This window comes from Mastigoproctus giganteus, chromosome 13 (assembly GCF_048544385.1).
Source record: "Mastigoproctus giganteus isolate SK-2022 chromosome 13, ASM4854438v1, whole genome shotgun sequence".
Classification (NCBI taxonomy): domain Eukaryota; kingdom Metazoa; phylum Arthropoda; class Arachnida; order Uropygi; family Thelyphonidae; genus Mastigoproctus; species Mastigoproctus giganteus.
In genome coordinates, this window is record NC_143587.1 from 70,928,646 (window position 1) to 70,988,284 (window position 59,639).

Below are 59,639 nucleotides of genomic sequence, written 5' to 3' on the forward strand. Positions count from 1 at the left end.
CAGACCAAACAAACAGCTTTATCGTCTATATTTGCAATTAAATATTTGAATGTCCAATTATCATTGAAAATGCGGCATTCGGCATCAATTTTTATTTTTTTTAATTGGCTCATTTTATGGGCTATAAATTATAATAAATTAAAAATTGTAATAATTAGAAAAGGCATAAAACATAAAATATCTCGCACCAATATTATTTTTTTTAATAAGAAGTCAAACCCAAAGGAACTTCGTTCGATCGATGCTACAATAATAATTAGGAAATAACTCTTTGACGCTGCGTAGAATCACCTGGTTAACTGCGCACTGCTTACTGCTGTACGCTGCACTGGCGCCATTCCCGATTGAACCGAATTAAGCCGAACGTTTACGGTTTACGGCGAGTGTAGTCAGGTATGGATTTTCTATATTTATGCATTCACGGAGGGGGCCGGATTCAACATCGTCGCGGGCCGGCTGTTGCCCATTTCTGTAATATAGGGAAAAAGTTAACTGAGTTTTAGAGGGGAAGCGATAAATGAATTCCATGTGGGAAAAATGAATTTTCAATGAAGTGCTGAAGTTCATAAGTCTTTAGTAATAAAAACAAACGTACGCCGTGGATTGGATAGTTGCAATGCACACGGAAATTTGACCTCAGTTCAATGGCAAACAGTCTCTTGTGAAGCCGTGCACGGCTTTTTGGGTGTGGAGGATGTGGAGAACGCCTACTACCTCAGTGTGGTCTCCTAACTGTGAAGTTGTTAGGAGCAGGAGGAGAAGTCATGGTTTGGAGTGTCTTTCGAGGTAACTAAGTGCACTAGGTTGCAGTACATGGAAATATTAATGTTGCGTACTACACTAATGTTCTGGAAGAATTCTGTGTGCCCTAAATTATGGAAATTTATGGAAGCCCCCCTTTATCTTCCAATGCGACAAAGCATTCCATAACGCAATGATTCTAAACGTGGATTGAGGGAATTCCACTGGAACTGTGCTGTAGTCAGCTGTTGTTATTTTTTGTTATTTGGTTTTTAGGAGCATTAGCAACTAAGGCCATATTGCTCCGGGATATGCGGTGGTCATTCCCTGAATGACCTTTCCGCATCCTCCGTATTTGGTGGTGACGGGCTCGAACCCCGGTCTAATCAAGAAGCGTGTGCTACGCACTGCTGCTCCTTCCCACCTGGCTACGGAGGCGCCGCTGTAGTCAGCTCGGAGCGCTGACAGTTCAACCCAAGTGAATATTTTTTTGCTGAATTCTAATATAGAAAGGCAAGGCCAAGTTGGCTCTTTTCGTTAGTAGAGCCCGGGATTGTTTTAAGCATGAGTGGAGCACATTATCACCAGTTTTATACCAGAAATTAGTTGAAAGTCTTTCCAGGACATTAATGTAGTAATTTCTATCCAACAATCTGTTATAATTTTTCCAAAAATAAATTACCTTTATTGTTCGTAACTACAAAATACCATGACTTTGTTGGAAAATGTATATAACACATGATAATATTAACTGGACTATAGGATTATATGACTATAAGAAGATGGACCATATGACTATAAGAAGCGGACCATATGGTAAAGGTAGTCGATGTACCAAATAATCCTCGACCGACTGCCCAAGCAGAAGGTTATTCAATGAATAGTAATCAATTAAGGGTGCAGCAGTAAAGGTTGAGAGAATAAAATTAAATTTAATGAGGTTCATGTATTTAAAAAGTTTCTAATGAAGTTTACTAAAGCTCCTAATTGAGCTTCTTAAATATCGTAGTGGAATTTTAAAATGCATGTACATAAACCCAGCAAGATGGTCGTGTTCATTTATAGCTTATTTTGAATGACAGAAATGAACCAACAAAATACTCACAGCATCTCTATTCTGACTACTAGCACAATACTGGTTCACAAAATCTTGATCCGTATTCGCACCGGGAAATACACTTCTTCTACAGTCGTCGAAGACGTTTGTTTGCTAAAGAGAAAGAAAACTAAAGACTAAGTATATTTTAAAAGAAATTTATTAAATGTGAAATAAAAATTAATTTATTGTCTTAAATTATTGCACAATATTAGATCAACATTTGAACTCTATATTTGCATCTGTACGCATCTCCATTAACACTCCGTCGGGCGCTACTGTACAAATTTATACCAAATAGATAGCAGCATTTGCGCCACTTCGACTCGTATCATTTGATGTAAGGCAAAAATTATTTTGTCCTCACGAATACCACATTGGTAGTTCCGTAACTTTCAAATTGTGGTAAACTGGTCGGAGCTCAATTTCCAATTTGAGAGAGCGAACTTGTATGGGTTTATTTTGGACATGGTTTGAGCGCCCGAAGTATTTGATATGATCTTAAAAACACCATAACAGGAATAGGACGTAGTTAAAGAAACTATTTGACATGACTATGGCTAATATTAGATGATTTTGGCCTGGCTTTTAGTTCCTACAAGATTCAAAGTTTGTAATTAAACAACTAGCTATTATTTAAAAATTATCGAGATTATAATTTCATTATTTGGCCCAAGTCGTTGATGTATTACCGTGAACCATTATTTATAATCCATGAAGTCATGATTGAGAACTTTAAATGAAATTAGTGAAATGCAATAATAAATATAACTCAATGATTTGTGCATACAAATTTTATGAAACAATATTAAGAAATTTAAACGAGATAACTGTTATTTAATATTTATAGTTTAAACTATAAATATTAAAATATTTATATTAAAATAAATATTTATCAATTTTAAACTATATTTTTAATTTTAAAGACCTCACAGATTTTAATTTCACAGTTAATAGTTAATAATAAACAGTTAATTTTTTCCAAACTGTAATGACATGCAGTAAAGAAGAATGATCCTTTCATAAATCACTTTTTTGCCCTAGCACTTACTCCAAATTTATTCCCGGCTCCATTTATAAAGTTCCTGATACATTGGTAATTATTTACTCTGCTTGATATATCCGCTTGATCTAAGGAAAGAAATGAAGGAGACAAGTTCCAGTCATCTTTGAAATCACAAAATGCTGATATTTGTATAGAGTATAAAGCAAAATGCTAAATTCACTTACCACATATAAAACTACGAAGTGCTTCTGTTCCGTTCCGAGATTTATTCCAACCCCAGCCCCAGCCCCAACCCCAACCCCAGCCTCCTCCTCGTTTCTCCCTTATGCGGGTTTCTCGTTGTTGTAGGTCAACTAAAAGCCCCATAACCGAACCTACGATGCAACACAGAAACCAGAGTTGAATTCGACCCATATTTGTAGAACTCAAGAAAGAGATAGAATGAAATAAAATAGAATAATCGAATGTGTCAATTTATATGTATATTTTGCACAATCATGCAGTTTATAGGCCCTAGGGAGGTGTAGGTTGAACAAACTTATGCTCATTCACGCGCACGCTTTAGGAACGATGTGGCCGAGTGATCTTTGACACAGGTCATGATAAACACAGTTGCTATGTATACATATTGTTGATAAAAATTGTTTTAGATGCTGGATATACAGATATGAAGATGGGACAGAGATATTTTGATAATTTAATTATTCAGCATGGAACGTTTTCAGTAATAATTAGCAAATCAGTTCATAGATAGACAAAAACTGGAGGCGTTTAGGTCATGTTATAATGTAGATAACAAAACTAATGGATGGATTGATTTGCTAAAGAATAATAAGAATCTTTCATTTTGAATAATTAAATCTTTCAGTGAAGATTTAATTATTCCAGTGTCAGGATTCTGCAGTTCATCTTAAATTGCACTCTTTGGATCGACTGCTGGATTATATTAACCAAATCAACCAGAAAAAATTCCGCCTTATTTAATGAAAAGTACGAGTATAGGGAATGTTTTTAACAAAACGTTTGCAATATCCAACGGATTTAATACGTAAATACTTTTAATTATTATGCTAAGCGTCTCCTGCCAACCTTTGGCAAACCCTACCACACAGATTAAAATTTTTGAATTCAAACATTAAAAATGTTCAGATATTCAAAATATTTAAGTATTTAGATTTGCAAACAATATCGTACAGATGCAGCATATATTTTTTTCCCTGTGTGTGAGATTGGTCTAAAGCCAGACAATATCAACCAAGCCATATGTTTTTGTGAAAACATATGGCGGAGTTGGTGTAGTCTGACTTGTAAAACTAGTTTATACCATAATAAATTTGCTTCAAAAGGGCAACAAGTACTACAGAAAGTTTTTGATTAAATAGACTTGAAGAAATCAGTCCTGGTCTTGGAAGGTATTGGATAACAGATTACTATCACCAAAAGCAGCTTTAAAAAGTCTGTCTCAGAAAGTCATTAAAAATAACCATAAAAGCCAAATAGCGTATAGTTGGTAAGAAGCAGACAGGGAGGAGGAAGTGAATAGCATTATTTCGAAAGACCATAATTATATGACAGTCTTCTTGCACACGATACAAAAACATTCATAAAATTAAGAAAAACGGAGGACATAAGAGATTGTGCATGGAAGAATCTAAAGACAGAGAGACAATAAAAAGCGTTTCTTAACCTCCATTTCTTTAACCTCCGAAAGCTGACTGTCAATCATTTATCACATGTTTGAGCATTGTGGTGCAAATTTAATACGAGCATATCGAGTTTCACAAATTATCGAGAAATCACAAATTACATCAGATTGCAAAGACTACTGACTTTTCAATGATAATATGTGGAATGTTTGAGGTTTGCTTGTGAAATGCATATCGAAAACAAAAGATAAATATTCAAAATAACTTTGCCACCTTAACATTCCTAAAACTACTAGACATATTAAATAATCCTTTTCCGATAAAAACGCATTTGCAACATCTTTTTTAGATATGTAAAAAAATAATGTACCGCTAAAAGTATATATTTAATTTCCCAAAAAAGATCGAAATATGAAGATAGTTAAGTGACCAATTTGCTTGTGACCAATTATACGAAATATTGAAACCAAATATGTCTGATGTAACATTTTATATCCTATACCTTTGACAAGTCGTCCGAATTTTATAATTATGCTGAATTTGCTTGTGGCCTCTGCCACTAATATTCATTTGACATACAAATTTAAGGTGCTCCATATTTTGGAACACGTTCCTAATGAATAAGACGGGCAGAAGATCAAGTAAAAACAAAATCGCACACGCTGTTCTTTCTTTTAGGTCGCGGTGACTAAATTGATTTTTTTCTTTCTTTTGTAATAAGCATTTCTGGATGGAAAATTTCTATAAAAGGAAAAGATCTATCGCCTTAGTAAAGATCACACTAAGTCAGGACAATACTCATTATATCATCCCAAGAAATGAAGTTGGCTGTGAAAGCTATCTCCTTTTTCCCTCTTTTTCTTGTAATTGTCTTTTGTGTGTGGGCACAAGAAGAAGGAGAAGAAGAGGTGGAGCAACACCTGGACAGAAGCAAAAGGAATCTTTTCGGAATATTTGCTGAAATGTCACTTTTGTGCGGTAAGTTAGTTTTGCAGTCAAAATTACATTACAGAAGACTTTAATTATTGATTTATTTCAGTTTAAATAAATAAATATACTTGTTCTAACTATTGATTTATATTTTTAGCTACACTACCTGGAACTCCAGCTGGTCTTGCTCGGCTTTTCTGTGTGGAGTCCAGCATTTCACCTGCAGTAAGTACTATAAAATTCTATACAATTATAATGATGGATAAAAGTTGCTTGTACATTTAATACCCTAGCATTCTTTTACTCGAAGTTATTCGTATTTTAATTGCTCCTCATTTTAAATAATCACAAATTACAAGTGGAATGTGCAGTTATCTAGTGTTTCCTTCGCCCTCTTGTTAGCACAGTTGGTATAATCACAGTTCTACTCCCAGCAGGCGGTAAAGATCCGAGTTCGAATCACGTCAATGACATGAGGAATTTTTATGGGTCTTTTTCTCAAAGTGGTTGATTTATAAGTTCAATATTTTAGAACGTGTGCATCAAAATAATTTAAGAAATTAATATTGAAAATTTTTTAGTTTTTTATGATAAATTAAATATGATACTAATTAAAATGACGCGTTATCAGAGGACAGCGACCAAATGGCAGTTTTACAATTTGGCTGAAAATCTTAGCTAAGCCAAACTAACCAGTTGAATCAATGGCTTCCAAAATAAATCACTCGTAGACTGGGAACCACTGAGTCAAATTGTTACGATATTGAAATGAGTTAGAACTTAAAGAATATTAGTTCATATATAATTAATCAAAGTAATAAATTCTTACAACCAAATAATGTCTTTCTTGAACCCCGATTTCATATCAGAATTTCTTTCATTTCTTTCTTTGTTTTAGCTTAGAAGTGCTCGTGAAGATTGCCGAAATCAAACTTTAGGATATACGGGGCTTTCCTCGGGCTATTATTATCAATTTTGCACAAACTCAACTCTAAGGACTCAGGTATGATTAAACTCAATTTCCTTTAATTATAATGCTTTTGCTCATTTTGGAAATTATAATATAGATCAGCGACTGAATTTAAACTGAGGAATAACCATTCGTACTCTTTGGGTTGAATTGTTTTAGATTTTGCACTGAAGATATCGTGATTGAAAATTATATCACAATCACGATGCATTAAATTAAATTACAATCATTATAAATCAAATTACAATCATTGTAAATTAAATTACAATCATTATAAATTAAATTACAATCATTGTAAATTAAATTACATTCATATCGTGATAATAAATTATGTATTTCATATTATGTTTGTGAAAAGTAGCAAAGAATATCGTATAATTGGGTAACATCGTATAATTTACTGGATGAAGAACGCCATTTTCAAGGGGACTTTTCGTCTCTCGCTGAAGACCGATTAACTCCTTGGGCATAAAAGTCCACGAAAGTATCTGCAGTGCCTACGGAAAGTATTTATCGTGGTATTGCACTACCCACAAGGATGATGCAGAATAAATGTTTGACAGATATTAATCAAATCTGCTTAATATCTATAAGAAAAATTCGCATACAACGAATTTCGTGATATAAGGTGATCTTGAATTCGCTTCAGGAAGGCTTTTGATACTGTTGCACATAAAAGAATTCTGTACCAACTGGAGCAATGCGATATTAAGGGCAAGTTACTACTATGAATAAATGTATGGATTAGTATAAGAAGACAGAGTGGTTATCATAGGGCACTGCTTTTCGTGGACTAATGTTATTAGTAGAGATCCCCAGGGTTCAGTGCTAGCTCCATTGTTGTTTTCAAAATTTATCAATGATAAAGGTATATCAGGTTTAATGTCTATGTTTGAAAATGATACAAGGGTTGGCAGCGTGGTTAACAATAGTCATCAGGGTGAGCTACTGCATGAAATCTAAGAAAATTGGGTCGATGGGCTGAGAAATGGCAATTGAAGTTTAACATTGAAAATGCGAAGTATATGGGTACCAGTAACCTCAAAGAAACTTACAAACTGTATGGTACTACGCTCATGGTAGTGGAGAATGAAAAAGACCTGACTTGAGGGTAATTGTGCAGTAAGACATGAAATTCTCTGAGCAGTGCAGACATGCTGCGAGGACAGCTCATGCCCTTTTGTAAATGATATACAAAAACTTTGCTAGCAGGGTTAAGGAGATGGTTATCCCTTTGTACAAGGCCATGGTTAAGGCGGGGTTCTCCATCCCAAAGCTCGTGTTTTTAATAAAACAAACAGCAAACCGACCGAAGAATACACACAATAAACTGATACCTCAGAGTGTTAGTTGCTTTAACGCTTAACACACTCACCTAAGCTAACTATTTGAAGGCACACGCCAAATCCAACTAGCTCGTCTGACTGAAATATAAGATCACTAATGGTAGGGAACATTTTTTGTGATTTGCGTTTGTGCTTAGTCGAAAGTAAACAAGAATATCGGATTTGGGTGTTTATAGATTATGAAATTTCAAGAGGCTTTAAATTAGCAAAAGGTTTTCAGACTCATGGCCATAAGAACCTGTTCTTTATTACTGCCCTGCCATAACTGAGTGTCAAGTTCGCGAAAGTCCAAAAGTACATGAGTTTGAATAACCTTTTATTGTTTCTATTTTGTGAACTCCTTTGACCTTATATAGCTGTCTCGGAATATAAACAGAAAATCTATTTATTTAATTTGTTTCCCAAGTTTTGCAGGATGGTTCTGAATTACCCTATATATGTAACTAGAATTCTTATAGCGAAATTTACTTATAATTTAACAGTTAAAATTTTTAATTAATATATTCTGTAATTAATAAGAGTATTGAACGCATTATGTTTTTCTAATTAATAAGAATAATAAATCAAATAATTTTTATTTTTTTCAGATGGATATTTGCGTTTCGCAAATCCTGGTGAGTTTTACTGTCAACATTGCTTTTAATTGAGATTCAAATTTCATAGTCCTAACCGCAAATTCAATATTAACATTAGAAATTATAATTATGAGTCATTATTCATACATCGATAAACGCACAAACGGTCACTTTTCGTGTTCAATAAACGGCACTCAGTCAACATTTATATGTAAAAATTAAAATTACTGGAATTTAATAAATTCTAAGTGAAAATTCGTCCACTAAATCGTCCACGAAATTTTAAGATGATCATCTGATATAATAAATATGACAAGATTACACAATTTCCTTGTTCGTAAAATAAACTGATCTTTGTTCGTAAACTGATCGTAAAAAACTTAAAAGGTTTTTACGATCGCCTTAAATAGAATGAAATTACTTGTAGTTAATATTATTAATTCGGTAATTTGTCAATTTGAGATAATTATCAATAATTAATTATACTTAAACTTTTACTGTATTCTTTTTCTATTTTTGAAACAGGGTGACAGCAGCAATTCCATATTTCCTAAGGTGCAAAGTCCGGAACACGTCCCTCTTTCGATTTTGGCTGTAAGTTCTCGATTTTTCACGTTTTAAATGACATTGTAACTGCGCCATTTTTTTTTTACGTTTCATTCTAATGTTCTTTAATAAGATTGATTAAGCAAAGAAATTAATTATGAAGCGTGATTACTCTCGGAAACTAATCTTGCTTCTCTCCTTTTTGCGGATGTGATACTCCGTGGCAGTTTAGTTGGCAAGATACATCAACATCTGCTACATGTTTAGAGAGATGTGGGTTCAATTTCCATCGATGAAAGGAGGAATTTTAAAAATCAAGCTGATCTGCTTGAGATCGGCTTACTACAGCGTCTTCAACTGAGGTTGTCGATTGCCGATCTCAGGCAGAGGAAGTATGGTTTTTCTCCGAGAATTATTTCGGATGTTTCAACCTGCATAACATCAAATCAGCCCAAGAACACACACAATTTTATAGATAAAATACGCAGACGAATATAAAATACAAGTTCCGGTACCGTAAAATAATAATTTGATTTTTTTTCGTGTATATACCCACAAAGGTTTATAGCAGGTGCAATTTATTTGCAAGAAAGCATATAGGAAAGTATACAAACATACACGTACGTGCCGTTTATTACATGAATAACAATTTTTTTGGGTATTGTGAATTGTATAATTATTTATTAACTGTATAACAATATTTATATCATTAATTTTTATAATCGAGTTCAACCCACGTATATGGAATACAAACACATGCGCGTGCATACACGCGCATACACGTACACGCACACAATTATAAATATTTCTTTGTTAGTTATTCATAATACCAATATCTGATATACCACTGTACAGAATTTACTTTATTTTTACTAGGAGTGTTGGTTACAGAATATCCTTTGAAGTCCTTCAGAATTTTTAGGTAAGTTTACTGTTTCTCTCTCTCTATTTTTCATAACGAAATTGACAGAAAAAATGTATTTAAATCACAGGTTGAGTATTGTGGCAAAATATTCCCACAAGTATATACTTTGTCAATTCAGAAAACATTACTTAGAGCTATTTGGCTGAAAATTGAATTTTGAATTGAGATACGATATGTGTCGCTATCGATAAACGAGCGACACGTTACTTATCAGTTTGTTTCTTATGTAATATGTCAGAATAAATTAATATCTGTAAATATTTTCTTTCTATTAGGTAGAAGAACTCACTCGCTACGTGATGCCTAACTACTTATTGAGAGCCACCTTCTAAATTAAGAAAGCTGCAGAATTTTTAATTGCAATCATGAAAATGCCTGTATGAATAAATAAAGTTAAAATGCTAAATTATTTTGCTCATTTAATACGATTATACTTCTTTACACTGTTTAATAAACAATTTAATCACTGGTTTCAGTTAGTTTCGCACTCAATATTCATGCCTCTTGTAAATAATATACATAATGGATAAATTAAATTATGAATTTCAAAAATCTTTCCTCAATCGCATAGCATCTAAAAATTAAAAATGGAAATTCAAGGGATGATATGCAAAACATGCAGAAAACGATTTCAAAAATAAATAATTATTCATTTATTGCAAATAAAGCAAGGCCACACAGCACTAGGCTAGAGGCATAATTCAGTACAAAGGAGACAAATATATAAAAACAAATACATAGCATATTCGATATATACGTTAACAACGAATATGAATTATAATGATCAAAAATATACATTGCAGAACATCACATTTGGCTCTCGGATGTAGTTACTGGGTTGCAGGCAGGCAGCTGTTTGTATTTCTCATAATTTGATTGGAAATGAGACTCCTGTAGGATTCAGAGTTGAGCAACCTCTTACAATCAATGTTGTGATAATTCATGAGGTGTAGGGATGCATTTGGGAACATCCTGTCCATTTGTTTTAGTCTGGAGAGTTTGCATTTGGGAACATCCTGTCCATTTGTTTTAGTCTGGAGAGTTTGGATTTGAATTGTTGTTGGTTTCTTGAATTTTCTCTGTTGGCCAAGATGTTGACTATTATATTGGCTAAGTTTGGTGAATCGGTTGCAGAGGGAATTAACTTTGCAAGAAGCATGACTCTAGACTCGTTGATCATTTGTTGCAGAGGCTTTGTTTTTAAGTTTTTATAAAGCTGTTGCCTGGATATTGTACTGTTCAGGCATCTAAGAACCCAGTACTCTAGGGCAAGGAATTTCTTGACGGTAACTTGAGGAGCACCAGACCAGATTTCGGAGGCATAACACAGAATGTGGAAAAATGCATCTCTGAACATGATTTATGACTGTTTTTCTGTCTTGAATCGCTGCTGTTTCTTGCTTGATCAGCCATTTTGATTTTTGAATTTTTTTAGCAACTTATACAGAGTGAGAATTAAAGGAAAGATTTTTGTCAAAAATAACTCCTAGGTCTTTGTGAGCATATACATTTGGAATTGAAACATCCGCAATTTTAATTTCTATGTGGTTTGGTTGTTTCTGTAAGGAATAAGTTAACTGAGCAGTTTTTTTTTGTATTTATAGTCAGATTGAGATTCTTTAGATACTCGATGATTCCGCACATCTGTAAATTCACATCGAGGCTAACCTTGGAAATGTCATCACAGGATTTGGAAATAATAAACAACTTTACATAAGCAAGCAGATTTGGATTTTCTTGTAGAAGTGGTTGTAGAGATGCTGAAAATATAGTACTCGAGAGAACACCTCCTTGAGAAATGCCTGTTGTGGTTGTGACGAGAATGTTATCGGTATTAGTGGGGAAGATGAGATTTCTGTGATTTAGGCTGTACTGTAGATAGGATATAACCATTGTGTCAATGAGGAAATGATTTTTTAGTACTTCAATGGCTTTCTTGTGATCAATGTTGTCGAAAGCTCGTTTGATGTCTAAGTAAAAGACATCGAATTGTGCTTTATCCTGAAACGCAGTTTGGATGCGCACAATGGTGTAAGTTAGGCTTTTTGTTGTGGAGCGCCCTCTAGGACAAAAATGCATGTTGACGGTTGCATTGGCGAAGATGGCATCCTGAAGATATGGCAGCATGATCTTATCAATAATTTTATCGATTATTGACGATACAGCAATTGGACGATAGCTTATATGGTTATTACTACTAGCCTGTTTTGGAATCAGGGTAATTCTAAAAGTCTTCCATAGTCTTGGAAGGAATGGCTGGGAAATGCACTTGGAAATAATATGAACTAAAGAATCAATGATGAATGCACTGGTCATTTTAATAATAAAACTAGGGAAGCCGTCACGGTCTTCTCTACTATCAATTCGTAAAGTGTAAAGTGTGTTTAGGGTCAAGCGGCACCAGGGGTTTCCCCCATCTCCGCGTAGTTTACATTGTGGGTGAACCAGTTGACTGGAAAAGCCAGAGATTTAAAAGTGTATGGACTTTGTATATGTGTGATGCCTTGTACCGTTGTTCATCTGGTCATTTAGCCGCCAGACCCCTACTGAGGCCCGACGTTGTCCCACTTTCGCCCCATGGAGGCAGACCAGGTACTCACTAGTATATAGTTCACTCTGGCAGGTCCTGCCACCTAATTTCCTGAGATTTCAGTGGCTAGGACCTATAATAAAAAAAAAAAAAATCGCATATGTGTCGAGGGAAGCGCTAGGAGAAGTCCAAAATGTTGGGCAAAATTAATTTCGATTGGTGATTTTAGATTGTGTGGGGCGTGTTCACGTTGCTGTCAGATAGAGCGGGATGAAGGCTGAAGACTGGGGGGAGATAGACAGAAATATGGAGCCGAAAGGGAAGGCAACTCCAGTTTACAGTGGGGCATACCCATGCCCCACCAGAGGGAAGAAATAGGGTGGCTACGAACTATCAATTCGTAATTGGTTAATGATTTTCTGAACTGTATTCTAATTTATAAGTTTGTTGATTAGCAGGGCTTGACTAGGAAGCAGGCAGTTCATGTTGATCGCGATTTGTGTGTTTATAAGAATTGAATTCTTTAAATCTGCTTTGCATATCTTCAGTGCAGATGTCAAAATTGAATGTTTCCATATTGAATTTTATCGATTCCAAAGTCTGGTCATGCTGTAAGGTAGATCTTGTTTTTGAAGAAAGTGCCCTTATATTATGCTTATGCTTGAATTTTTGTACGCCTGAATTTTTTTGAGCTGAAACAATGCTCTGCTCTTTTTATACTTTATGTTTGTTGATGAAGTGCCGTACGTCTTCCACTGCCTGTGGTATTTTTGTTTCCTTTTAAAGTATGATTTTAGATGGGATTTGAACCAGGTTTTGGATAGAAAAGAAAGCCTTACGAGTTTGGATGCCGACTCTGTTTTTAATTGATTCAACCATTTATTAGTAGAAACGTGGCGTCCTGAATAAATATATTTTTGAGAGACTCCCACGAGTAATATTTCAAGAGTTATAAAAACTGTTCTTTCTGAAGGAATTTAATTGATGATATTCTTCTGGTGATTTCCAGAGTGGAGCGAGGATTCCCACAGCAAATTGCTGTTTGCAGTTGTCTACTTTGTGGTCAGATCTAAATGTAATGTTGCTGCTACGTTTTACTTGAAGTTGAAGATTAGAATAAACAAGATCAAGCGCTTGATTACCTTTTGTAACAGGGACGTTGATATTTTTAGCTCCTAGAACTAATAAGGAGTCGGACAATTTGTAGCAATATGAAAAATAGTTAGTAATTCTACTAATACAATATAGTATAATCTTTTTTTTTTAATAATATGTACTACAGTATTAAACAAGGTTAAGAACGAATTATATTCAATTTAGCGTGCCATGCTTTCAGGAATAAGTAGAGTATAGTAGTGGCATAGTGGCATAGTATTTAGGTTCAGGCGCCACCGGTGGTTTCCCACATCTGCACCATGTGTACTCTGTGATGAAATGCAGAACTACTGCACAGCCAGAAAAAAAAAGTGTAATGTCTGGTAATGTAGTATTGTGCTTTGTTCTGTTGTTGTGTCTGGCTGCTTGGCCGCGGGGCCCCTACTGGGACTCCACGTTGCCCGCCACAACCACTGGGAGATGAGCCAGGCTGCCCATTATACTCTGGCTGCCTCTGCCAGGGTTGCCTAAGCTACCTGACAGAAGCCATAAAAAAAAAAAAAAAAAAAAAAAAAAAAAGAAAAAAAAAGTTATAATAAAATAAAAAAAAAAAATTAAAAAATAGAATAAAAAATAATAAAAAAAATTAAGAGTGAAAATAAAAATAAAAAGTTGAGGCTGTAAATAAAAAAAAAATAATAATAATAAAAATAAAAAAAAAATAATAAATAAAAATAAATAAAATAAAAAGATAAGAGAGCATATGGGGGGGGGGGGAGTAAGAGAAGAAGAAGAAGTCAAAAGTGGGGAACAGTAGTTGGAGTGGACCAAAGAGGGAAGGCAGTCCACTATAAGGAAGAGGATGGAGAAGGGAGTTGAAAATTACAGGGGCAGGTGGTCCTGTGAGTATCCTGCACCCAGGGTAAATTGCATTATCCTATCCCAGTAGGGGATCGCTGGGGTGGCTCGTTATTCTGTTCTGCCCTGAGTTCCGCAAGTCTTGCTCTTCTACAATTGAAAACAGCCTGGGCGTAGCGTGTTAAGGCTAGGTATGTGGTCTCTTCTTGAAGTAAAGTTGACTCCTGATTGCGGGGGTTTCCTTGAATCTCTGTGAGAAATTGAAGTCTGGCGTTGTCGTAAGTGAGACACTCGTACATAAGGTGTTCCCAGGACTCCTCTTCACCACAGTGGCAATATGGGTTATTTTCTATTCCCATGGCTGTTAATTTTTGCTGGAACGGCCCATGGCCTGTAAGCAGGAAGGTGACTTGCAATCCAGGCGAGTACCAGGGAGGAGGCTTTGGGGAAGTCCGACTAATTGAGGGAATAAACCTTTTGGTGATTGCGCCTTTAGGCGTTGTGTCCCATGTTTCTTGCCAGAGGTTTTGTAGGTGGTCTGCAATTTTTCTTCTTTCCTTCTTAGGGTCATTTGCATGGTTCAATTGCAGGTTTAACAATTGAGTTGGGATTCCCTTCTTCAGGCGCTGGAAGAGACCCCTCTTGACAACTTCCAGATAGAGAGGTAAGTATCCTGCAATGACTTGTAATGCAGGGGTGCTGACAGTACAGCACGCCCTGGTAACCGATAATAACATAAACCTTTGAATGGAATCAAGCTTGCGCTTGTTCCTTTCCAGGATTGCCTTTTCACACCAGATGGAGGCTCCATAGCACACAATCGGGACATATACTGCCTTATATATTAATGATAGAGCTTTATTTTTTAGGCCCCAATCCGCTCTGCTAATCCGCCTTATCATTGCAGTGTATTTTCGGATTTTAGCTGACAGGTATTTTAAGTGGGGATGGAAGGATAAGTTGGCGTCTAGATACAGGCCCAGATACTTGATTTCTGTGTAGAGACGGATTGGGGTGTTGTTAATTTTCATCACTGGTGGCCGTCGGATTTGGAGCTTTCCTTTTAGAAGGATTGACTTTGTTTTTTCACTGGAGATTGTTAATTTGTGCATGGCAGCCCAGTCTTGAAGTTTTCCCAGTGCAAAGTTGGCTTGTACTTCCAATGTGGCTCTTGTACCAGAATGAATAACCAGTACGAGATCATCAGCAAAGGCCAGGGGCTTGACCTCGCCGAGATCCATCCCCAGGAACTCATCCAAGACAATGGACCAAAGAAATGGCCCAAGAACAGAGCCCTGAGGACAGCCTCGCAGTATATTCCTGGTGACTGTTTGGTATTTGTTGGTTACCTGCACTGTTCTATTGCTGAGGTAGGACTTTATACAGTTATATAGAATGCTGCACGTCTTGGCCTGCCGAAGTCTTTGAAGTATGCTGGGCCACCATAGTCGATCGAAGGCCCCCGCAAAGTCCACCATTATGGCTAGAGAGTATTTAGATTCTGTCTGGGTAGCTAGAGAGATTAATCTGTGGATAGCATCTTCTGTACTGCAGCCTGTTTTAAAACCAAATTGATGCGGAGATGGTAATTGTTGCTTTTTGTAGTAGTCGGTGAGACGGGAGAGCAAAAGACGTTCTTGGAGTTTGGCCAAAACAGGAAGCAGGGCTATTGGTCTGTAAGAAGTCGGTACTTGAGGTGGTTTTTTCGGGTGTTTTAGGATTAACTTGAGTGTTGAAATTTTCCAGAAGTCAGGAAATGTTCCTTCAGCTAGGCATCTATTAAATAAACTTAAGAGAGTTATAGGATAGTGTTCTGCGAATTTTTTTACTACGTCAACTTCCAGCAAATCCAAGCCTGGGGTTTTACCCTCCTTCGTTTTGGCCAGGGCCAAATTCATTTCCAGGGATGTGAAGAGCGGTTCACTAGTATCTGATATGTATGCCCTGTTCCTGTCAATGATTTCTTGTTGCTCCAGTGTCGGTGCCAAGTCATCAGTTGGGTAGATATTGTCCAGTATGTTGTTGAGAGAATCAGACCAAGAGTATGTCGAGGTTCCATCCGGCCTGAGTGTAGTTTCCAAAACTTCACCTCTGGGTAGCCTGTTTGTAATGATCCGAAATACAATGCCCCATGGATCGCCATTTCCCACTGTGGAAACTAGAGTTTGCCATGACTCCTTCTTACATCTGCGTATTTCTTTGGAACATGCATTTCTTATCACACGGTAAGCCTCTCGTGCTGTAGCTACTTCTCTCGGGGGAAGGTGTACACGGGCTCGTTGAAATGTCTTCCTGGCTAGGTGGACTCTTATTCTCAGATCTCGCAAATTTGTATTCCACCAGGGGACCGCGTACCTGTATTGTCTTCTACGCGGGATGGAGGCATCACAGGCACTCCTGATGGCAGCTGTTAACTTGGTAACGCTTTCTTCAGGTGTGAGTGTAATAGGTAGTGGAATGTCTTCCGGAAAAAACTTCACCAATTCCTCTTGGAATCGGCCGCAATCTGCTTTTTTGGTGTTGTATCTATGTAGGACTGTATCTACAAATAATAGCAGGAGCTGTTGTTGTTATTTTTTGGTTTTTAGGAGCATTAGCAACTAAGACCATATTGCGCCGGGGATATGCGATGGTCATTCCCTGACCTTTCCGCATCCTCCGTATTTGGTGGTCACGGGTTCGAACCCCGGTCTAATCAAGAAGCGTGTGCTACGCACTGCTGTTCCTGGCTACTGTGGCGCCAATAGCAGGAGTATTACCCCTAGATTATATATTTTATACAGAGAATGTTTGTACAATTTAAGGAAGGGTAATGAGATACAGTTTATGGGAATTAGTACTCGGTTGAATAATAGGAGAAGCATGCCGACAAGAAGCACATGGATTTGTGAACGGTGTGACGATACAAAAAATACAAAGAGTAGAAGAAAAATGAAAGGTTCTTTTCTATCTCTGTTAAAATATACAAAAGGCAATAATAAACAAGTTGGAGCATGTTTTTTCTTTTAATTCTCCCCTGTGTACTGATATGTGCAGAGGGCAAATTTATATCCTACAAATTTTCTTGCATTGCTAAGAAACATTGAATAAGTTTTAATTCAATTTATTTATCCAGTACATTCATTGAGATTTTCATAATACTGAGAGCTAAATAAATTTGTAAGGATTCAGAATTCGGTGTTTAGGAATCACTGAATATCAAAGGGTTTTCCAAATGTCGGTATCGCATCTGAAACAGATATATTTCATGGGTTAACACAAAGAATTCCAGCGTAAATAAAAATGTTTTAGTTCAGGAGAATAAAAATGTCTAGATTACTTTGAACAAAAAACATGAAGGTAAGAGTTTTCTTTATATAAAAATGGAATTCACAGTTATCGAGTGAATTTAAAACATTTAAAAGAGAAAAAAGTTCTGTAAGGGTACACGTTTACTAAATATATATATATATATTTAGTAACAAAAAAAATATATATATATATGATAATGATGTTACGTGTCAGATGAATTATATAGTCGTACATAAAAAGGTACATATAATTTAGATTATATATTATTATTATTACTATTATACCAAAGAAACTATTTAGAGAAACATTTAGAAATTGGGAATTTTTAATATTATTGAATTAGAAATAACAAATGTAACTAGTTGGGGATTATACTGGGCAATGGAAGAAATCCACATGAGAAGAAAAAGTATTTTCCTCAGTACATTCAGTTGTTGAAACGAAATGGGTAGAAATAGCTTAAGCTGAAGCAAATAGTAAATACGGCAGGGCTGAAGGCACGCGAACATCACCTGATGCGACCCAAACTCGTGCTGAAATGCCTAACCAAACTTGGAACCAGGAAAATGCAGAGACGGAAATAGACTGAAAATAGAGTTGATGTGATCACTGTAGAAAGCGAGGCTGTCACAACCTGAACGACCCTGCACTATTTCATGAGTGGTTCCTTTTGTGGAGTGGGAGCAATACGCACACGGTTGCGGTGCGTAAAAGAAAATTGAATTAAATGTATTGCTATGTATAAGTGGAGTTTTGGAGGTTGTGGAGAGGAAAAAGTGAGAGAGGGCGGCAAGATTGGCAAGAAGCAAAGTGTTTGGATGGGAAGTGTGGGTTGCGGAAAGAAGATATGCGCCGAACTTTAGTGTGTCGGTCGGCTATCGGTTGGTTGGTTTTCATCGGAAATCCAAGTCAATATTACATGTTGCAGTTCTGAAGATTAATTTGTAGGAAATTGGCCTCCTAGTCTGAGGAATCGATCCGCCTTAATGAAGCCAGGTAGCCATAGTAGAAATTCAATGCAGCAGTCATCTATGGAACATCTTTGGTGATCCAGAAGTCAATGGCATATTAATGATCATGCAAGAGGATATGCAAAATACTGTTGTATCCAATGCCTATGGGACAGCTTTTTACCACACACCATTTATCAGACGCAGATGGCCTCAAATTATCATATATGAGCCAGGAACAAGAAAGGTGTAGTATGTTCCATTAGAGACCCAATGCATAATTTCTTGTAAATGATTTTTTTTCGATATTAAACCTGTCTAATGGAGAATTTTTAAACGTTTTTGGTAAGATGGATTTAAGAGAATATATGTATTATTTAAGTGCGAAATATCTAAAGAAGAGTACAACGAAAGTGAAAGAAGGAATCTTTGCGGGACCAGAAATCAGATATCTTCTGCAGGTTGGAATCTTTGAAAAATACCTAACGTTGTTTCTAGTGAAAGCATGGCAGTCTTTCAAATAGTTGTGAGAATACTTTTAATAACCTGAGGTGTCCTACATATAAAGATATAATTCAGAAAATTGAATTGGGGTGCACGCCTTTGAAAATTAATTTATTTAGATTCTGATTTAGATATTTAAAAAAAAAAAAAAAAACTTGGCTCAGAAAGCAATTGTGCGAATGAATCATTAAATGCAGCACTCTTCTGTGGAACATCTGTGGTGACCCAGAAGTCAATGACATATTAATGATCTTGCAAGAGGATATGAAGAATAAGTCAAGAGAAATCGCAAGGAAGGTTTCTGCAATGACCGTTTGTTCAAAGATTCCTACTGGATATTTTAGTGCGACATTCAAGACAAAGCTTACCAAAGGAAATCATCCCCAAAATATTTTTAAATTGCACATATCTTTTGTACACGAGTGCTCTGTATTACTTTAACTGTATGTGTAAAATCTCTAGGGTTTAAATTGTAAATATACTAATGAGTGTAAGCATATCCACTGATGTGTTTTTTATTGAAATAGTCTTAACCAAACAACCAGGTCAACAAGGAATTGTTCAGGCAGGTGGACGACGGTCAGTAATGGTCTGGGGTGTGTTCAGCTGACAAATGTTTGGATCTCTGGTGCATCTAGTCACATCTCTGAATAGTCCAGATTATGTGTTCATCCTAGCAGACCATCTGCATCTCTTCATGTCATCGTACACCCACAGGGCAATGGACTCTTTGAGCAGGAAAATTCGCCTCCACCCAGAGAAGTGGTGACTAGAACATGGTTCGAAGAGCATTCTGCAGATTTTACCACCATGGAATGGCCTCCCCATTCACAGACATGAACCATATGGAAGATCTTTGGGATGCTGTGGAAAGGTCCATTCGAGCTTTGGATTCTCCACCCAGGAAGGAGACGAGGGATAGCGGTGCAGCAAACATGGATGGAAATACTTGTGGAATGCTTTCCCGAACTAGTGGGCTCATTGCCTCACCGTGTGACTGCCCTTATCAGAGCGAAAGGTGGGCCTACCCGTTAGTAGATAGGTATGCCATGATTTCTGTCCACTCAGTGTAAAACCTTTATGAAAAAAATAGTATCATTTTGTTGGTTAGAATATTCTAAAATAAATACACAAATTGCTACTTACTTGAAATATTTTTAAAGGCATACTGATGCCTAGCCGACAGGCCCAGGGATTATAACTGAAACCGGCGCAGGTCGAATTATAATTTCTGCAAACATCAGCCAACATTCCTAGAAATTAGATTAATTAGTAATGAATAAGAAATAATATTAAAACTTACTAGGGTGTGTAGTCGGTTAACATTTCCCGTAGAAACATTGATAATTATCCAAATTTTTGAGCATAAAATGGCTGTCAGCTGAAATCTGATTATGAATGTCAGTAGTTAATATTGGTGTCTGAAATATGCAAAATAGGTGGGTGTGGTTTCATTGTAGCTGCCTGTTGATTGGCTGTTGTGCTGTCCTTGCTCCTCTCTGTGATTGGCTGCGGCTGGCTCTGTGATTGGTTGTTGAATTCAGGGGGAAAATTATTTTAGTTATTATTTTGCTCACTAGATAGTGCTACCGCATTTCTTTTCTTAATATTTATTTTCTGCTGAGGCTCAAGTCCATGTCTTCCGTGGGGGCAGTCTGGCACTTATCCACTTGGTTACTATTTAAGTTGAGTGTATGAGTGCAATGTGGCTGATATAGGTCAGTGTGTGAGTGTGCCATCAAGAGATCTGTATTCTGCAATAAATTTTGGCCAGGGGGAGGCTTTGCTTCACAGACCCCAGCGCCGAATGTTGTTTTGGAACGTACCTGTAACAATTTGTTTTTAATTTTCTGTGTTGATACTATTGGAAATATATACAGGGTGATCCACTACCAGTGCGACATACTTGCAGGAGGTGTTGGGGGGACAAAAGCGAATTGGAATCACATATCATTGCAGGGTCCGAAATGCCTACGTCATACGGTAGAGGACGTTGAACGGGAGGTCGCGTGAACAGCGATCCCGCTGGAAGTCAACATTTGCGAACCACTTCTGTTGAAGAAACCAAGTAGCAAAAGTCCTCCGGAGTGGATAATCCGCAGGCTCCAATGATTGGACGCATTGCAGATGGTATGAACTCATTTGTTTTGTTGACAGTATTCTCCATACAGTGGATTGGGAAATACCCAATCTTTGGCCGATCGGTCGAGTACTCGTAATCGGATTGCCTTTTTCAAGATGTAGGACATTCTCCTCATTGTCTGGCGCCCTCGTTATTCGCCCTCGATTCATGGTACCTCTCGTGAAACAACCAGTCTCATGTAACCTTCTGTGTACACGTGCGAAAATCGTATGATGAGGAGCATGCCTGTGTGGGAAACGTTCCTAGTAGAAGCACAGAGCAGCGCGCCCATTACAGTCCGCAGCGCCATACGCAAGGTGCATGTCGGCCAGTTCAACGTTTGAATACTCATCCATCCTACTGCCTCGGGAACTGGTTCGCAAATGCTGACTGCCAGCGGGATCGCTGTTCACCCGACCTCCCGTTCAACGTCCTCTACCGAATGACGAAGGCATTTCAGACCCTGCAATGATATGTGATTCCCACTCATCCTTGTTCTCCCTACACCTCCTGCAAGTTTGTCGCACTGGTAGCGAATCACATTGTACTGTGCTGTTATTAGTCCACTTTACCATTGAAAACCTGAAAATTAAAGATTTTTTTTTGTGTTTTATATTGTTTATTGTGTAAATTTATTTTTACCAATAAGTTAGGCTATGAATTGAGGCTCCATCTATCGGTCTGAAAATGAAAATTTTTTTTCTGTATTGAAATATAATGATTTTACATTATAAAAAGTAATTTTCCAAAGCTGTTTAAGATTTTAAAGCTATTGATTAATTGTAAAATTTAAAAAGTTATTTCTCTAGTAGCAAAGAAAAAGATTTTTTTAGTACAAGATTTATATGGCTTGCTACAAAAGGTTAAATTGTTAAGAGAAAAAGGATAAAAATCAACCCAAGTTAAAATCAAATACAACCGTTCTAAGTACACAGTCGAAGTAAGAGATCCTTTAGGCACCTCAGATCACAACTTGGTGATTGTCTCTTCTCCAATGGAGCCTTTATCTATCTCATAGGTGGTAGATGACTTTCATCAACCGGTGAAATACCTCCACTTTGCTTATTGGAGGCTTGAAGTGGTGAAACCCATGTTTAATCTCTAGAGCAAAGTTTCCGGCATTCCCCTCCCCCCATACTTCTCCTTCAACCCATTCACGGTACTAAGTACTATAGGTTTTGATACCTTTCGTGTTTGGGGTTTTCATAAAAAAAAAAATAAAAAATTCCCAACCTCGTGTTGTTTGACATTACAAGAATGCAAAATAGGATGACCTGCGAGATTTCTTTTTTTCTTTTCCTTTGCTGGATTACTGTTTTCGAAACTTCTGATTTCAACGTTTGCTCAAAATTGAGCAAACGTTGAAATCAGAAGTGTCAGTGAAATCGTGTCAGTGAAATCGTGTCAGTGAAATTATTCTTTCAGGAATGGAATCCATTATCCCACACTCCAATTTAAAATCTCATCCTTTATTTAAACCTTGGTTTTCTAATAAATGTGCTAAGGCTGTTCAAGAGAAGAATGTTGCATATCGTAATTGGCTTGTTTCCAATTATTCAGTTTCATTTTCTGCCTACACCAAAGCTCAAAACAATTGTAAAGCAGTTATTAACCAGACCAGACTCAAGTTTGAACAGGCTAAGATTAGAAAACTTGCTTCTTACCCTAATAGTAACCGAGCATTCTGATCTGTTGCCAAAGCTATTGGTCGCAAATTTTGCGCATCTCTGCTCCCACCTTTGTCCAAACCAGATGGTTCTGTTACCACTCAGACAAGGATAAAGCTGACCTGCTAGCATCCCATTTTACGTTCAAATTATGTGTTAATGATCTTGGTATAACACCTCCCACCATTCTGAACACGCTCCATTCAATACCTCCTGTGGTCTTCTGTCAAAAGGATGTTAGAAGGATTTTGACGAATCTTGATGCCAAGAAAGCTCCAGGTTCCGATGATATTCTCCACTTGTTCTCGAAACCTGTGGTCCTGAACGTACTCCTGTTCTTTGCCGCCTTTCTTCACTTTTTATTCCAAAGTTGTTTTTCCTTCTGCTTGGAAATTTGCTCATATCCAGCCAATTCCTAAAAACGGTGACAAATCCCTCCCATCCAATCATCGTACCATTGAAATTACTTATACTCTTTCTAACGTAATGGACAAATCGATTAACCACCAACTCTTCAACTACCTAGAAAGTTTCCATCTGATCAACGATCGGCAGTATGGATTCCATCAGTGTTGAGATCCGCCGGTGATATTCTGGCTTATTTTACCCATTTATGGACAAATTCAAGGGAAACCTTTGGTGAAACAAAAGCAGTTGCTCTTGACCTCTCAAAGGCTTTCGATCGTGTTTGGCATAAAGGTCTTCTAAACAAGCTTCCATCTTATGGTTTGCCAACTGTTTTTTGCAATTGGTTATCCAGTTTTCTCTCTGATCGCTAACTGAGGGTAATGGTAGATGGCCCTCTGCCTGTAAATTCTCCACTATATCTGGTGTCCCCAAAGGTTCAGTTCTTTCCCCCACTCTTTTGCTCTTGTATATTAATGATCTTCTTTTGACTGGACATCCTATCCATAGTTTTGCCGACGATAGCACATTGCATTCCACTTTCCATTTTGAGAAACCTTGCACCTCTCAATCTGCTTCAACTTCTCGAAAATCTGCTATCAATTCCTTAAATGCCGATCTCCAGGTAATTCTCTAGATTCAGTTGTTTCAGATTCCTCAACTTATCTTGAAGTAGATCCAGCACTGTTTACCAGTTTGGTCAATCAATACAATAAAACCTTAACCACTTATCGGAAAAACGACTACATTACTATGGCTCAGTTAAAGGAATTGAAGGCCAGAACATACAATATTCCTGCACTTTCTGGTCAGGTAAAATTACATAAAACCAGCTTTCCTATTCGGCCTATTGTTTCTTACAGAAACTCGCCATTTTCATCCTTAGTCACACATGTATATAGCATTATAAAACACTTTAGACAGGTAATACAATTTGGGATTAAGACTACGGTACACTATTTAATAATCTTAAGGACTGTAGACTTGGCGCTAATGATAATTTATTCTCACTAGATGTTACCTCGTTATATACGAATGTAAACGTTGAATACACATTAGATATTCTTTGGGATATGTTAAATAATAACTCGATACTGATTAATCATACGAAGCTTCCTATTAAAGAAATTTTTCGCTTAATTAAACTGTTAGTTGAGGCCAACTATATCACCTTTCGAGACAACGTGCACAAACAATTTTTGGGTTGCCAATAGGATTGAGATTGAGATCGAGTAGGTGAGCGGCTTAATATCGGAGGTACATCTCTCAACGATTGAGCGTATACATTTGAAGCCTTTTTTACCCCGTATCACATACTATGGGAGGTATTTAGACGATGTTCTAGTTATTATTGGTAATAGTACTATCCAAGACATTTTACATTCGTTTAATAATAATCACTTTAGACTCAAATTTACATTGGAAAGGGAGGGTACAGATACAAAGTCATTAAATTTTTTAAATTTCACGCTTACTCGGGATTCGAATAAAATCTAATTTAACATCTATCGAAAACCTACAAACACAGAAATGCTTCTGCATTATAACGGCTATCACCCGTTCTCCTAGAAAAGATCGATTATTTTTAATCAATTTCTAAATGCCTATAAATATTCAACGACGGAATCTGCTTTGTGCTCAGAAGTACAAATACTAACCAGCAGATTCTTAAACAGGGGTTATCCCCTTGCCACAATCTACTGAATTAGGGTACAAGCTAGGGATAGGATAAAAAATACTCACCAACCATCAATCGTAATATTAAACAATACTTTATTTCAGTCCCATATATTGAACAGTGGCACAAACAGCTTAACAGATTTTTTAAAGATACCGTATTTAATATTGTGGCCAGGTCAAACGGAAACTACACACTATACTAAAATTGGCTCAGTCCTTTCCTCGTTCTCAACACAAATAAATGACCTGGTATACAACATATCTTGAGGGGATTGCAACTCGTCGTACCAAGGTTCTACGCGTTTCCTCTGAATTTTTGTGTAAATCAACATGCGGTCTCAGTTCGTGCTTCTCGTTCAGCAGCGTCAAAATTAGCCTTCCATGCCGTCAACGAAAAACATACTTTTTTATTTAACGAAGCCAAAATACTCAGTGTCCAACGTAATTATACCAGATTATTAATTGCCGAAACTGTCGAGATTAATTTACATGAGAATTCTGTTAATGTTCGCCGGCCATTTCTAATCTCCGGTTCGTTGGCTTTTACGCACATGCGCAAAAACAAATAATCCCTATTTAAGTGTTATGCTCACTTCTGTTCGGTAATTTTCGTTCCTGTGATCACGACATATGGTTGAAAATCACTGTCAGCTTAAGGAAGGAAAATCGTTTTTTTGGAATTTTTTTCCTTTAAATTTCGTTTAATTAATTTGATTTTTAATTACGTTAGATTGATCTTAAATTGAGTTTATTTGATTTCTAATTGTGTTCAATTGTTTTTTAAGTTTTTAATTGTGTTCAATTGAGTTTTAATTATATTTTTTATGTTTTACTGTAATGTAAGATTTGTGATTTTTTCGTTTTAATTGCTGGAGAGTATCATACGGAAGTGTTTTACGTATTACATTGAGGTAAACTTCTCTTATTATTTTACAAAGTACAGTTTTTTGAAAATGAAGATGATATGTCGTCATATCCACTTCAGATGTTCATCGCTTAACCTATTTGGATGTCATGTTAAAATTAATGCATGTGCCACAGCAGTTCCTGCTGTAAATATTTCTGAAATGCCGTGTTTGCTAATCCCGCGCGAGAGCATTATAACACGTTTCCATCCGATTAAATGCCTGTTGCGAACAAATTAGAAAATTGTCATCTATGAACAGATTCACCAAAACATGCATCTACTTACAGTTACAATCTTTTGCGGTATGCCTCCTGATTGACCTGCAGGTTTCTGAAAGGATTAAAGCAGAATAATGAGTAACGTGACCATAAATTGTAAGTCCATTCTCCTATGTGAAGGTTTCACTGGATAAAGTCAAACTAGAGAAGTTAGATGATCATTGAACAAGTTGAGCAAATCGGCATAGTATTGACGTTTTAAGAATATTTAAGTGTTAAGATCAATTTAAAGTGTTAAGAGTAAGCTAAGCTTGCTAGTAAATATAGTTGGTAGTGATGATTAAAAGCTTAGTGACAGGATTTTCGAAGCAAATACACGAATCCAAGAATATACACCAACGAGCCAAAACATTATGACCAGCGAGCCGCTACGCAAATCGAAGCAACTGCAGGTGAACCAAAGTGTGTGTGCCGGTCGGGACACGGTATAAAAACACGTGATACTGAGCTCCGTTAATCAGTGTTACTCTTGTTTTTCAGATTGGAAAGGCAGAGGATTAAGCGAGTTTGACAAAGGCAAAATTGTAATGGCCAGACGATTGGGTCAGAGCATATCTCAATTATGATATTAGGGTCCCCTCTAAATGATTACATCTACCCATATTTATTTCATCTGTAAAGTGCGTGTGTTCTCTGATCGATTTTCCTGTTTTTCATATCCGAAACGGCAGGGCTGGTGGAATGCTCACGGTCAGCCGTGGTTAGTACCTACCGAAAGTGATCCGAGGAGGGGAAACCCACGAATCGCCGGTGAGGTGTTGGACGACCATGACTCATCGATGCTCGAAGTGTGCGAAGGCTCTTCTGGATGGTACGTGGCAACATAATGGCGATTGTGGCGCAACTCGCCGGTAAATGGAATAATAGTGATGGGAGTAATGTGTCACAACACACAGTACATCAGACCCTGCTGAAAGTGGTGCTGAAAAGCCACAGGCCGCTCTGAGTGCCCATGCTAACTATGGTTCCCCGGCGACAATGCCTACAATAGGCATTCTATTTTTTCCCCCATTTTTTTGTACGCACACAATTATTACATATATATATATAATACTTACAAAAAGATATACAGTATATACAATTTGATATACATTAACATTCTCATTACACATGCATAAGACATATTATACCTCCTGGTGCATTTCGTACGTGTATTTCAGAGTCAAAGGTGACTCCTAGGCAAAAGCCCATCTCCACCTAGTTCATCTGTTTTGCTGTAGAACTTCAACAAATCTTGCCTAAAAACATGTGCGAGGTATTTTACCATCGCCAATATAAGACATCTGTTGCCTGGTGCCCTTCTCTAGGCTCGGGGTTACATTATGTATTTTTGCTTAATGCAGAAGTCCCGCACCCGCCGGATGTAATGAAATACCAGTGGGTGTCGCCAAGTGAATTACTAGTGGAGAACCTCCACAAATTAGCCTCAGTTACACCCACTAATTATTATATTAAACAGATATATACAATACATTTTTTTAAAATATGCTCTGAGTCACTGTATTACTGAGAACCAAGAAAACAATATATAACATACATCTCTACAATAACAATTGGCCAAAATCAATGCAATATTAATTAACATAAATCAACGCAACAACATCAATTAACATAAATCAATGCAACAACATTAATTAACATAAATCAATGCAACAACATTAATTAACATAAATCAATGCAACATTAATTAATATAAATCAACACAACAGCAATCCATATAAGTCAATACAATAACAATTAACTTAAAATCTTCTGTTTATACTTAAACCTTTTGTCTTTTGGTTATTTGTGAAGTCAATTCCCAGAAGAAGCTGAAGTTCTTCGCTGAGTCCTCAATATGAAAACTGATCTTGAGAAGGTTTGCAGAGCAGTAAAGTTATTATGATCTTCAACTAAGATATTTACATTGTTCTCCAATAAGTTTGGAACAGCATACATTAAATCCGTTCTAAGTTGAGAGTACAATTGACAGTTCAGAAGTACCTGAATTCACGTTTCATATTCCCCACATGTGCAGAACGGATCAGGCTCCAGACCACGCTCAAATAACTTAGTCCGGAGGGACCCATGCCCTGTTAGCAGATAAGAAGTTGTCATAGAAGGTCTAAACCACGAAATAACTCCAGGGGTTTGAGAATTCCACTTGCGCAAGGTACTTTCTTGTTACAAGCCCAAATTTTCTCTCATCCCATCTTTTTTGCCAGACAACAGTAAATTCCTTCCAAAGCCTTTTCTTCTCCCTTTTAAAGACAACTAAAACCTTTCTCCTTGTGAAGAGGTTCCGTGCATACTGGGAAAGCGCTTGGTACTCATCTTCCACTTCAATAAACTGATGTACAAATCCTTTGGGGAGGTAATACATTTTCGTGATAAGGTGTAAGAACTATTCTCACATATATATTAGGATTTTAAAATTTACCATTTCTTGAAAAATATCTAATGTTCAAAACAGACAAGCACTCAGCAGATTTGCTTGTGCTGTGTACATTCAAAAGGGACTGGATTAGCGTACCAGCAGGAGGGGCGCTGACCGAACTGTAATACAATGGGTAGCCCAGTTTTGATGCGGTTCTTGTTTATAGAAAAGGGGCTGTGGCCAACTCACGGCAGCAGGGGACAAAAGAACGCCCACACCCTAGAACGGTTTCAGACTCCATCAGAAAAGGAAGACTCCAGATCAGAGAGTGCAACGTGTTTGAGCGGTAAACAAAGAACAAACAGGCCGGCATGGAAGGCACTCAATAATTTCAAGGGCGGTAACTTGAAAGGAAGCGTGACAGAAGAGGTAAGTGGTAGCGGGCATCCCAGATAAAATTCTAGTGATGATGTAGTGCCCGGATGCTCTCATCACAAAGAAGGCAGTTTGACCTACCAGAATCTGGTTAAAAACAAAGGAATAAGAAATGAGCGAATGAAAAAAAAGAGAGTAATGAAGGACTACCAAATGATTGGACGAAAAATAAGGGAGTGGATGGAAACAAAAAGGTGATGCAGAGAGGAGATGAAGCCCAAGAGTCAGAGTCCTGGAACCTGAAAGGAAAGGATCCGGAGGAGAATCCCAGGGAGAGGCGTGTGAGAGTGGCGGAAGGATATTTTTTGAGTATGGGAAACGCGTACGGAAGGTTTAGTGGATAAAGGTAATAGCGAAAGGCAGAATGACCTGGAGAAAGTCCAGAGTGTGGGAAGATCGATGTGGAGGCAGAAAAGAACCATAAGCCTAGCAGATCAGGGAAGAAATCGGAGGAAGACCTGAAGGATCGGAAACTCACCCAGGTGGTAGAAAAAAAATACCAAAATAAGTCAGTTTAGTGAATTTTAGTAACGAGAACGGTGTTGTAAAGAAATCCATGGGAGAAAATTGGACAGGACAGTTTGAGAAGTATTGTAACGTGATGACTACTATATTGTATGGATAGGAATAAGATATAATAGAAATAGAGAGAGAGAAAGAGAGTGAGTGAATGTTACTCATCTGTGATTAGAGATATTGATAAGAAACTTAAAGAAACGTGTTAAAAGTAAGAATTGATTTCATGAATTGTCTAATTGCTATTAACCGAGTGAATTGTATTCAGTAGAAATTTCCTCCAGAGTATGTAAGAGACAATGAAAAATTATTGGAATTATTCAGTTTATGTTGGAAAGGATATATATAACCATATAAAGGTGTATAAGATAGAATATTTAAGATTTTGTATTGAAAACATAGTGGAAGTTTATGAATTGTTTAAGAAGGGTGATTAAGGGAGGACACCATTTCATGTATAATAATAATTACTGTGTTGTAAGATTATGATAATCATGAATAATTTAGAATGTGTAAATAATTGTTGTAGAAATGGTAAATAAATCCTTGTTATGTTAATACCCCTTGTTTTGTCTTAATAGACTGACACCTCAGAGCTATAATTAGTAGTACGAACTATCCAAGCTAGGGAAGCTAGAATAAAGAGAAAAATATTCCTTCCCACCGGAGAAGGCAGTACTCATCAGATGAGATGGTTGTTAGCGTGATTTTTGCTGCCAACGTCCAGATTTCAGATCCGTAGGTAATGACTGGCTGAAGAAACCAATAAATATATTGAAGGGTGTACTGAGACTCTGTGACATGAAAGAGGTGTTGTTTGGCAAGCCATCTGGATCGGCAGACATTGTTGTGAATATCTGTAACATGGTATTTAAAGCTGAGCTTAGGGTCAAAGATGAACCCGAGATCTCTGTACTTCGTTATTGGAAGGATGGAGGAGTTCCATGGATTTTCAGGTTTAGTTGAGTTGGGTGTGATTTGAGTGAGAACATCATTTGTGCAGATTTATTTGGGTTAATCTGGAGAGAGAACTGTGCTAAGTATGTAACTAGAGTTTTTAGGCTGTTGTTGATAGTGCAGGAAGCAGTCTCGGGTTGGTCAGTTTACATGGATCCGATAGAGTAGTTTGAAATCATCTGCGTAGCTGAGAAAAATCCATTCCTGGCACAGGAATGGGTGGGTGGCAGCAGTAAAGAGGAGCCCAGAAAGAAATCTCCTCCCTGGGGAATATCTACACTGACTTTCCTACTGAAGGATTTTTTATTCACCATCAGGTAAAGAACCCTGGTTGTAAGAAGTGACTTTAAGAATTCAGGGATATTTCCTTTAATCTGGTATCCCTCTTCACATAGCTGAAGGAGGAGACTGACGTCAATGCAGTCGAAGGCAGGTTGTATATACAATTGCCATCTGCCTCCAGAATGGTGTTAGTGGTTGCCAGCAGGTTGGTGACGGTGGTTTCCAGCAGGTTGGTGATGGTGGACCAGCGTTTCAGTGCATAGTGGGAGAACCTGGTTGGTTAAGATGGGAAAAAGGCACTTCTCCATAATTGTGAGGTGCTTGACGCTTTCATAATTCGCCTGAACTGTGATACTGAGGTAGCTCCATGTGTTTTTGGAATTATCCGAACTATATATTGGTTCCAGGCTATTGGGAAACTTTGAGCTGTGAGAATTCCATTTAAGATTCCTAGAAGCGCATCTATGATGAAAACACTTATGCTCTCAAGGATAAATTGTGGGATCCCATCAAATCCAGCACATGACGTTGGTGGAATACTATTGATGGCTTGGATAAGCCATCAATAGTATCCCACCAACATTTATAATAATATAAAAATTATAATATCACCAATTTTGTAATGTAGTCAAACCATTCGATCGGATTAATTTGTTGAGAGAAATCATCATGTCCTGCCTTAAACGGTGTCTTCCCTATCAATGTTTTTTTACCAATGTAGGCTTTAGATTTATTTCTGTTAAACCGAGCACGGGTTCGTGAGTATACTATCCTATCTATTGGGTCTGATGTGGCTTTCCATTTTGCATGAAGCCTTTACTTATTCTGAAATTCCAGGCTGAGCTGTTGGTTCTACCACACTTTGCTCAGGCGAGAAATTGACACTGTTTTTGACGCTGCAGTACACAGCCTTAGTCGCTGAAGCTGCCAAGACCCTAAAACAAAAGCAACAACAGTTATGCAAGATTTAAAATATCCCCTAGCATTTGGTGTTTTTTAAAATAATACTAAGGAATTCTTTAATAATGGATAACAAATATCGTAGATTAACAGAAGCACTGAATAATTATACTTACCATGGCTGCTGCAACACAATTCTCGAACTGAAAAAATAAAAATATCGGTTTTAATTTGTGATAAATGAAACATTTCCATGTTAATTATTAATTCTAAATAATTTCATTATTAAGGCTTGAATTTTAATTATATAATCTGCTCAGACAAATAAAAGAAAAAAGATAACATTTAAAGAAGTCTGTTTTTATTACATTCGATTATAATCTTTTTACACGAAAGCGCATCATTATATGGTCCTTGAGGTTGTCACAGGCATTCTCTCAGATATGCCAGACAAGCTGTACTTGCTACCTGGGAGTCAAAAACGCTGATGGAACTGATATTCGGGTGACACTCAAGTCAAGTGGACCCAATTTCGGCCAAGTCCTGATGGTCTGTGACAGCGAAATCCTCTGCTTGCACCTTCATAATTGCGGGTGTGTGTGGGGGAGGGTTATATATGTTATTAACTGATTTAATTTGGATTTCCACCGTACTATAGTCACAATCCCACCCCACAAACGCAAACCTGGCCGCAATTCACAGAAAATTCTAGATTCTAGGTTGTGTAAAGCGGGTGTTAGCAGAACATTAAAGACACACATTTATTTACAAAAAATGTGCAACCTTTAATGAACGTATTATTTTATATGCAGTATTTACATACCAATTTCCATATATTTGAACCATACTACAGTATACTACACTAGCTCTCTCTCATCAACTATTCTCCATTTACGAATTATTAACGTCAGTTGTATCTTACTAAATATGAATCCTCGATGATTACTCAATTCTTCTCTTGCACTACCAATTTTTATCTCTTATATCAGTAAATCTCATTTCAACTCTTATTACTCTTCTATATATTTTGTTATATCTCTTAGCCTTTAACCCATGAATTTCATCACAACTGGTATCCTCTTACAGCCAGTAATAATTACTACAAATCACTCATTCCATTTTAGTTACTCTCTAGTTACCATCTTATTCCTCCCTCTTTACTACAATAGTCGCTACTTCCAATTTCTTTACATTCAGGCTTCCTTCGTTGCAGGCAGGCTTACTTCCCTTACTTGGGCACATTGCCTTTCGATGCCGGACAAGACTTGCTTTCTCTTGAACATTTACCTTAACCTTAAGCAACCGCCTTCATTGCATATCACTGCCCTCCAATGCCGGACCAGGCTTTCTTTATTGCACGTTTACATTAACCTTAAACTGAACCACCGCCTTCACGGCCTATCACTGCCTTCCGATGCTGGACCAGGCTTTCTTTCTCTCACTTTTTCCTCCTTTTCTTCTTCAACCTGCTACCATGAGATGTGAATCCTGACCACCAAAAGATCTACTTCTACTTCAACTCGCAACTCACGACTTTCTGCCCTTGACAACACAGAAGTCAGATATAGAATGTACACTTTCTCAAATTACTCCCCTCGAACTTTACTCTTTCCCTCAAGTTTGGAACGCCTCCTCCAAGGACGCAAACCAATCTCCATACTGTAAATTTTTTCCATTCCTTCCTATTTGCTAGAGCAACTCACCCCAAACGTTTACCTAGCGCACAAACTAAACCTTCTCTAGAAATTTCTTGTTTTTTTTTTTTTCACACGGCAGTATGACCTTTTCATGTTTGCCGGGTCACTCTAAAACACTCATTTTTCCTGTTCCCACCTCTGCTAAATATGACCACCTTATTCAACATTCAGTCAGCCAGTTGTCGATTTATTTTGACGCGAACACTGCACGTCCACTCATTTCCTGTTTACTTTTTAACCATGGCTTAGATCAAAAGAGACACTTCGTAATCCCATTTCACGGTGCTATTGTTCTTGCCCTCAGCGACCCTTTCACGCCTGTTCTCAAATGGCACCCTCTACCTAGTCTTGCTGTCCCTGTTTACTATCGATTACTGATTCCAGTGTTCTTCCAACTTTAACCTTATTTACATTAAAAATAAATATCCAATCTTACTACTTGCTATCTTTAACTTAATACTCGGGCATTAATGCTAATTCTCACTTTCCATCGCCCTTCTTGGATTTATTTATTTTAGCAAAACAAATATTTGTATTTTAATTTGATTTGTCAGATATACATCTTACAGTGGGAATGTTAGTAATCCTGGGTATAACCCCCATGCAAAAGCACACTGTGGGTGACCACCCAGGTGTGAACCAACTTAAGCAGCGGTCAGGGTGTGGCGCCCACACCACATGGAGCAATGCCGCCACTCTGTGTTACCAGACAATACTAGGTAGTAGATGACTCTCATCGAGCAGTGCAATACCACCACTTTGCTTATTGGAGGCTTGAATTGGTGGAACCCATGTTTAGTCTGCAGAGCTAAGTTCTGGTCAACCCGTCCCCCATGTCTTCCATCATGCAGTATGACTGATGACTTTTGAGGTTAGGATAGACATCATGGCGAGATCCAATCTTCCTTACATTTCGAGAGTACAGCTCTAAAACGATGTTCGCAGGCCTGCCGCTTGTTAGTACACTGGACCGAATCTTTTGGTAACTCTCCAGGAGGATTCCGGATCAGCTAGTGTATAATCTTCTACCTCTACTTTGCCAGATAGTGACCGAACAGAATCCGAGTAGTGTGTATGCGGGGGTCATTGTCGAGGCCACGTTATGTCAAGTATCTGGGTATATTCTTATGCGTACACCATATCCAAAAATTTCATTACTTCATACAGCATGTCCCCTCCACTTTTTCTTACTATTTTATACCCAATGAATTGTCAAACTAAAAGAGCAAGCTTATCTGCGAAAAGATCTAAACCCCCCAAACACTTCCTAATTCATTTCACAAATATACGTGGTCTCAATTCTAATCTCAACGATGTCCATTTCCACTTGCAGTCTGCCAAACCCCATGTATTTTTCTGACAGAATCTCAATTATCGGTCGATTCAACTACTGCTCATCTCAGTTGCCCTATGAGTCCGCTCTAACAGTCTCTCCACTCTCTGTCTCATAGACGTACTGTTTCTGCTGCAGGCCTCTTCTACAGATACTTCCATGGGCACTGTTCTTCTGAATTGGCTTCTATAATGCCCGCGCTCTCTTTCAAAACAGTCCGAACACGTGCCGCCACCAGCCAACATCCATTTACTGTCCAACTTCAAACCCACAGAACCAACTTTTCATCTTCCTCATTTATTCATTCAACTGCAGTTTTCTGGAACAGCATTCCTTCATACGTATTTCCTGAAAATTACAGTCTACAGAAGTTCAAGTCCAATGTCAACAAATATCTTCTTTCGTCTTCTCAACCTCCAACCGTACTAAATACCCTCCACGGTACTAAATACTATACGTTGTAATACCTCTGGTATTTGGGGCTTTCATTAAAAAAAAATAAATACCTGTTTTTTTTTATTTTTCAGCTGTTTTTTCAGAAATAACGGAAAGACACTTTAGCCTAAAAAAAACAAGGCTGCAATGTTCTGCCTCTGATTTCTGTCTTTTTTGAGCAGTTTCCGAATGTATAAATGGACATGGATATGGTTAGTACACATTGTCCCCTGTAATAAAATTGCTGATGATTTGAGTTTTATGCCTGTCCTCAGCTTTTTTGTTGTTAATGTTTATTCCATGAGGTAGGCCTAAACCTTATAGGCCTGCAGGAGTTGGAATGCAGGCGGGTTGTCGATTCAGAAGAGCCTTAATTCTCATCAAAAAGAGAGATAAATTGTGGAACATTTCACAATTTCGGCTGTTAGGACCGGATGGACAATTCTTTAATGAAGTCTAGAGTTTTCAGGATGTGCACACGCGGCGTATTCCTTTTTTAATTCTTGTGTGTGAAATCTGGGCAGAACCGTAATATTGCAACCCCACCGCGTGTATTGAAGTTACAATGTTGAGCAATGAAATTGTGAACGTGTCTGCATAGTGAGTTTTTGGATTTGGTTATTTGTTTTAAATGATCGGTCTTTAAGATCAGTGGAGTAAGAATATACATCCCGAGGAAGGAACAATATGGCCTCAGCAGTCCTTGTGCCATTAAACAACAAACCAACAACAACAACAACAACAAAATCCAGAAGTCTTCCTCAATGGAGGAGGAACCAAAACGTTACTGTTCATTGTAGGTAGACTTCCTGCTACTATCCACAATATAGTCCAAGGTTAAGATTGTGAATCAAATCTTGCGTCTATTTCAAATTCAGAAACGTAAGCTCAGCACTTGGAACTAGCCTGATATTGAAGATGAAATACAGAAATGTTTTACCTTTGAGAAAAAATACCAACCTATCGGTCCAGCTCAATGAACAACACCAACTTGATAAGTAAAGTGTGTCAGATGTCTGACAGTACCAGGGGTTCTTCCCCATGTCCGGATTGTGTATCCTATTTGTGTATCACTGTACTCTGTGGAGGTCTGATATTTAATAGTGTGTGAGGAGTGGAATGTGGTGTAGTATCATGTTAGTTTGTTCTCTGACTATTTAGCCCAATGATTTTCAACCGGGGTGCCCCAACGACATTCCAGGGGTGACAAGTAATTCGGGTTTAAGTTACTTAAACTGATTTTTTTTTTTAAATGTATGTATTTATTTAATTTTAAACGGTTTACAGTATCCATTGTACGCTATCTGTTTAATTTTGTGGTGGTCTGTATAGATGTTTATTTAGTATCGCTATATAAAGAATAAAATTATTATATAAGTATACATAATTTGTTTTATGAATTGTAATTTTGTTTATAGTTATATTATCATAATAACTATCATATAACATACATTTTAAATTATATATATACACTTATGATCACTGAATTATGACCACCTACCTAATACTTCGTAGGTCCTCCTTTTGCCCTGAGTACAGTAGCTATCCGACGTAGCATTGATTCAACATCTTGTTGAATCAATGGAACTTTCAATACTGTCAGAAATGCAGGTATGGAGGGGATTGGTGTAGCCAGACGCCTGATATGCCTTTCCATAGTGTCCCACAAGTGCTCTATGGGATTGATATCGGTGGATTTCGGAGGCCAATCGATATGCTGGAAGTGAGACCTGTGTTCCTCAAACCATTCCTTCACAACAAGTGCCCGATGGCTCAGCGCGTTGTCATCGTCATCTTGGAAGATACCATCGCCATTCGGGAAAAAAAGTGTAACATAGAGGGGTGTATCATTAGCTAAAAGTAATGGTTGGAGTCCTTGGGGGAGGCGTTCAAAACTTGAGGGAAAGAGTAAAGTTCTGGGGAGTAATTTCAGCAAGTGTCAATTCTGTATCTGACTTCTCTGTGATCGAAAGTGTCGTGAGTTTGCGGGTTGACGTGGGATTAGATTTTTTGGTGGTCACAGTTCACGTCTCGTGGTAGCAAGGTGAAGAAGAAAAAGAAAAAGACACAAACATGACAGTAATGGGTAGTGAGGCGTAGAGGACGCGAGTAACTGTGGACTGAAAGTGATGATGGTTTTTTGGAGGTATGGAAGAGTGGGAACATGTGCGTTGAAAGTTGTGCAGATAAGTGAGCCAAGAAGAGAAAGAAAGCCTGGTGCGGCATCGGAAGGCAGTGATAATGGCCAGTTGTGCGGATATGTGAGTCAAGAAAAGAATGAAAGTCTGTCCGCCACTAAAGAAAGCAGAGTCCCCAAGAAATGGAAGAAAGCCTGTTTGCCATGAAGGAAGCTTGAACGTAAAGGAAATTGGAAGTAGCGGACCGAAAGTCTGTTCCTGTTTTTTTTTTCTCGAATCCTGAACTCAAGGATTCATAATACCTTTGTAAGGAATTGAATAATAGTCCTTTTTTAAAAAAAGAACATTCCTGTTGTATTAGACAAGTTAGTTACTAACGTTGAGACAATTTGTTATGAAATAATGCAAGGGAGGTAGAGTGGTAATAAAAAGAAAGTTAAAGTATAAAGGAATTAGAAAAGAAATTATATTTATAGGGGTAGTACTGTAAGGATGTGTTAACCTATATCATTCAAGTAGTCCAGGTGCCAACACAAGATAACATATCGGATGAGGTGTAAAGAGAAAGAAGTTTTATTTTTAGAGAAACCTCAAGACTAAAGAGAGATGACTAAGATGGTAACTAGAGAGTAATTAAGGTTGAATGAGGGATTTATAGTGAACATTACTGAGGTAAGAGGATACCAGTGGTAATACATTTCATGTGTTAAAGGCTAGAAACAAATATAGAAAAAGAGTAATAAGAGTTGAAATGAGTTTACTGATGTAAGTGAAAAGAAAATTGGTAATGTAAGAGAATGATTGAGTAATCATCGAGGATTCAAATTAAGTAAGATACAACTGATACAGACTGACGTTAATAATTTGTAAATAGAGAATAGTTGATGAGAGAGAGATTTTGTGAGGAATGTTGATATAAATTTTATTACTTCAGCTTTTAGAGACAACACAAATTCTAAAATAACATACTGAGACCGACCTTTTCCCTAAAATCCTCATCGGAACAAAATTTCTGAAGGTAATCTTCTTGGGAAATATTATTGCGGCATTCCTCACGAGCCTTCTGCAGCTAGAAGGAAAGTAAAAATTTTAGAAATTTTAGATAAACTTCCAGAATATTTAATGATAAAACAAATTTCATTAATTTTCTGAATACTAAATGCAAATTGCAGACTGAAAAGAGAAGACAGGGAAGTTGTGTTTCAGGATTAATTTAAATTTACGTGCAATATGAGGATACCAGTGGTATCCTCATATTGCATTTTTGTCGAGTTAATTGCACTTTCCCGCTTATGGTTTTCTCACGATATTTAAAACAATTCTTTCTTAAGTACAGTACACTAAATAGATGGAAAGTCGATCAGTCGAATCTCTTGATAAACTCGAACAGCAACAATCTCATGAAAACCTCCAATAGGAATAACGTTTTAAAAATTCTTGATTTAATTTCGAGCACTTTTGAATAGTCGAAATTTTTCTAACAGGGATAAGGAGATGATATCCCCTAGGGTCAGGCCACCTCTGGAGTACTGCATACAGGTCTGGAGGTCTCATTTTATGAAAGTTGTAGAGTTGCTGGAACGAATACAGGGAAGGGCAACGAGATTGGTGGGTGGAACAATGAGTTGCTCTTACCAACAAAGGATTAAATTCTGCAAATTGCAGTATCTGCAGACTAAGCACCTGCAAGGTGATGTAATTGAGGTGTACACTGAGCAGACAAAAATTATAGGATACCTACCTAGTAACGGGAAGGCCCACCTTTCGCCCGGAGAAGGGCAGGCACACGGCGAGGCACTGACTTCACCAGTTCACAAAAGCGTTCCAACCATGTTTGCTGGAGCGCTGTCTATAATTCCATCTTATTTCTGGGTGGAAGATCCAAAGCTCGAACGGACCTTTCCATAACATCCCAAAGATACTCCACAGGGTTGATGTCCGATGAACGTGGAATCTGCGGAATGCTCTTGAAACAATTTATAATAATCAAAAGGTCAGTGGAGAGGGGCATTGCCCTGTGGGGGCACGATGACCATGAAGGAATGCAGATGGTCTGCAAGGGAGGACACGTAACGTGGACTGTTCAGAGATGCGTCTAGACTTACCAGAAGTGGCAACGTGTGCCAGTTGAACAAGCCCCAGTCCATTACCGACCGTCCACCTACATGAACAGTTCCTTATTGACATGGCGGGTGAATAACTTCGTACGGTTTCCGCAAGATACAAACCCTGCCATCCGTTCGAAATAACTAGAAACCGGACTCATTGGTCCAGGAGGCCCATCTCGAACTTCCAAGGGCCAGTGCCGATGTCTTTCGCCCATTTGAGGCTTAAAGCCCTGTGTCGTTGCGTTGTTAGCAATTGGACTCTGGTTGGTCGGTGGCTCCCATAACCTACTGCGGCTAATGATCGCCTGATGGCCTTGGGGAAGACCTTTCTCGTAGCTCCTTAGTTGAAGTCGACAGTGGTTTTTGCCACTCGCTCTCCAGTTGGCTGTCCACGAAGATATGTTATTCCGGAAATGGCGTATTCCCGACACACCCTTGATACTATCGAACGGGGAGAGTGCAATTTCTGTACCACCTTCACGATAGAGTGTCCCATGCGTGGAAGCCCCGCTACCAACCCTCTTTCAAAATTGGTTAAATCAGGACGTTTATCCATACTGAGATCGAATTACCTTCTACGTTAATGCAGTGATTCAGTGTACCTATATACCTGCCAAGCGGTGGGCTCGGTCACTAGCGACAGGGTTGACAGCGTCGCGTTGCCCAGGAACCAGTTATCCTATGAATTCAGTCCGTCCAGTGTATACGACCACAGAAATTCTTCAGCGCAAGCTGCACTAGTTACTCCACGTTTTTTTTCGCCCTATTGTGTTCCTTATTGCGGCCCGGCCTCAACAAAGTTCCAACCCCATCCGTGGAATTTTTATGTGCCTGTTTCACAATGCGGCTGAGTTATTCGGTCTCAGTCGAGGACAGCATGGTATTTTCTCCCCGAAATTCGGGATTGTTTTGTTTTCCATCAAGCGGAAAGTGGACCTCAGAACACATGCACTTTTCGGACATTATACACGGAAAGCAACATGGCTTAGCAGCTGATGCTCCAAAAATCGTACTACGAAAGAACAAAAAAAAAAAACCAAACCCACCATGTTTTCAGTGTTCTGTTAATTTTGTCGAGCAGTGTATTATTTTATTTATGACCAAACAGGTATGAATGAATAAACTATATATAACAGTAATGCAATAACATTATTAATTTTACAATCGTATCCGTACAGAGAGTACACATTAATGATTTAACCTAAATAAATAAGAAAGTACCACATGAGAAATTTTACCTCAGGAGCAGTTCTGTTCTCCACACATTGCAGTCTTTCGAGCCGATTCCTGACCGGAACTGCAAAGAAAGGGTGATTTCAGATTTAGTGATTTTAATAGAATGGTATTTCCCACAATTACTTCATTAATAAGATAGGAGTGTGTGTTGCATTCTCTCGCTTACTGTAAGAACGAAGGCAGCAAAATGACTCTTGGTGTGCTCCACTCGACATCTGGTTTCACCCAATTAGAGAGTTGAATAACTTTGCTGCAACACAGCGTGAATACATTTTACCGAATAAAATGATTGAAATTTTATTATTTCAATTTTTTTAAATTAAATTTTATCTTTTAATGGAAAGATTTCTGTTAGTCGAGTTCGTGGATTTGACAACCTTTTTAAATAATAAATAATATTGAAATGATAATAGACATTAATATTCAAACAATTATTTTTACTAAATAATAAATAATGTCAGCGAAAAACAGCTCTGAATTAAAACTGTTTAATATTTAGGATAAAGAACAATGGAATGTAGAAGAACCATACGAATCAGCATTACGTGAAAACGAGATTTATTGACTCTGAATTATCTTAAAGTTTTGCGGAGAGGAATTAAACTTACAGCACAGAAGGACATATTCATGCGAATCCCTTGGCCCCTGCCGTTTGTATCTTTTATGGTTGTCTTTTCCTTCGGAAGCGGTAACGTTAAATATGAACAGAAGTGCAAAAATAACCACGGCAACACATTGCTTACAGGATTTCATCTTGTCGTTATATTTATCTGTTGGATGTGCAAAAAAACATACAAAATAAATAAATAAAATAAAATAAAACAGCATACAGCGAATTTATGTGTGAAATACTCGAAATAGAGAGCCATAAATGTAGAAATTTTTACAAATTAATGAAATCTGAACGGAAGAATTGTGAGAGTAACAGTGTGGCACTTTTACTATATTATTGCCTAGAAACAGATTTCTTATATTTGTTAGTTTTTTCAAGAATGAGATCTGTTTTTTTTTTATATATAATTGATTTTATTAAGTTACATTTTTACGCATGTCTTAAACATTTTAATTAGAATAATACTAATCTTGTGAACTTCACTGCAGGTAAATAAAAGTTTATAAATATTAAAAAAAATAATCATTTAGATTCGAATCTTTAAGGAGAACATATTAAACGATAGAAAAAGGTAATTTCTCCATACAGCTTAGATGAAAAGAGATCTCTTGAATACACTGAATTTTTAAAACCAAGTTTTTGAAAAGGATTTTTAAAATATTTGAAAGATAATGAATTAAAAATGCTTAGTTGTCGAATAAAAGCGGAAAACAAATCAGAACAAACTGATTAAACAACTTACATCAATAGTAGTAAAAAACGAATTGTCTGCTGGAGGTAAGATATTACCAACAAGAAATGGAACTTTTAAAAAGAAATAAACGAATTAATAATATAAAATAAGGTTATTATTAATGTGCAAGTGTTTGTAAAGTGGTTCATACCCAAAAGAAAATTAAATATGCTACAGAATAATTCTTACTACCAATAAAAAGAAAGATATCCCAAAGTCGCTTACAAATAAGCACTTTTGATGTGTTGCTTACCTAATATTTTCCTTAGGATTTGAACAGAGCTAACCTACTTCGTTGTGAAATATGCCACTCTTCTGGAAAGGTTCTGTGCACAGTTCTCATTTACGGTGACTGAGACAGGTACGAATTCATTGGGCGTCAACAAATAATATTCATCATACACGTACACGGAAGCAAGTATTATTCGTGAATATGTACGGTGCAGTTTTTGAGTAGAATTTCCAATAACGTTAACAAACTGAAAGAAGCAAACAGGATGTTGATTACGAAAAACCATGGTAGAGGTGTAATGGAGCATTTCCCGGAGAGTGAAGGGTGCCTTATCTTGTGGTCCCCAAGGTCCGGTTCAACACCAAATATACAGTGTTTTCATGTGTTTATTATGCGAGTTAGACCAACTTTTTTGTATAGTGACCTGACTGATTATACTGTGCACCTCCTATGGAAGATTGTGTCCCTAAACATTTAGGTAATTATGATCTGTTTCTTACATATACAGCATTAATATTTACCGTCTTTGCTTGTTTGAAGGCCCGAATCTTTACTTTCGCATTTGCATAGCCCGGAGGCAGTGGGCGAGTTGGCGAGCAGTGAACTGCTCGCCAACTCACCCACTGCCTCCGGGCTATATCACAAGATCAAGCAGTGCCACCGCGTTGTGTGTTTGCCGCCAATTAATCACTTCAAATATGCAAATTTTACAATTCTGACCTATTTCTCACACCAGTCTGGCTTACGAGACTGACCTGCGCATCATGCTGGTAACCTGGCTAATTGCTTCAAGATTGTTACTCCCTGCCTCTTCTCTTCACCGGATACCGCTTTCTCAACGTAAAAAAGAGGGAAATAATAATAATAATAAAATAACTCGTGTGTGCCATTTACTGGGTGCTTTCAGAAAATAAGCAGTCGATATTCCGAAATATGTGTGGTGTTTTTTCGACAAGGTACAGCCCAGAACTAGACTTATAGAATTATTATTGATTCAGTTTGATTTATATTGATTGTGCAGATAATGTCGTCTAATGATAGCTCCTCTCATCCGGTGAGGATGAATCTGATAACTTTCCTTCTCTTCCGCCTAAGGCGCCACGGAGGACTCCCCATCCTTCACATAAGAAAATAAAGAATATGAGCAAGAAGAAACTGAAGCTCCTTTTGTCCTGGTGTGAGACTGCTGCTTCTGCAGATGAACAAGTTCAGCTAAAGTCTTTAGAGGCAGTGGAAAGTCCTCCTGGACGCCCTGATGCTGAGTCGCCTGGTATCAACCTTGTTGCTTCCAAGGATCCCCCTCCAGCTACTCCTGTTGGGCATCTGTTTTGGACCGCACATTTGCTTCTGGCCTCAGTTCTTCCTGCAGGCTGGGGATTCCTTCCTATTCTGGAATTGCAGAAAATAAGTCTTGAAGATGCTCCACAACGTCACCAAATCATCTCTAAGCTGCATAAAGAACTTGTCTTTTATTAATTGCAATGCAATCGGACTCACAGAAACAGCAGCGAATTACATCCATGACCTATGGTCAAGCCTGGAGATAATTGCCACGGAGCTGCTAATCGACAACGAGAAGCTACGCGCCGTCAACGATGAGCTACGATCCACAGCGATCATCCTCGAAAAAGTCTCGGACACTTCCACTATAAACCCACCTACATCTTCATATATCCCAGATCCCACTCCATCATTTGCAGAAGCTCTGAGGAAGGGCATCTCCCCACTTTCTTCTGGTTCCAACAAACCTTCCACATCCTCGGCTCCAAACAGTCTTCAACTTGGTCCCAAAACCCAACCACCACAGAATGTCCTTCTCCTGAGAGCCAATGACACCAGCGAACTGAAAACTAGCCATAAGGTGAAGGAATCTGTATCCCAAACGCTCAAAAGCGATTTCAAGATTGTTAAAGTAAAATCCCTCAGAGCGATAAGAAATTGCGGAATCATCGGGGAAACCGCATCCAAGCAAGATCTCAATACTATCTCCTCCTCTGCGTCACTCCCTGCTGCTGGCGTCGCCACTTCTGCTCCAAAAAAGATCAGATCCTGCCATTATATTCTAGGGCGTTCCCAAAAACTATGCAAATGAGGACTTCTTACAGGACCTTTACTTTAAGAACCTCATTGATTTAGGGTTCTCATACGATGAAATAAAGGAGGGCACTACGTTCCGGTTCAACACCAAATCAAACTCATCCTCGACTAAACATATGGTGATCAGCTTTACACCAAAGATTTATAAAGAAGTACTATCCCGTGAACGGGTGTTCTTGGCTGTGGCTCCCATAAGTTTAAAGCATTTACGATAGTAACCAAATGCTTTCTTTGCCTAGGCTATGGGCACACCACACAACATTGCACTCGCAGCTCTCCAACCTGCAGTCACTGTGCCCGTTGTTGTTTTCAAAATTATTATCAATGATGAAGGTATATCAGGTTTAATGTCTAAGTTTACAGATGATACAAAGGTTGGCAGGGTGGTTAACGATAGTCATCAGGATGAGCTACTGAAACAAGATTTAGGAAAACTGGGTCGTTGGGCTGAGAAATGACAATTGATGTTTAACATTTAAAATGCAAAGTACTGCATATGGGTAGAATTAATCGCAGAGAAACTTACCAACTGTATGGTACTACACTCAGGGCAGTGGAGAATTAAATAGACCTGAGAATAACTATGCAGCAAGACATGAAATTCTCTGGACAGTGCAGACATGCTGCCAGGACAGCTCATGGCCTTTTGTAAACGATATACAAAAGCTTTGCTAGCAGGGTTAGTGAGATGGTTATCCCTTTGTATAAGGCCATGGATAAAGCGGGGTTCTCCATCCCAAAGCTCGTGTTTTTCTTCAAACAAACAAACAAACAGCAGACTGACCGAAGAATACACAAAATAAACTGATACCTCAGAGCTCAGAGCTCAGAACAACTCAGAGCCTTAGTTGCTTTGACGATTAACACACTCATCTAAGTTATCTATTTGAAGGCACACGCCCACCTTCACTTTCGACTCATCACAATTTGTGATGAGTCGAAAGTAAGCAAGAAAAGCGGAATTGGGTGTTTATAGATTAGGAATTTTCAAGAAGCTATAATTCAGCAAAAGGTTTTCAAACTCTTGGCCATAAGAACGTGTTCTTTATTAGTGCGTTGCCGTAATTGAGTGTCAAGCGCGAAAGTCCAGAAGTACACGAGTTTCAGTAACCTTTCATTGTTTCTATTTTACGAACTCCTTTCCCTTATATAGCTATCCCGGAATATAAACAGAAAATCTATTTATTTAATTTGTTTCCCAAGTTTTGTAGGATGGTTCTGAATTACCCTATATAGGTAACTAGAATTCTTATAGCGAAATTTACTTATTATATAACAGTGAACATTTTCCATTAATAGTTTCTGTAATTAATAAGAGTATTGAACCCATTATGTTTTTCTAATTAATAAGAATAATAAATCAAATAATTTTTTTTTTTTTTCAGATGGATATTTGCGTTTCGCAAATCCTGGTGAGTTTTACTGTCAACATTGCTTTTAATTGAGATTCAAATTTCATACTCCTAATCGCAAATTCAATATTAACATTACAAATTATAATTATGAGTCATTATTCATACATCGATAAACACACAAACGGTCCCTTTTCGTGTTCAATAAACGGCACTCAGTCAACATTTATATGTAAAAATTAAAATTACTGGAATTTAATAAATTCCAAGTGAAAATTATTCGCCCACGAAATTTTAAGATGATCATCTGATATAATAAATATGACAAGATTACACAATTTCCTTGTTCGCAAAATAAACTGATCTTTGTTTTTAAACTGATCGTAAAAACTTTTAAGTTTTTTACGGTCGCCTTGAATCGAATGAAAATACTTGTAGTTAATATTATTAATTCGGTAATTTGTCAATTTGAGATAATTATCAATAATTAATTATACTTAAACTTTTACTGTATTCTTTTTCTATTTTTGAAACACGGTGACAGCAGTAATTCCATATTTCTTAAGGTGCAAAGACCGGAACACGTCGCTCTTTCGATTTTGGCTGTAAGTTCTCGATTTAATCTCAATGACATTGTAACGTTTTAAATGACATTGTAACTGCGCCATTTTCTGTTACGTTCCATTCTAATGTTTTTTAATAAGATTGATTAAGCAAAGAAATTAATTATGAAGCGTGATTACTCTCGGAAACTAATCTTGCTTCTCTCCTTTCTGCGGATGTGATACTCCGTGGCAGTTTAGTTGGCAAGATACATCAACATCTGCTACATGTTTAGAGAGATGTGGGTTCAATTTCCATCGATGAAAGGAGGAATTTTAAAAATCAAGCTGATCTGCTTGAGATCGGCTTACTACAGCGTCTTCAACTGAGGTTGTCGATTGCCGATCTCAGGCAGAGGAAGTATGGTTTTTCTCCGAAAATTATTTCGGATGTTTCAACCTGCATAACATCAAAAAGGAAGGGGCTGAATATGATTGGTCCACTTGACATCGATGGTTCGACTGTTGATGATCCTGCTCAGATAGCAAACAAACTGAATGAGTATTTTGCATCTACATTCACACGTGAGGAATCATTACAGTTTGAAAATGGAAGAAGGTTATCAAATTGTAGCAGTGTGCTTAATGATTTTGTAATAACTGAGAGCAAAGTGGAGGAGAAATTGTTGAAGTTAAACATAAGAAAGGCACCTGGGGTGGATGGGATCTATCCAGTTATTTTAAAGGAGGCGGCAAAGCAACTAAGCAAACCCTTAGCCATAATTATGAGAGCATCCTTGGATTCAGGGGAGGTGCCCACGGACTGGAGATGTGCAAATGTATCCCCAATTCACAAAGGAGGTTCGAAGGGTGACACGAATAATTACAGACCAGTTAGTTTAACTTCTGTTCCGGGTAAAATAATGGAGTCACTGGTTAAAGATGCATTGCAGGATCATCTAGACAAGACTGCAGCAATAATTCAGACACAGCATGGGTTTGTTAAGGGAAAGTCTTGTCTGACAAATTTGATTGGTTATTATGATGTGGTCACAAAGGAACTGGATGCAAAAAATAATTTTGATATCATATACTTGGATTTCAGGAAAGCTTTTGACACTGTTGCGCATGGAAGACTACTGTACAAATTGGAGCAGAATGGTATTAAGGGTAAGTTGCTACAATGGATAAAAGGATGGTTAAGTGGGAGAAGACAGAGGGTGGTAATCAATGGGTGCTGCTCTTCGTGGACTAATGTTATTAGTGGAGTCCCACAGGGTTCGGTGTTGGGTCCACTGTTGTTTTGTATATTTATCAATGATATTGATGAAGGTATATCAGGCTAAATGTCGAAGTTTGCAGATGACACGAAGGTTGGCAGGGTTGTTAATGACAGTAATGGCAGTGTGCTACTGCAACAGGATCTAGATAATTTGGGCAGATGGGCTAAGAAGTGGCAACTGAAGTTTAACCTTGACAAATGCAAAGTACTGCATATGGGTAGAAGTAACCCCAGAGAAACGTACCAACTGTGTGGTACTACACTTAAGGTGGTAGAAAATGAAAAAGAGCTGGGAGTAATTGTGCAGTCAGATATGAAGTTTTCTGAGCAATGTAGACAGGCTGCTAGGGCAGGTCATGGGGTTTTGTCAATGATATATAGGAATTTTGCTAGCAGGGAAAAGGAGGTAATTGTCCCTCTGTATAAGGCAATGGTCAGGCCACGCCTTGAGTACTGCGTACAGGTCTGGAGGCCTCATTTTAGGAAGGATGTAGATTTGCTTGAGCGTGTACAGAGAAGAGCAACACGATTGGTGAGGGGAATGAAGGGATCCTCTTACCAAGAGAGGCTTAAGTTCTGCAAATTGCAGTGGCTGGAGACTAGGCACCTGCGCGGTGATCTGATTGAGGTCTATAAGTCCTTGAATGGGTTGAGCACGCTGAATTCTGATGGGATCCTCCCACTTGTTCAGAATACGAACCTACGGGGACATAAGTTCAAATTAAGAAAGGATAGATGTAGAATAGATGTGCGGAAATTTGCCTTTAGCCAGCGGGTGGTTAATTGCTGGAACAAACTTCCATCTGTCGTTGTGGAAGTTGATAGGTTAAATAAATTTAAGGAGGAACTGGACAGGCAATTGGAGGGTATGGTGTGATTTTTTTTTTTTTTTTTTTTTTTTTTGGCTGATGCTGCATAAGCTCCTACACTTGCTTTCTTGCATCAAGTGCCACTACTACTACTACTACTACTAAATCAGCCCAAGAACACACACAATTTTATAGACAAAATACGCAGACGAATATAAAATACAAGTTCCGGTACCGTAAAATAATAATTTGATTTTTTTTCGTGTATATACCCACAAAGGTTTATAGCAGGTGCAATTTATTTGCAAGAAAGCATATAGGAAAGGATACAAACATACATGTACGTGCCGTTTATTACATGAATAACAATTTTTTTGGGTATTGTGAATTGTATAATTATTTATTAACTGTATAACAATATTTATATCATTAATTTTTATAAGCGAGTTCAACCCACTTATATGGAATACGAACACATGCGCGTGCATACACGCGCATGTACGTGCATACACGTACACGCACGCAATTAATAAATATTTCTTTATTAGTTATTCATAATAACAATATCTGATATACCACTGTACATAGTAGGAAGTGCTTTTATTGCCTAGCAGTTGAACTCTTTAAAAATAAGGAACTTGAGAAACTAAATAGAATTTGCAGTAATATTTCTAATAAATAAAAAAAAGTAATAAAATAAAATAAATAATAATAATAATAAAAATTGCAGAAGCCTTCTGCCCCAACTGTAGTGCTACTCTAAATATTTGTTCTTTGCCAATTTTCCCTCCTTTTAATAATCATTATGCCTGGTCGCGCAAGCCAACAAACTTGTGATTGCTTTTTGATCTGTAATGGCCCCTACAAAAGAAGACTGGGGGAGTGCTGTTCTGGAAGATCTACGATTCCAAAGATAAGTTCCACGGCTCGATCTAGATACTACTGCAGCCAATGCAAAAGCAGTATTTCAAGTGCCGGAAAAAACAACGCAGAGAGAGACAGCACAACAACTGACCAAATCTCTCCCACTCCTGCGGACTTATCTGTCGAGGAGCTACAATTAGGCGAAATCTACTGCCTAGAAAAGGGAAAGAGAAGCAGTTGTGAACCCAAGGATTCACAACAATTGACTCGCTTGCATCCGGACGTGACTGAAGAGACCAGCAAAGAGGTAAACAAAGATGCACATAAAGAAACAAACGAAGTGCCAGAACCAGCTGCAAACCCGAACCCCACTCTACCCTCTCTAATTGGAACCCCAGTTGACCAAATTATGGCTATCAGAGGGACGCTTGAGGAGTATGTGGGGAAATCATCGAAAATTACTACTGCTATCCGCACTGACCTCATTACCATATTCAGCAAGATGGAGACGGTGATTTTAAACCTCTACGTCGAATACGAAAAACTGCAAGCGAAATGGGAGGTTCGCCCTCAGAAAGGGGGAAAACAAATGCAACACCGCCCCCCTACCTTTTCGGAGGCGTTGCGAAATGGCGCTAAAGTAGCATCCCATAAACCAGATGGACCCCAAACCAAAACGCTAACAAGAAAGACAGAATCACATATAATCCTGATTAAGCCAACAGAAGACGCGCAGTTTGACACAAGTGATGCTGTAAAGGAAATCTTAACCAAAAATCTAAAAGATCAAATGAAGACAATCCAGATCAAAAGTATGCGGAAGACTAGACACCCAGGTGTGGTAATTGAAACCAACTCCAGAGAAGAGGCACAAACAAATTTAAGTAATGATAATATGATTAAGTACGGTTTAAAGGCAGAGGCTCCCAAGAAAAAAGGACCCTCAATTGTCTTATTTGACATACAGCAAGGTGTAACCCCAGAAGAACTCAAAGAGGAAATTTACCACAAAAATCTAAGTCTGCACCTACCTGAGGACACTGTGGAAGAAGACGTTAGCCCAAAATACAGTACTAAATCTAAAACACATTCAAATGTCAATTGGGTAATCCAGCTCTCCACGCGAGCATGGCAAATCTTAGAAACACAGAGTCGCATTTTCATAGGCTGGGGAAGCCATAGGTTTAAGGAGCATATTTCAGTTACGAAATGTTACAAGTGCCTTCGCTTTGGCCACACATCACACACATGCAACCAGCGTGATTCAACATGTGGCCACTGTGCCCAGAAAGGGCACAAGTACAGTGACTGCCCAGCAAAAGACCAGCTCCCAGTCTGTGCAAACTGCAAAGCAGTGAAAGCTCCTCATCAACACTCAATCAGGGATGGGAACTGTATGGTATACCTGAAAGCCAAAAGCCAATACCAAATGAGAATCAACTATGGATAGAGGCTCCTCTATAAACTGCCACCATGAAATAAAAATAGTTCAACTGAACGCACAAAGAGCGATGCTGGTAGCTGACCAACTAAAAGTGAAAATAGAAGAAAACCAAATTGATGTGGCCTTATTACAGGAACCATATGTTCGCTCAGGTGTGGTCACAGGTTACCCTGCATCCTATAAAATGGTCTACTGTAAAACCGAAACCCCATGGGCAGCAATAATCATCAGAAACCCAGAAATCAGCACAACAAAGTTTACACCACTCTGCACTGCAAACAGTGCCTGTGCACAAATCATAACTCAGTTAGGGTCTTTGTTCCTGTTAACAATATATACTCACACTGGTGAAGACATCACCCCAGCGATCTCAACCATTCAGACGGCTCTTGAGACTCTCCCGGGGGGTCGACTACTAATAGCCATGGATGCAAACTGCAGATCTCTGCTCTGGCACAGTCGCACCCCTGACAGATCTGCACAAAGAAATGGTGCAAAACTAGAAGAATTCTTCCTAGCCACAGGCCTCCAAGTAATAAACCGACCAGATCAACTTCCAACTTACAGCGGCCCCCTTTGGGAGAGCACTATAGATGTTACAGCAGCCACCCCAGACATTGCCAACAAACTAGCCAAATGGACTGTACAAGAAGCCTGGACCACGTCGGACCACAGAGCGATATCATTTTCTCTGGTTCGCTCTGTGGAACGGACCCCTCCGATCCCACGAGATGTGATACGGTACAATTCAAAAAAGGCAGACTGGCAACGTTTTCGGACTGAGCTAACAAGAAGACTCCCTGAAGACACTCCATTCCCTGAAGCACTCCCTTCAGACGATTGTGTACAGATTATTACCACTGCCATAAGATCTGCATGTGATCTCTCCATCCCACGCAGAAGGCCCTACCGATATGCAGTTCCCTGGTGGAATCCCCAACTACAGGATCTCAGAAGAAGAGTCCACCATGCAAGAAAAATGTTCCAGCAGGCTCGATCAAGGCTACTGCCCCATGAGGTAGATGCCGCCAGGGAGGCTTATCGCATTGTCAGAAATGAATACACAAAGCTAATTCGTAAAAGTAAAAAGCAAACGTGGCAAACCCTGGTATCCACTTCTGGGAATAAGGACCCCTGGGGCATAGTTTTCAAGATCGTAACAAACAAGCTGCCGCGAGGAGAGGTACTCGATACGACACTAAAGATGGATGGCTCCTCTACTTACACCTGGAAGGATAGCATTAACAATATTCTAGACACCATTTATCCCATTGAAGCTGCAGCTATGACTCAACAACAACAAGAAATAGTAGATGAAAATCACAACTATCATCCTGCCTCTGTGGAATCCCCCTTCACTAACATTGAGATGGACTTGGCAATAAACAAAATGAAAGTAGGAAAAACACCTGGTGCTGATCTGCTGGAAGTGGATGTGGTTGAAAAATTTGCAGAATGCTATCCTGTTACTCTCCTAAGCCTTCTAAATAGGTGCCTGACAGAAGGCACATTTCCAACATCCTGGAAAACGGCAACCTTGAAATTTATATTGAAAAATCCCGACAAGCCACCACAAATTCCAACCTCCTACCGCCCGATTGCCTTGCTCTCTGTAATGGCCAAGCTACAAGAACGCCTGCTCCTATTTCGCTTAACCGCCAGATATGAAGAACAAAAACTTCCAAGTGATAAGCAATTTGGATTCAAAGCAGGTAGCAGCACAGAAGATGCCATTAACAGTTTAATCACTCAAGCAACTCACACAGCCTTTAAGTACTCCCTTGCAATCATGGTAGACTTCGCTGGGGCCTTTGATCGACTATGGTGGCCCAGTGTTCTTCGGAGGCTTCGGCAATCAAATGTTTCCAACAACCTATACAACAGTTTAAGGTCATATTTAACTGGTAGAAAAGTCCAAGTTACCAACAGATTCCAGACAGTGACTAGGTACATCGATCGAGGCTGTCCGCAGGGCTCTGTGCTTGGCCCTTTCCTCTGGTCTATTGTCCTGGATGAGTTCCTGGGCATGGACCTGGGAGGTGTTGAGCCCTTGGCCTTCGCGGATGATCTTGTCCTTTTGGTATGTTCTAACACCAGGACGAACTTAGAGAAAATGGCAAATGGAGCACTGGTAAAACTTCAGAACTGGGCAGCCCTGCACAACCTTACCATTTCAGGAGAGAAAACAAAGTCCATACTCCTTAAAGGCAGACTACAAATCACAAGACCACCTACAATAAAATTAAACTTTATGCCCATACGGTTGCACGCTGAAGTCAAGCTCCTAGGTATCTTCTTAGACTCGGGGCTTACCTTCCACCACCACCTAAAGTATGTAGCCAACAAAATTCAAAGGTACAGTGCTATGATAAGGCGGGTCAGCAGGGCAGACTGGGGGCTGAAGCACAAAGCTCTTACTCTGATATACCAAGCGGCATACGTGCCAATTGTGTGTTATGGTGCCTCCATCTGGTACCGAAAAGCCATCCTAGCAAGAAATAAACGTAAGCTGGATTCAATCCAGAGGTTCATGCTCCTTTCAATTTGCAGGGCATGCCGCACCGTCAGCACCCCTGCTCTGCAGGTATTAACTGGATGTCAGCCACTATACTTAGAAGTGGTTAAAAGAGTGCTTTTTTATCACTTAAGGAAGGGAGTTCCAACCAAACTGCTAAATTTTCAACTTGACACCACAAACGGCACCAGGCAGGAAAGACAACGGATAACCTACAAGAGATATGGGAACATGACTGGGACACTACAACAAAAGGGGCCATCACAAAACGATTCCTTCCATCCATAAGTTCAACTCACCCAGAACCTCCACCCTGGTTTTTGCCTGGCCTCCATGTGACCTTTATCATCACCGGCCATGGATCCTTCCAACAAAAACTGACCGCCATGGGAATCGAGAATGACCCACGTTGCCACTGCGGCGAAGAGGAGTCCTGGGGGCACCTCATGTATGAGTGCCCCAGGTACAACAACATTAGGCTTAAATTCCTCACCACAATACAGAGAAACCCTCGAAATCAAGAATTCACTCTGCTACTCGAGGAAGATACCTATAAGGCATTAACCACCTACGCACAAGAAACATTTGCACTTAGGCGAGCTAAGATTGCAGAACTCAGAGCCCAACAACTAAACCGGACCGGCGTGGGATAACTCTCCATTCCCCCGGAAAAACGCAGACACAATTATGCAAACCCTAATAGGGTAGGATCCACTGCAGGCACCATCCAAGGTGCGGGATGCTGGCACTCCTCGGAGTGCGGGATTTAAAAGTCATCGCAAACCCGAAATGGGTAGGATATACTGCTGGCACCGATCTAGGTGCGGGATTGCTGGCACTGACCTCAGTGCGGGATCTACAGGCACTATGCCATTGACAATTACACAGGGGCACTGTCCCCTGTGACTTTTAAACCCACACTCTTTCCTATACTTCGCCTAAATTAGGGTGGACTTATTCCCCCCTGTCAACCCACCCAAATTCATTCTCCCTCAAATCCTCTCTTTTTCTATGCTCCTCTCTCTCTCTTCCCTTTTTTTTTTTTTTTAATCTGTTACTTTATTTTACTTAATTTTTTAATTAATTTATTTTTTATTTATTTTTTTAATTTTTTTATTTTATTATTATTTTTATTTTTTATTTCTTTTTATTTATTTATTTATATTACTTTTTATTTTTATTTATTTTATTTTATTTTTATTTTATTTATTTATTTATTTTTTTATTTTTTATTTATTTATTTATTTATTATTTTTTTTTATTTTTTGGCTCCGTCAGGAAGCTCAGGCAACCCTGGCGGAGGCCAGCCAGAGTATAATGGGCAGCCTGGCTCACCTCCCAGTGGTGGTGGCGGGCAACGTGGGGTTCCCTTAGGGGCCTTGCGGCTAAGCAGCCAGAGACAGAACAACAGACCACAGCACAACTCTGTCACAAACCAGACACCACACTTTTTCTGGCTTTTACAGAGATTCTGTAAATTCTTCACAAAGTACCATGGTGCAGATGTGGGAAACCACCGGTGGCGCCTTCCACAAAACACTATGCCACTATGTACAGAATTTACTTTATTTTTACTAGGAGTGTTGGTTACAGAATATCCTTTGAAGTCCTTCAGAATTTTAAGGTAAGTTTACTATTTCTCTCTCTCTATTTTTCATAACGAAATTGACAGAAAAAATGTATTTAAATCACAGGTTGAGTATTGTGGCAAAATATTCCCACAAGTATATACTTCGCCAATTCAGAAAACATTACTTAGAGCTATTTGGCTGAAAATTGAATTTTCAATTTAGGATATGTGTCGCTATCGATAAACGAGCGACACGTTACTTATCAGTTTGTTTCTTATGTAATATGTCAGAATAAATTAATATCTGTAAATATTTTCTTTCTATTAGGTAGAAGAACTCACTCGCTACGTGATGCCTAACTACTTATTGAGAGCCACCTTCTAAATTAAGGAAGCTGCAGAATTTTTAATTGCAATCATGAAATGCCTGTATGAATAAATAAAGTTAAAATGCTAAATTATTTTGCTCATTTAATACCATTATACTTCTCTACACTGTTTAATAAACAATTTAATCACTGGTTTCAGTTAGTTTCGCACTCAATATTCATGCCTCTTGTAAATAATATACATAATGGATAAAATTAAATTATGAATTTCAACAATCTTTTCTCAATCGCATAGCATCTAAAAATTAAAAATGGAAATTCAAGGGATGATATGCAAAACATGCAGAAAATGATTTCAAAAATAAATAAATAAATATTCATTTATTGCAAATAAAGCAAGCCCACACAGCATTAAGCTAGGGGCATAATTCAGTACAAAGGAGACAAATATATAAAAACAAATACATAGCATATTCGATATATACACTAACAACGAATATGAATTATAATTATGAAAATATATATTGCAGAACATCACGTTTGGCTCTCGGATGCAGTTCCTGGGTTGCAGGCAGGCAGCTGTTTTTTTTTTCTCGTCATTTGATTGGAACCTACAGGACTCCTGTAGGATTCAGAGTTAAGCAACCTCTTACAATCAGTGTTGTGATAATTTATTATTATTATTATTATTATTATTATCTGTTTATTTCCATAAGGAAACCACCCCGGGACGGCAAAGTGCCAGGAGGGTGCTAAGTACATATCAGGGTACGAGATACAACGTGCAGTGGGTTACATATACTGAACACGTAGTCTCGTCCCGAAATATTATATACACATTTTATGTTTAATATATATAGTATTTACACATTGATGATTCTGTACATACATTATACAACTGATATATTTACAATTCACTAATAATTCCATCTATAAATTACATATTAACATAACTGTTACAGAAGGTATATTTTTACAGTGAACAAATTATTATTGTTCTTAAAGCAGAAAGTTTCTCTTTTACTCACAATTCTTTGGTACTTTGCAGCCGATTCATATTTCAGTAAGTCTGTACGAATCCTGGAAGATCTCTTTCCGGTATTTTGCATCCTCACACAGTTTTTCGGCATCTATGTGTAGTGAGTTAAATATTTTCGCTGCATTTGATGGGAAGAATCTTTGCAGGCTACTAAGATTGTTCAGGACTGAACGCAGTGGATTATTTACTTCTCCGCAACGTCTACCAGTGGCACGCGGTTTAACTAGAATATTATCCAGGACTGGAGCATCTACTCTGCCTGTTAGCATTTGTGCAAGAGTGTGTATGTTCCTGTTAATTGTCCGCTGCATCCAGGGTGTGATGTTAAGGTTTGAGTAGAGAATGGCCCTTGAGATAGTAAAAGGGTAGCCAGCAACTCTGTTAAGCCATCGCAAGAACCAGTACTCGATCCCTAGGACGGACTTATAATGTGAATCTGGAGCTGAAGACCAGATTTGCGAGGCATACATTGCAATTGGCAGGACACACATTAAAATGTACTTGGTCGCTAGCTGAGGATCCCTAATTCCTACCAGTTCCTGTCTGGTAGCCCATAAAGCGGCGAATATTTTTGTCTTCATATGGGCGAAGTGTTGAGCAAAGGTGAGTCTGTCATCCCACTTAAGACCCAGGTCCAGGTGAGAGTGCACTTTTTCCACACTAGACCCGTTCACAGAGATCGAGATGTCATTTTTATTCTGCTTGCAAGTTATGGTCATTTGGGCAGACTTCTGCGCATTAATACGGAGCCCGATGCAATCCAGGTAGCTCTCAAATTCTCGGATTGTGCTATTTGCCATCTGACAAATACCTTCTGCTGATTCATGGTCTTTGGAAGTGATGAAGAATTTTACATCGTCAGCATATGTTATAAAATTGTAGTACCGTGCAAGAAACGGCTCCAGGGCGGCCGCGAAGAGAGTAGCCGAAAGAACTCCCCCCTTGTGGCACTCCTCGCGAGATGGTAAAGCAAGATTGTAGCTTTTGGTGCTTAACAATAAGTTTTCTATGTTCTAGCAGGCTGGTTATTATAGTTAACAAATTTCCTCTTACATTAAAATAATTCTTTAAAATCGCAATGAGCGCTGGAATTGAGACGTTGTCGTAGGCTGCGGAGATATCCAAAAAAAATAATATCAATTTGCTTTTTCTCATTTAGTGCTTTCTGCACGCGAAAAAGGGTTTCCAGTAAGTTTGTTATTGTTGATCTACCGGAAATAACTAAGTGCAAATGTGGTGATCTATGGCTGAAGCAGTGTTGATTGATGGTGGGAAGCAGTGCTTTTTCGAATACCTTCTGTAGGGTGCAACTGACAGAAATTGGTCTGTAATCCTTAGCCAGTTTTGGGTGTTTAATCTTTGGTATTGAGGTTGAAGGTTTGAAGTTTTATTATGAGGTGTAAGGATGCATTTGGGAACATCCTGTCCATTTGTTTTAGGCTGGAGTGTTTGGATTTGAATTGTTGTTGGTTTTTTGAATTTTCTCTGTAGGCCAAGATGTTGACTATTATATTGGCTAAGTTTGGTGAATCGGTTGCAGAGGTAATTAACTTTGCAAGAAGCATGAATCTAGACTCGTTGATCATCTGTTGCAGAGGCTTTGTTTTTAAGTTTTTATAAAGCTGTTGCCTGGATATTGTACTGTTCAGGCATCTAAGAACCCGGTACTCTAGGGCAAGGAATTTTTTGACGGTAACTTGAGGAGCACCAGACCAGATTTCGGAGGCATAACACAGAATGTGGAAAAATGCATCTCTGAACATGATTTATGACTGTTTTTCTGTCTTGAATCGCTTCTGTTTCTTGCTTGATCAGCCATTTTGATTTTTGAATTTTTTTAGCAACTTATACATAGTGAGAATTAAAGGAAAGATTTTTGTCAAAAATAACTCCTAGGTCTTTGTGAGCATATACATTTAGAATTGAAACATCCGCAATTTTAATTTCTATGTGGTTTGGTTGTTTCTGTAAGGAATAAGTTAACTGAGCAGTTTTTTTTTTGTATTTATAGTCAGATTGAGATTCTTTAGATACTCAATGATTCAACACATCTGTAAATTAACATCGAGGCTAACCTTGGAAATGTCATCACAGGATTTGGAAATAATAAACAACTTTAAATCATCGGCATAAGCAAGCAGATTTGGATTTTCTTGTAGAAGTGGTTGTAGAGATGCTGAAAATATAGTACTCGAGAGAACACCTCCTCCTTGAGAAATGCCTGTTGTGGTTGTGATGAGAATGTTATCGGTATTAGTGGGGAAGATGAGATTTCTGTGATTTAGGCTGTACTGTAGATAGGATATAACCATTGTGTCAATGAGGAAATGATTTTTTAGTACTTCAATGGCTTTCTTGTGATCAATGTTGTCGAAAGCTCGTTTGATGTCTAAGTAAAAGACATCGCATTGTGCTTTATCCTGAAACGCAGTTTGGATGCGCACAATGGTGTCAGCTAGGCTTTTTGTTGTGGAGCGCCATCTAGGACAAAAATGCATGTTGACGGGTGCATTGGCGAAGATGGCATCCTGAAGATATGGCAGCATGATCTTATCAATAATTTTATCGATTATTGAGGTTACACCAATTGGACGATAGCTTATATGGTTATTACTACTAGCCTGTTTTGGAATCAGGGTAATTCTAAAAGTCTTCCATAGCCTGGGAAGGAAAGGCTGGGAAATGCACTTGGAAATAATATGAACTAAAGAATCAATGATGAATGCACTGGACATTTTAATAATAAAACGAGGGATACCGTCACGGCCTTCTCTACTATCAATTCGTAATTGGTTAATAATTTTCTGAACTGTATTCTGGTTTATAAGTGGTTGATTAGCAGGGCTTGACTAGGAAGCATTTCATGTTGCATGCGATTTGTGTTTTTATAAGAATTGAATTCTTTAAATCTGCTTTGCATGTCTTCAGTGCAGATGTCAAATTTGAATGTTTCCATATTGAATTTTATCCATTCCAAAGGCAGGTCATGCTGCAAGGTAGCTCTTGTTCTTGAAGAAAGTGTTCTTTTATTATGATTATTCTTGAATTTTTGTGCGCCTGAATTTTTTTGAGCTGAAACAACGCTCTGTTCTTTTCATACTTTATGTATGTTGATGAAGTGCCGTAATTCTTCCACTGCCTGTGGCATTTTTGTTTCCTTTTAAAGTATGATTTTAGATGGGATTTGAACCTGGGTTTGGATTGAAAAGAAAGCCTTACGAGTTTGGATGCCGACTCTGTTTTTAATTAACTCAACCATTTTATTAGTAGAAACGTGGCGTCCTGAATAGGTATATTTTTGAAAGACTCCAATGGGTAATATTTCAAGAGTTGTAAAAACTGTTCTTTCTGAAGGAATTTAATTGATGATATTCTTCTGGTGATTTCCAGAGTGGAGCGAGGATTCCCACAGCAAATTGCTGTTTGTAGTTGTATACTTTTGTGGTCAGATCTAAATGTAATGTTGCTGCTACGTTTTACTTGAAGTTGAAGATTAGAATAAACAAGATCAAGCGCTTGATTACCTTTTGTAATAGGGACGTTGATATTTTTAGCTCCTAGAACTAATAAGGAGTCGGACAGCAAAATTCATTTGTAGCAATATGAAAAATAGTTAGTAATTATGGAAATGTAGATATAGTCGAGGCTCTACATAACGAATCCAAGGAATGAAAAACCGATCGTTATGTCGGAATGACGTTAAAACAAGTAAAGCCGTGAACATTTAATGTAATTCTACTAATACAATATAGTATAA

At 38.2% G+C, this 59,639-nt stretch overlaps 1 protein-coding gene across 1 annotated transcript; it reads right to left on the minus strand.

Annotated features, from left to right (window-relative positions):
• Window positions 1–20,158: 20,158 nt before the first annotated feature.
• Window positions 20,159–42,152, minus strand: LOC150076153 (uncharacterized). Its single transcript, XM_090387779.1, has 7 exons — window positions 42,061–42,152; window positions 41,070–41,231; window positions 40,464–40,522; window positions 38,097–38,186; window positions 31,691–31,717; window positions 26,076–26,120; window positions 20,159–20,262 (listed from the first exon to the last, which is right to left on the minus strand). The coding sequence occupies exons 2-7, from the start codon at window positions 41,212–41,214 to the stop codon at window positions 20,185–20,187; spliced, it is 444 nt and encodes a 147-aa protein (XP_090243905.1). The 5' UTR covers window positions 41,215–41,231; window positions 42,061–42,152; the 3' UTR covers window positions 20,159–20,184.
• Between the last annotated feature and the right edge of the window lie 17,487 nt (window positions 42,153–59,639).

Excerpts from the sequence above, each read along its gene's own strand:
- LOC150076153 (XM_090387779.1), bottom strand. The coding sequence starts at position 41,214 with ATGAAATCCTGTAAGCAATGTGTTGCCGTGGTTATTTTTGCACTTCTG. Across the intron at positions 38,187-40,463 it reads AGAACAGAACTGCTCCTGAG|CTGCAGAAGGCTCGTGAGGA; the intron begins GTAAAATTTCTC and ends CTTTCCTTCTAG. Across the intron at positions 26,121-31,690 it reads ATTGTGTTGCAGCAGCCATG|AAACCTGCAGGTCAATCAGG; the intron begins GTAAGTATAATT and ends TAATCCTTTCAG.